Source organism: Solanum lycopersicum, chromosome 1, assembly GCF_036512215.1.
Source record: "Solanum lycopersicum chromosome 1, SLM_r2.1".
NCBI classification, from domain to species: domain Eukaryota; kingdom Viridiplantae; phylum Streptophyta; class Magnoliopsida; order Solanales; family Solanaceae; genus Solanum; species Solanum lycopersicum.
The window spans coordinates 63,944,108-64,016,196 of NC_090800.1; the positions used below are offsets into that span (position 1 = coordinate 63,944,108).

Sequence of the window (72,089 nt, forward strand, 5' to 3'; positions counted from 1 at the left end):
TTTTGACAGGAGAGCCATCTTATGATTTTCATGATACGTTTCTTAACTCCTTAAAATAATCTCACTAGAAACTTAACAAATTAATGGAGTTAATCTTGTCTCCAACCCAATGCTACTATCTAACCTCAAATTCAACCCAAACTTAATTACATAATCAATATAATCAAATTGGGACATAAATCAATAGCGAAATATATTTAACACTTAGAATATTACCTGGTTCCCTAGTTCTCTTAGACACCGCAGGAAGATTTGCTAGGTTTATTTTTCCCTATCCTTTGTTTTCCAGATTATATCTTTTCCAAAATTCTTATATAACCAATTATAATCATGGTAAAAGTGACCCATTACTAAATTTAATTTAGTTTCTTTAACGTCCAACTATATAAATTATTAAAACAATCCCACTAATTACATAATTATAATTACGAATAGTCCAAAACACCTCTTTAAATCTATCGGAAGGTATTTTCTGACATAAAAAAAATTCTAGTGCTAAAAACGATCAAAAATGATCTTTACAGACACTCCGTTCTTTCACAGCAATTTCAAAATTTAACTGGGATGGACATTCGTATATATATATATATATATATATATATATATATATATATGTTTAGTTCATACGACAGTCCATATAATTGATACAATTTTTTGCTAACATCAAAATTCTTTCTTAGTGAACTGATAAGCTTTGAGAATGAAAGCTGACACCAAGGATAATCTCGATATCTACCATCTGGAACCATTAGAAAATTCACAATACATATAATTGTATTATCAAGATAAGTCAAGACGAATGTATGAATAAAGAACAATATAGACATTTCGAGTGCATCCTGATCGTTCTCCCAGTTGCCCATCTTAAACTATTGGACTAGTTAATTCTTGGTAACACTATTCATTGCACTGGATAAAAACTTCTGGAATAGCATACAGGGAGTTGATTTTGGGTATTGGAAAATATTGGTATTGCTTTTGACTTTAACTGCAGTTATTATTGAAAATTCATCTATACCAAATTTCAGGATACACTTATTCGCATGTCTAATATGCAAAACATTAGAGTTTTCTTGTTCCAACTCTAACAACAGCAAGCACTTAGTGATTTGGCCTGAAAATTACATTTAGTATTATCTAAATAGGGTCCAAATATTATAGCCCTAAGCAGTTAGAATACTTCTCCCTTATAGTGTCTTGAAAATCCTTAAGAAAATTGTTGCTAAAATTGACAGCAAACCTTATTGGATCTGTTGGTATCTTTTTTTTATCTTGTACGTGAGTGCTGCAATTTTAAAAAAAAAATACAATTTTTAATGATATTGAATATACATACTAAATAAAAAAACAAGTCCCTTTATGATACATGATATTAGTTTTCAAAGATTCATGACACATAAAAAAACATCTGATACACATTTAATTCATTTATCATTGAATCGACCAAACACTATAACACATTATAAAAATATGTATCAAACGTATTATATTTTTCAAAACAATTTAAGGAAGAATAAAAAAGACATACCCTATGAAATGTGGGTCTGACAATAACAGTTGTTGATATTTTTCTCTTTTTTGGGGGGTATTTTTGCAACCTTTCATTTAGAAAATTGCGAAATATCTTTGTTTGGCTCCTTCCTCAAATTCAAAGGATCATGCGAAGAATTTTTTATATTTTCTTCCTGATCTTCATCATCAGAATCATATATCCATCGATTCGTAACATGATCCATATATATGAGAGAAGATAATGATGAACAAGAGTAAATATAAAATTAAAAAATTGACTTTAAGTTTGTATGGAGTAAGAAGAAAAATAAGAGTCAAAGAATAAACGAATGTATCATACGAATTTCAGAAAGTGCAATTTTCAAAATTTAGATTTATGTTGTTATGAAATGTGTTGGATTGAGAGAGTAATAATTTGAAATTCAAAATTGATATATTGAGTGTAGTTATGGATAAAAAGGATTCAGTTGATTGAGTGTATTTGTGGAGAAAAAATAGGCATGACATAGGGATGACACGTGTGTCTAATGAGAGAGAGTGTTATGTATGTACATTATTATGATTACATAATAAAAAAAGAATTTAAGTAATTTTTTTAAAAAGTAGAGAAAATTAGAGAATAATAAACTTATAGTTGTATATTTCAGTTATTTTTCCATTAATAAATGCACAATATGTCAGTACACATAAATGTTTTTTCATCCTATCATATCCCTTATTTAGAAAAGGGATTTGAGAGGACGAACAATGCAATTAAAAATTGTACCAACAACATTATAAGTTGTACTATAAACTTGGACGAGTTTGATTGTTCATTGAATATCATTTTATTTTCTGTGTGAAAGTAAGTCTACACGTGTATTGCACTTCTTTCTCATCAAACCACGTGTAAATTTTCACTTAATTTTATTTCCTTCATTTTCATATGACACTGTTTTCTTCAATTGATTTCCAATTTCACATAATTTCTCTCTCTAAAACTATACAAATTTTATTTTTCATGGTTCTCAAATTTCATCATGCTTCATTAATCCAAGTCTATTTGAGATGGCAGAAAGTCTCATGGGTCCATGGAAAGCTATTTTGAAAAGCATGGCACCAACAAAGGTGAAATGTTTTGCTTGGCTATTTAATTATGTTTTTTTAGGCTCAAAGCAATCTTTGTTTAGTTATCGCACTCTCATTATCTGTATATCGTCGTTTATTTGTTGGGTTGTTTCAATGAATTCGAATATTCATGTTTGAATTAAGTTATTCAGGTGCAATCTTATGAGACGTGTAGCAAACTTTGTGTTCTGCCGTTAAAATTTATATTTCATGGTTAACTTAAGTTAAGAATTGGTGCACCAAAGGTGTTTGATAGTATCTTCCAACCAAGTAAAAGTTTTTTTCATTTCATTTCCTTACAAATATAATTCTTCATTTATACATTTGATATTTACATGATTTTTATAGTGTAGGGTTATTATTATCGAAAATATCAAGCAAATCTGAGGGGATGTGTAGTGATGGATCATTGTAAAATGGAGCAAAACAAATGTGAGACTCAGTGCCTGTCTCTTCATCTTTGTGTGAGATACGGTATGCTCAACGTATAGTAAAAAATACTTTATTCTCAATGTTCCTGAACAATATGCACTTGATGATCACGCCTCAGTGAGCTTATCTTTTCTATATTTGTTCATATTTATTCTAGATTGTACATCACTTCATGTACTTAAATAATGGTTGCATTGGTATTAATCTACAAGGTTTAGTCATCTAGAAAGTGAGGAATAAATACCTATGGAGAACAACAAGTTCATTAGTTTTTTCGTTACATGCTTACAGATGGGGATTAAGATATAGAGGGTTGTTGTGATTAGTTAAATTTACTAAGCTCCACAAAATCAGTATCTTTTATGTTCATTATGGTCGTGTTGACCCATAATTAGACTTAATCTAGAGAGCTATTGCATATCATTAGAAAAGATTGAAAACTACATATAAGATGTAGGATCTCTTTATGGTGTGAAGTCTTACAAGAAAAAACATACAATTATGGCAGACAATATCACAATCATTTACAAGCTTTATGCAAATTTGAACTTTAGTACAATAGACTTTGCATTTGGAGTTCATAGTTGCCTCTTTGAATACGAAAAATTTTCTTTCCCTCTTAGGCTTCTTTTAACTTTAAATCAAATTTCATTCACTAACTTTTAAATTCTTGGAAAGTATTGTTTCAATATGTTGATAAAGTTCGTCAATCATGTTTATTTTCTATTTTCAACTTATTAAATATATATTGTGTCTTTCATTTTTACAACCATCGATTAGGACTATCACTTTTATATGGTATTTGCAATAGACTACTCCAATGCCTCTCACGTTACTTCTGGTCCTTGATGTTGGTATTGACACATAGATAATACACTCAACTCCATTTGCAGATAAAATTTTGAATCTAATATAGTACATTATCTAATACATTCAAAAATCATCACCATATCATTGGGTAATTCTATATTTTTAGCTTCTAATTTTCTTTTTTATTGTATCATTGTGTAACGAATAACTTTATTCTTTTTGGAAGGCACTCTTATGGTTTTATTTCCATGCCATTTTTTAGTTGTCCAAGTACTTCTAAATTAATTGCTCTTTTCTCTCCAATAATCTCTCTTTGTTACAAATTTCTCTTTGCGCACAAATGTATCTGTACCACAATAAACATCCTTTTTCCTAATGTTTCTTTTCACACTTATTAGACATAGTAACATTTTGTATAACAGAAATCCTTTCCAAAAGTGGTCTGTATTTTGTAGTCTTCAAGTGATTTACTGATACATTACATGCATACATTCTGATATTTTCATGGGTAGAAATCAGGGTGGTCATTCTTTTGTTTGATGAGCAACTATGATGCTATCAGTTTTATTTTGAAAGATCTCTAATATTTAACCTACTTCGTATTTAACTTCTTCATAAAAATATCAATTAAGATATACTATGATAGGTTCCTGATTTCATTTTGGGTGATGCTTATATGATGCTTGAAAATGTCAAGGCAACTAGATTAATATGGAGACAATTATTCTTTAGTATTTTTAAAAAAAAAGAGAGTATTATGTCTATTTTAAGGGTTATTGACCTGCATCTAAGAACCAAAGGAGGGCATTCCATTAGAAGAATCAATTTTTCATGGTTAATTTGATCATGGTGTTACTCTTTGTTCCTTTGTTTTGTTGAGGCCAGGTATATTGGTATATGATGGTTTGCTATTTGAATGACTCATCCAATCATATCTTTTTACGTTCGACTTCTATTATTTTCACTCTTAATACCCTCTCTCGTGTAAACAACGGAAAGAGGGAGCAGGGGTAGAACGATCAAGACAAATCGTTATAACTAGGCTTTACTCAAAGGGATAGGCAACTGACTATAGAAAATAGTTTTCTATGATATGATGTGTAATTATTATACAATGCAGTTTAAACTGTACAAGAAAATTGATATACCAATTTCTAGAGAAAAAAGTCTGAGCCGATTTGACTAAAATGCTTGACAAATTTAGAGAACATGTATAGTAAAATTTGAATACAAGCAAAGGAGAGACATTATTATAACTTGATTTGTACAATTTATGCATAGAATTTTTAAAGATATGTATTTGAATTTTCCTAAAGTTTTACATATATACTTTCTACTTGAATCAACATAACATCAAAACTAAAATTCTTAATTTCAAATACAAAGAAACAAAATAAATTTCATTAGTTATTTTAGTTTGTATATGTGAAAGTTGCAAATCTTCTTAGTGATGTTTCCTAGATATAATTTTGGTTATTTTCGTAATATTTCTCCTTGTATCTATCTCTTGTATGTTGCTTTATGTTATTCCTTTCAATTCAACTAATCTCCTCTTTTGATTTGTAATCTTTCTTTTCACTTGAAGAAATTTTGTCTGGAGAGTTTATGAGAGTCGTGCATTTTTTTTGTAAAGAGTTTCTTTGCTCTATGATTGAGCTTTCCTGATAACATTACTATTTATGAATAAAGATCTAATATTTATGTCCTGCGAGATTCATTTCCTTCTGTAATATGTAGGATTTTGGGATGACACGATATGTTTGTATCTTTTGTTATACTTTTCAGTTTTTTTAGAGGTTACTTAGCCTTACGTTGGTCTTTGCAAGTAAAGAAACATTATTTTTTGTGAATGCAGTTTATTTGTTTATTACTCTAAGATCACTATAAATGAATATTTGCTTAAACCTTTATATATGTACTTCCAAATATTAATAACGTTATGAAATTTCCTATCAATTTAGTATCATTAATTTTGAACATAGATGTAGGCTTGAATTATTGCAGAGATATGCATGAATGGAGTTTGTGAGGACAACAAATGAAAAGGAAGTGAAATTGTTAGATGTGAGATGTATGTGGTATGTATTTCTACATTCAACTTCTGCACTGTATGTTTAAAATATTTTATTTCATAATGACGTGTGACTTTGTAAGTGGTAGTAAACAATAATTTTGCCAGTTCTTGTAAACTTGATGTGTCCTCATCAAAAGGAGAAACTTATGGTATTTCTATGCAAGAAGAAACTCATTTAGATCACGTGTTGTCTTATTTTTCATTGCTTAGGAGAACGTGTACCATTCTTATAATTGTATTTTTAGTAAATCGTAAGTAATTGATTGTGACCTTTTAGTCCTTGTTCTTGATGATTTTTACAAGACATAATTTAAAGAAAAGATGAATGTGCTTGGTGAAATTCAAGAAAGACAATGATTGATTTATTGGAGGAGTGACCCAATGATGATATTCTGCTTCAATTGAATAAATCTCTTCTCAATTTATATGATTGACGATTTAAATATATTTTATTATTATTTTACATATTTTCCCCATATATGTTCAGATAAATAGTTTTGGATAAATAAAGTGACTTCAATAAGTGTTGGTAATAAATAGTTGCACTGCAAAGGACTCACCTACTTGAAGAAAACACTTTTTTACATATACATTTTTGTTTATTACATTGATGGTTCTTCATTAGCATTTTCTTTTCTTTGCAGACATTTCTTACACTAATTATAATTGATTTTTTTAACAACCAACATTGGCAGAGGATATGATTTAAGTGGAATTTTCAATTCTATAGAATGCATGTAAAAATTTATCAATGAGAAGTTACGTGATAGAGCGAAACCCAATCCCAAATATAGCGCATTGTCCTTGGACGATCAACACCCAAGGAGTGTTGGGCCCATTAGAAAGACCGCCTAGTGTCCAAAGAGCCCACGAGTCAATAGGACTATCATATTTGTGTGATAAATCTCAAGGAAGTATTGCGTGTTTAAATGTTTGTTCTGTCATGGGGAATGACAATTAACTGGCTGTATGTTTTGTAGATGTCGAATAAATTCCTCCATTTCAACATGGTCACCAAGACACCCGATATTCTTTGTGTATGGTAGGATAACCTCAAAGATTGTCGAAAGAAAGAAATCTCGATTCACTTGGGTCACTTACCTTCGATAGTGGACTTAAAGGTTTGGACCACGTTTATTGAGGTTATCACTCGATTCGGGGACGATAAGATAATGTTTTTTTGATTTGGAGATGTCAAAATAACACCCACGCTAGAGGAAATTAAGGATTGTCTGGACTCTATCGGGACATGTGGCAAAAGGAAAATATGTCCAAATCATCACATACTTCTTCTAGATAGGCAAACAAGAAAAGAATTGAAGAATATATTTTTACTAGTAAATGCGAACTAGTTAGAAGCCCACGATATACCCCTAATGAAATTTTTCAAGAGATGGGGGCATGACAGTTATTTCAGACTATTTCCGAATGAATTCCGCGATCACAGCACCTGGAGGCGAACTCAGACTATCACTTTCTCTACGTGCCTTTAAGGAACTATGGTGTTCCCTAAAGATGAAGGAAAGGAAATCGACACCCGGGTCGTGATGGTAGTTGACGCCATTTTTAGAGGAATTGGTAGAAAACAAGAACAAAAAAAGTACTGTAGCTTGTCCTCGATCATTTTAGCCGACATATATCAATCTTTAAGTTTGTGTAAAAATGGGTTCCCATTTTTCAAAGGTTGCAACATTCTACTTCAACTGTGGTTGATTGAGCATCTTTGTAAGAGGGATGGCGCCCGGCAACAGTAGTTGGCCAAACCGAGCCAGACGAGTCCTTTCGATACTTATGAATTCTTTATGATATGAAAGAAGGAGATATGCAATGGATATTACCGAACATCAAGTCTTGGAGGATAGCGGCATATGAGGCAAAGCTTCTATTTTTAGTCCTTCCTGGCATTAGAGGATTGCGTCCCTACAACCCGACAAGAGTGATGCGACAATATTGTAGAACACAAGTCATACCCATCCAAGGGGATGCTAGCTCTTTTGTTGTCGATTACGACAAGAACGACAAAATACCTTTAGCTAAGATCATCCTCTAGGAATGGGTCGGATGTGTCAACATGAAGTAGGATATGGCCAAGAATATATATGAAGTTGGGTATGTCGACGAATACAAGACATGGTTGCAGACTGATCTGCATGGTGTAGTGAATCAGATACCATGCACAGTTCAAGAAATTAAAGACGTACAGACAAGGCTTCAGATCCATGCGTACCACTTTCAGCAGGAAAGGGACCGAAGGGAGCAAGAATTTCAGACGAGAGCAAGAATTTCAACAAAAGGAGAGAGAGTACCAATTTTGGGAGTTAGAAAGAGAGAGGGTTTTAGCTGTGACGTCACAAGAGCTAGCAAACACAAGGGCTTGTCAGATACGTATGGACACGACCCTAGACAATCAGATGAACAATTTACGAACCGTGCCAACATCTTCCAAAGCTATGTTCGCTAAGCCGTAAATGTTCACCAGCAAGGGCATCATCCGTGAAGAAGTAGAGAAGGCCATAAGAGGAGCCGAGCCATCAAACTTTTAACTCCCCTGCGTGGGATTGTTTCTATCTGTATGTTGCATCACATCCCCCTCTCCTTATATGTACCCCGTTTGATTTAAAATGCTATGATATTTAGTGAAGCTTATTTTGGGGATACAACTATTTGTTTAAATGACGCAATACATCCTTCAGATCGCTAGACCTACCCTTGTCTTAAAAGGGTCACATGTATGATTAGGACACGATATATGTGTGTTTAATTGCTTATGTGTAATGTTGCTATAAATGAGGATATCATAAACTAACTCCTACCTAGAAATTTCCACAGAATATATAGAAGCCACTATTACAAAATGTTCGACCAAAGTTTTCAAGTCTTAAGTTTCTCACTCAAAGGACCTCCTCCTATAACACAAATCCTACAACACTGTTCTACCGTCTCAGGAAAGGCAAATTATTGCTATGGACAAGGGCATGAACGTCCAGATGGAACTCACTGAAGAAGAACTACGGAGTATGAAAGGAGGCTTGTAACCTCTTAGCCATGAATGTGGTGCGCTCATATACATAGGTAAGAACTTACACAGACATAATTTCAAAACTCTTGGTGCATTGTCACTCAGATTGGAAATTTGCCTCCGGCAAATACTAAAATTTAGGATGCAAGATCGAAACTGACATAGGCCACCTACGTATCTCATTCTCGAGAATTCAGGTCAGACACAGTTCATTACAGGAGGGATAAGAATTTATGGAAAACGACTACAAGAAAACATAATGATTACAATTAAATAACAGAAATACAAATCGTAGATTCACACGTAGTATCTCTTGACGACATCTGAGTTGATCGGTATCGGCCTTACAGTTCCATCCATCTCTGACATGACCACAGCAACTCTAGATAATAATTTACGAACCATGTAAGGACCTTGCCAGTTTGGTGCGAATTTTCGTGTGTACTCGTCTTGATGAGGAAAATGCACTTAATGACCAATTGACAAACTTCATAAACTATGGCTCTTACTCTCTTGTGAAAGACACAAACCCTTCTCTGCCAATACAACTGACCATGACAGACGGCAACCATTCTCTTCTCATCAATCAAAATTAATTGATCAATCCGCTTGCTCATCCATTCAGCATTACTCAACTCATCTTCCTAGATGATTCTCAATGACGGTATCGGAACTTCAGCAGGTATGACTGCCTTTGTTCCATATACTAGTAAGTAAGGCGTAGTACCTATCGATGTTCTGACAGTCATGCGGTATCCCAATAAAGCTATGGTAATATCTCTTGCCAACCTCGATACTTGTCAATCATTTTCCTCAAAATCCTTTTGATATTCTTATTGGCAGCCTCTACAGCTCCATTCATTTGGGGACGATAAGCAGTTGAATTTTGATGAGTAATCTGAAATTGCTCACGTATCTCTCTCATCAAGTCACTGTTGATATTTGAACCATTATTAGTAATGATAGATTCTGGAACCCTAAATCTACATATCAGATTGTTGCAAACAAAATCAGCCACCACTTTCTTGGTTACTGACTTGTAAGAAGATGCTTCCACCCACTTAGTGAAATAATCAATGGCGGCCAAAATGAATTTGTGTCCATTAGATACGGCTGGCTCTATCGAACTTATGACATCCATTCCCCAAGCTATGAATGGCCAAGGTGAACACATAGAATAAGTTTGTGAGGTGGCACTCTGATCAAATCACCGTGCACTTTACATTTTTGGCACTTTTGGACAAATTTGCAACAATCATTCTCCATAGTCATCCTGAAATGCCCGGCACGTAGGATCTTTCTTGCCAAAGTGAACCCGTTCATATGCGTACCACAAACTCCAGCATATATTTGTTCAATAAGCTTCACAGCTTCAATAACATCAATTCCTCTTAGAAGACCCAAATCTGGAGTCCTTCTATAAAATACTTCTCCACTTAGAAAGAAATTGAGAGCCACACGGTGTATTGACTTCTTTTGGTTGGCCGTAGTATCTTCAGGATAAGTTCCAGATTCCTAAGACTTTTTTTATATCAAAATACCAAGGCAAACCGTCTGGTTCTGTTGATGTCCTTTCAACTCTGTATCCCGAGGAACAATATAATCAGTGTATGGATTTTTAATCATCGAAGAGATGGTGGCAAGAGCATCGGCCAATTCATTCTGTATTCTAGGAGTATGTCTGAACTCGATCTTACGAAATCTTTTGCTCAACTCTTGCACATATTGTACGTAAGGTATAATCTTTGGGTTCTTCACAGCCATTCTCCTTGGACTTTATGAATCAAAAGATTTACGTCTCAAATAACTAATAACTCATAGGAATTCATGTCGATGGCAATTTTCAAACTAAAAACAAAAGCTTCGTATTCAGCCATGTTGTTCGTTCAATTAAATCGAAGCTTAGCCGCCATGGGATAGTGATGAACGGATTCTGACACTAAGACTGCTCCAATACCTTTACCTTGATGATTCATCGCTCCATCAAAGAATAATCTCCAACCTGGATACTCTTCAGAAATATCCTCACCCATAAATGACACTTCTTCATCCTGAAAATAAGTCTTAAGCGGTTCATACTCTTCATCAACAAGATTTTCTGCAAGATGATCAGCCAAATCCTGTGCCTTTATCACGTTCTAAGTCACATACGCAATGTAAAACTCACTCAACAACATTTTCCACTTAGATAACAATGTAAAACTCACTCAACAACATTTGCCACTCACTCAACTTCTGGGCAAGCTACGTCAAAGCACAACACGTTCTCTCCAACAAAGTGTAACGATACTCGTATGGAGTAAACGTCTCGCTTATATAATAGATAGCCTTTTTCTTCTTTCCTGTCTCATTGTGTTGACCAAGTACGCATCCGAATGTGCTATCTGAGACAGACAAGTACGGCAACAAAGGACTCCCTTCTCGCGGAGGAACCAATACCGGTGGGTTTGACAAATAGTTCTTGATAGAGTCAAAAGCAGTCTAACACTCTTTTGGTCCACTTTGTCGGGGCGTTTTTCTTCAGCTGCGTGAAAATAGGCTCACACACCACGGTTGATTGAGCTATAAATCGATTGATGTAGTTTAACCTTTCGAAGAAACTCAACACCTCTTTTATCGTCTTTGGATGTAGCTCTTGAATTGCTTTAATCTTAGAATGGTCGAGCTCAATACCCCTCCTGCTGACTATAAATCCCAACAACTTCCCGGATGGAACTCCAAAAGAGCATTTGGCGGGATTCAACTTCATGTTGTATCGACGCAGAAGATAAAGAATTTCTTTAGATGTGTCAAATGGTCCGAACTTTCGCGGGACTTGATTATGACATCATCCATGTACACTTCAATCTTCTTATGGATCATGTCGTGAAAAATTATCGTCATATCTTTCATGTAGGTGGCACCCACATTCTTGAGGCCAAAAGACATAACCCTGTAATTATATACACCCCACGGTGTAATGAAAATCGTCTTTTCTGCGTCTTCCTCATCCTTCAGAATTTGGTGATAGCCTGTGTAACAGTCTCAAACAGGTGTATCTCATGCCTACCATAGTTGTCAATCAAAATATGAATATTCGACAATGGCAAATTATCCTTCGGGCTAGCTTTGTTGAGATATCTATAGTTAACAAAAATCCTGATTTTCCTGTCTTTCTTGGCAACCGGAACAACATTGGCCAGCCAAGTTGGATATTCTGTCACTTCCACCAATCGGGACTCTATTTTCTTGGTAATGTCTTCCTTAATCTTCAAACTCAGTTCCGTCTTGAATTTTTGAGCTTTTTGCTTCACCGGATTGAACCCCGGTTAATCGGCAGCGTATGAGATACGACGTCGGTACTCAACCCTTGCATGTCACCGACTTCCCAAATGAACGCATACGTATATTCATCAATCAAATGAATTAGGCCTTATTTCTGAGCTTTATTTAGGTGGATACTGATCTTAACCTCTTTAACACATTCTGAATCTCCCAAATTCACCGTTTCCGTTTCCTCTAGATTTGGTTTTTGCTGATTCTCCAACTGCCGAAATTCCTCGGCAACATAATTTGGTTCCTCACTTTCTTCGTCATAATCGTCAACCTTGTCATCACCTGCCTCATTTTGTTCATTTAGCTCGTGACATGAGATGACATTGGCAGGTCTGTAACTTATGTTACTGTAATCATAAACAGACACAATTAGGAAAGTAAGTATAACCAACAACTAAATAAATAAAGTTAAAACAAAGAGGCTTTAATATAAAAACAATACAAACTTTGGCCATGGCATGGTCCATATTGCCTTTTTTGAACATCATAATGAAAATTCAAAAATTTGAGCAGTTAAGAAAATGTAAAAATGGTGGGTCTCGGGCCTCTTCGGACTACCATCAATTTTAATGTGCATGAAATGACGCCTTTCTACCGAAGAGTTTGGGGTATCAGGATCGGCGTGGAGGTCCAGTTCCGCAGCACCTCCCTGGTTCAGCATCGCGAATACAAGCTAGCTCAACCTCCTCCTCAACAACTATATCGATTTCCTCGAAGAGGTCACATATTCCCTCCCTAAGGTCTTCATGTTCGGCACACACCCGGATTTGAAAGGAATTATACAGATGTGGGATCGGTATAGCCAATATTGATCATTTTTATTCTTCATCTTCATGTCATCATCTGTGGGGATCATCTTGTACACGCAGGCATAGGGTCTCTAATGCCAAGTCTTCGCCGGTGGCATTTACCAGCTTCATCGTGTAAAAGTCTATACCTCGAGATATCTCATCAATGATCGACCCAAGCCATATGGATGAATGGACTTTCTAGGAGCAGGTTGTAAGTGGTATCAATATCCAATACTTGAAATTGCATGCCGAATTCTTCGGGGGCCATTTGAATGGTCAAATTCACTAAAGCCAACGTGTCTCTCAAAACCCCATCAAAGGCTCTCACGTTGACCTGGTTTTGCTCTAGTTTTCCAAGGTCAAACTTTATCTGCCTCAACGTCGACAATGGGAAGATATTCAGACCAGATCCATCATCTACTAAGACGTGGTTGACAACTTTTTCTAGGCATATCACAGTGATGTACATTGCCTTGTTATGTGACCTCCCTTCAATAGGCATCTCATCGTACAAAAGCTGATTCGGTGCACTCGAATAACTTGATGAATCATGGTGGCCACATTATCACTGCTTGTATCTGTGGGTACGTACGTGTCATCGAGACCTTTCACTAAGGCCTTACTGTGGAAATGAGAACTCATCAGCAGGGCCCATACTGAGATTTGAGCCGGGGTCTTTTCCAAATGCTTAACTATGGAGTAATCTTTTGGTTGCATTCTCCTTCAGAATTCGTCCGCTTCTCCTACGCTTATTGGCCTCTTAGCCTAATCCTTCTTCTATCCTCAGAGAGCAAGATCGTTAGGAGTGTAACACCTTCCAGACCTCATCATTCCTGGAGCAGCAACAGTTTCAATAACAACCTTAGGCTTGACGAGAGTTTCTGATGCCACCAAGGCAACAACCTTTGAAGGTTTCAAAATAACAAACTCTCTCTTCTCTTTGATGCTTAAAGAAGAGACAACCCTTTCCAAATCATCGTGAATGATGGGAGAAATCATCTTCGTTCCACACCAATCTTCATCTGTCTCGATCATACCGACATTGTTGCCTCCATGATTCGGCAACAGGTTTAAGTTGACATTTGGTGGTTGGAGAGAGACTATCTCCTGATCAATCAGATCCTGAATTTTGTGCTTGAGGTTATTACAATTTTAAGTATCATTACCGACGCTGTTGGAATGATAAGCACATCTCTGATCAGGTTTGTAGAACTTTAATTGATATCCACAGATTTGGGCCCCACAGGGTGGATGTATCCAGTCACATCCAGTCTCTCATAAAGTTTGGTACGTCTTTCAGCGAGTGCAGTAAAGTTCCTTGAAGACCTCTTCTCACATCTGGGTCGGGGAGGGTCATAATTTCCTTTTCGGTTGATAGTTTCTTGTATTTGGACAGGGAGCTTGGTTTATGAGATATGGATTTGCTTGGTAATTTGGCGATGGATCTTGGTATTCAGAGGAGTATTTTTGTACAGTGGAGCTTGGTCTTGATGAACAGGAGGGGGTACTCGAAAGCTCGACTGTATGTTAGTGCCGTTAGGAGCATTACCCTGGCAAGGGGATGGAATTGGATAGGGTGGAGGATGATTTGGGTAAATGGGAGATGGACTTTGGTAATTGAGGGGCGGACTTTGGTATGCAGGACCTTGGACGTTTGGATAAATGGAGGTAGAATTCTCAGTATTGGGATGACTAGATTGTGTGTAACAAGATTGGTAGGGTTTTGGGGAAGGCCGGGAATGACCTTGGGAATATGATGAGCTTCTGGGGGGTTTCCTTCACCCATATGAAATTTCAGCAACTTCTTCTCTTTTCTTTCTCAATAACCCTCAAGATCCAGGTGGTGCGGCTACATAGGCTATCTTCCCTGATTTTAAACCAACTTCGATAGTCTCACTAATCATGACTATCTTGGCAAACTTTGCTCCAACGAGCAATATGATTCTGTTATAATATTCTTGCTCTTGCACACGCACGAACACTTCAAAAATTGGTTTTTCGATCATGGGTGTCCTTACCCCTGCCTCTTATTTTCTCCACCTATAGGCGAACTCCCTATAACTTTCGGTTACATTTTGCTTCATCTTCTCTAAAGAGTATCGATCGGGAATAATTTCTACGTTGTAACAAAATCAATCGATACAATCTTTGGCCAATGCATTCCAGATGGGCCATTGTTTGGTTTCATACGAGGTAAACCATTCTAGAGCTTCTCCACACAGGCTTCGGCTGAAAAGCCGCAACAACAAAGCTTCGTCTCTCCAAACTCCCACGAGCTGGTAACAGTAGGATCTAAAATGAGCCATATGGTTGCCCACTCCTCCGAAGGTGTCAAACTTCAAAATTTTGAACCCATCTAGAAGGTCCAAATTTTGATGGATACACAATTCCTCGTAACTAAGTCCGGCAACGTCAAGGATGCATTGTATCTCCTTCATGGGTTTCTTGATATCCTCTTTTATATCGACCCTTACATTTTCATTTTCCCTCAATTATTTTTCTTGTTCCTCGTAATAGTACAACTCAGAACCGTGCACATCGTTCTCGGCAGGGATGGGAACTTTGAAAGTGGATCTCTTTGGCAAAGGTGGAGCTACAGAGGGACTTTGAGCATTCTGGGCGGTTTGGTAATTTTGTGGGTAGGACTGAGGATTGGTGTTTTGATTTAAATGGTGATGAGGTGTTTGGGGATTGAAAGCATTTTGGTTTTGGTTTTGGTTTTAATTTTGAATTTGTGGCTGTGGAGTGGTTTGATGGTGAGTATTTTGAGGATGGGGTGGCATTTGAGGATTGTTGCTTTGAAGAGGATATGGTGTTTGGTAGGATGCAGAAGCATATTGCGGATTTTGGGTAGTCAGATCTATGACCGATGGATTTTGAATAGTTGTAGATGGCTGTATTTGAGTTAGATCCATATTTGAGGAAGTGAAGTAGATTGGAGGCTTCCAATCGGCGGCGTTAGTAGCAAATCCTGGTGGAAGGAGATCCTGTCTCCGTTGCATTTCTACCCTCATCTCTGCAATGTAGTGCATCAGCTGCATAATCAATTCATTCTGTTCTACTACGGTGGGTTGAGCCACCACAACATCAGTATGACTCATTTTTTCATTATTATCCCCCATAACTGCCTTTCCTCTGTCTGAGCTTTGTTTAGGAAAGGAATATGCAGGACCTTTTGATCTGGTGAAATAAGGATGATCTACTAGCTTTTTATCGACACAGATCAGTTTCAAAGTACCTGAGAAGGAAAACAACTCAAAGGCGGATTTGCCAGTGCATATTCAACCAAATGCATGATATCACATAGAGAGAAAATAAGCACACAACAGTTGCTTTGTTTGAGAATATCTTTAACCCACAAATGAGGACGGAAACACTTTTTTTAACAAACAGGAATTTGTTTGTTTTAGTTTTGACGCTTGTCACAGGAAGGATAAATCATTTTGAGCTACGATCTTCTTGCAGCTGCTCTATGACATTTGTTGATCCGGTCTTCGTATCTTCTAGTAACATGGAGGGGAAATGAAAATTTTATAAGATAGGGGTCGGGTCTAGGAAGGTTGCCTACGTATCTCACAATTTGAATTGAGGCCCAACGTAATTCTAGTACAAGATAAAACATTTTCATTCATTCGTTCATTACAATAACAAGGAAATTGAAAGGCAACATCAGAGCTTTTATAAGATGAAATGCTATGACCCGTTAGTCATTTCTCGTCTTGTTGCAGCATTATTTTCTTCCTTTCAAACGACCTAGGAATGAAGGCTTCTAGACGATTTACTCGCCGTCATCCTCCTTAGTAACTTTAGGGTGAGCATTATCGGGACCACTATTGGCTGCTCCTTGCTCATATGCGGGGTATTTTCCATACATCAGGTTGCTATGGACTGTTAGTTCCTTGTCAAGTAACACACTTTTAGTTATCAGAGCGGCGGTCTCCGAATCTATCCTCGCCTCTCTCGCTTCTATTTCTTGCACTTTAAACCAAAGCGTGTCTAACTTCTTTCTCAAGCCCTCAATCTCCATGTAAACATCTTTCTTTCTTTTCATCTGTGATGTCAGATCCTTATCCAACGTCACAGCTGCAACTTTATAAATTGCGGTGACCATATCTACTCTGATCCCTTCTTCCTTGGCTTCTCAAATTTCCCGAGTGATCCATTCGATCTTTCTCCATAGTTCTTTTATAGAGAGTTCCATCTGGACGTTCTTGCCCTTGTCCATAGCAATAATTTGCCTTTCCTGAGATGGTAGAACATTGTTTTAGGATTTGTGTTATAGGAGGAGGTCTTTTCAGTGAGAAACTTAAGACTTGAAAACTTTGGTCGGACATTTTGTAATAGTGGCTTCTATATATTCTTTTGACATTTCTGGGTAGGAGTGAGTTTACGACATCCTCACAACATTAGACGTAAGCAGTTAAACACACATATATCGTGTCCTAATCATGCATGCGACCCTTTTAAAACAAGGGTACGCCTATCGATATGGAGGATGTATTGCGTCATTTAAACAAATAGTTGTATCCCCAAAATAAACTTCACTAAATATCATAGCATTCATTACATAATTTTAAATCAAACGGGGTACATTTAAGGAGGGGGATGTGATGCAAAATACAAATAGAAACAATTTCACACAGGGGAGTTAAAAGGTTGATGGCTCGGCTCCTCTTCTGGCCTTCTCTACTTCTTCGTGGATGATGCACTTGTTGGTGAACACGTACGGGTCAGCGAACACAGATTTGGAAGATGTTGGCACGACTCGTAAATTGTTCATTTGATCGTCCAGGTTTGTGTACAAATGCATCAGACAAGCTCTGGTGTCGTCTAGCTCTTGTGACATCACAACTAAAACCCTCTCTCTTTCTAACTCTCGAAATTTGTCATCTCGCTCCTTTTGTTGAAATTCTTGCTCTCTTCTGAAATTCTTGCTCCCTTCAGTCCTATTCCTGCTGAATGTGTTATGCATGGATCTGAAGCCTTGTCTGTGCGTCTTCAATTTCTCGACCTGTGCTTGGTATCGGATTCACTACACCATGCAGATCATTCTACAACCATGTCTTGTATTCGTCGACATACCAAACTTTATATTTATTCTTGGCCATATCACACTTCATGTTGACACGTCTTGACCATTCCTGGAGGATGATCTTAGCGAAAGGTATTTTGCCGTTCTTGTCGTAATCGAGAACAAACGAGCTAGCATCCCCTTTGACGGGTATGACTTGTGTTCTACAATATTGTCGCATCACTCTTGTCGGGTTGTAGGGCTGCAATCCTCTAATGCCATGAAGGACTAAAAATGGAAGCTTGGACACTTGTGCCGCTATCCTCCAGGACTTGAAGTTCGGTAACATCCATTGTATATCTCCTTCTTTCAAATCATAAAATACCCTCTCCCACGCATCCCTAGTTGTATGAATTTGAAATCTGTGGACACTTAAATAGAATTCAAAATTATCAAGAGGACTCATCTGGCTCGGTTTGGCCAACTCCTGTGGTCGGGCTTCATCCTTCTTACAGAGATGTATAATCAACCACCATTGAAGTAGAATATTGAAACCATTGAAAAACGGGAACTCATTTTTACACAGACTTAAAGATCGATAAATGTCGGCCAAAATAATTAGGGCGAAGCTACAGTACTTCTTTTGTTTTTGTTTTCTACCAATTCCTCTAAACATGTTGTCCACTACCATCACGACCCGGGTGTCAATTTCCTATCCTTCATACTTAGGGAACATCATAGTTCCTTACGGGCACACAGAGAAAGCGATAGTCTGAGTTTGCCTCCACATGCTGTGATCGTAGAATTCATTCGAAAACAGTATGAACTAGTTATCATGCCGTCATCTCTCCAAAAATCTCATTAGGGATATATCGTGGGCATCCAAAAAGTTCGCGTTTACCAGTAACAATATATTATTCAATTCTTTTCTAGTTGGCCTGTGTTGAAGAAGTATGTGATGATTTGGAAATTTTTTCCTTTTGCCACATGTCACGATAGAGTCTAGCCAATCCTATATTTCCTCTAGCGTGGCCATTATTTTGATATCTCCAAATTAAAAAACCATTTTCTTATTGTCCCTGAATCAAGTGATAACTTTGATAAACGTGGTCCAAACCTTAAAGTCTATTATCGAAGGTAAGTGACCCAAGTGAATCGAGATTTCTCTCTTTTGACAATCTTTGAGGTGATCCCACCTTACGCAAAGAATGTCGGGTGTCTTGGTGACCATGTTGAAATGGAGGAATTGACTCGACATCTACAAAACATACAACAAGTTAATTGTCATTACCCACGACACAACAAACATTTAAACACACAATACATCCTTCTGATTTATCACACAAATATGATCGTCCTATCGAGTCGTGGGCTCTTTGGACTCTAGGCAGTCTTTCTAATGGGCCCAACACTCCTTGGGTGTTGGGTCGTCTTAGGACAATGCGCTATGTTTGGGATTGAGTTTCGCTCTATCTTAGTTTAACTAAGAGTGGGTTGTATTTAATGTGGAAAGGTAACCCAAACGGACTAGTTGGGATGAGACAGTTAACAATCGTTGACTATCAAGTAACCAACTACACTCGTCAGGGTGCCCCGAGAAAACTTTTGGTTGATGAAGGACTGCGAACCCTCATAATCGTCCGTTAGTGGGAATAAAAATAATTCTCGTTTGACGGAAGATGTCATGCCATGAATGAAACTCTTTAATAAAGTAATAAACAGATAAACAAACATACACATATCCAGATAATCTTAGGTTTAAGGTTAGAATCCTCTCCAAATTCCCCAGAAGAATTCGCCATTTCTGTTTTATCGAAAAGAAGAAACACATTTATTTTTGAGGGTTTTTTCGACTTTTAGAGTAGCCACTTAATTTTTGAGGAAAATTAAGAAAACTTAATTTTTCAAAAGATTAAACAGAGAGAACTCGATTGAAAACCTTTTAGGGAGTTCGGGGATTCATATTAATGTCTTAAGAAGGTTTTAAAGCACCTAAGACATTCCGTTAACGTACAATTTTCCAGCAACTAACGTAGTTGGCAAAAAAATTATATTTGGCTTGAAAAATATTTGGAATAGTAAAGAGTTAAATTACTAACTTAATATCTAAGTGAATTATTTGCAAAATTTATTGGATTAAGCCGATAAAGCATTTAAGGCGTCTGAAGGGAATTTGGAGTTTTCGATACATAAAGTAATGATGAATAAAATAGATAAGTATAAAAGCACCTAAACGGATAGAGAGGGAAAGTGATTTGGATCCAAATTTTGATTCTGTCTACCTTCACCGAAATGTAGACCCACCTGTTTTGGGGTTTTAACCCGTTTGACTTTCTTTCGTACCTATCCTACACTAATAAAATATTAAATAAATACAGAAAAATGAAAAAAAAAATGCAAAGGGCTTATGCCCAAATACAACGCGATAAGGAAAAGAAATTAAATAAATTAGGCCTCTTTTTGCCAAACTTCTTTAAATCTCCCGACTTCTTGACATGCTTTGGATTCTTCAACTCTGGAAATCTGTTCATCGGTTTTTATAAGTTGAATCGATGTAGGAATTAGAGCCTTTATGGATCTCCGAGATGCGAAGGGAAGGTTAGAGTTCATAGTGAACTCGGATAAATTTCACATGCAAAAAATAAAATAAAAATTATAAGAACCTAGTTAAGTCGCTGAAAATACTATATTTGATGATGAAACAAACTCGTATCTTCACACAAAAATTTAGCAAACTCAAATGGCAATAAACTACGAGGAGACAACAATAAGAAAAATCTATTATTCCGCCCGAGGGAAAATAACAAAAATACATTGACAAATAAGCGATTATTTATAGTTCCCATCGTCATACAGTGATCACTTATCCCTAATTGAGATAGGCATTGATTGAATTTAAGATAGACAGGGAGGAATAAATTAATATCGGACCAAAACCTAAACTCATATAACAAGCTACCAGACTATTATGTTTAACCTTACAATCGAAACAAGATATATGATAAAAAAAATTATGTACATTATGTTTAATGTCAGTATGCTCATACTCCAGACAATCTTAATGATGAAATTTTAAATTAGTATGACTAAGACACGAGGCAAAAAAAATTCTAAACAACTTTTAACATACAATTCTAGAAACCTTTGAGAATTGGAAGGTAAAACATGGAAATAGTCATGTTTATATTTAATCCATAGGCCAATTTAATCAGCATTTTCGACTAATAATCAAATGATATAAAGTCCCAACTCGATCCAAACGAGTTAACAAGCATTAAGATAATCGAAACGCTCATGAAATAGGCAAAATATATCGACTAGAATAAAACACGACTACGTCGGCATGAAGAGCTAAGAAAACAGAGTATGGCTTAGAGTAACTCATTGTATTGAAAGAAAAATCATGTTACTGACGACCAATAATATATCTCACGTACTACTCCTTCATAATAAATATCACAATCCGACACTAACGAATTTAGTACTTACAGAGCATTTAAACGAGGACGATTTAAGAACAAACCCATACTTAGGTCAAAATCACCCCCATATGAGCAACACTATAGACACATCGAGGAGCAGACAGGAATTAAATTTATTAGGGAATTAAACTTTATACTAGAAAGTGAATACTGTATTATCAAGAAGGTCCAATTCTTTGTCATTCTTGAGAAATCGACCTACGAGTCCAACTTAACAAAGAAGCTAAGCACTTAATAATTTAGAAAAAAAAAACTATTTCAGTGAACAACAAGACCTGAGATTTGATGCCTTGCATAAACGATCTAGAACTTGTAACTCTAAGAAAGACAAAACGGTTCGCGACTCATGCATTTTAGAATCAAATAAATATATATATTGGTAAGAAATATTGATAAATAGTGATCCAAATTGGAGCAAAAAAGACTCGCTACATTGCTAGACTTGAATGATTCATTTATTTTTATTATTTTTTCCCTTTTTATTTTCAAAAAAAGAATCACTCAACTTTTATTCACTTCCATTTGTGAGAATTTTTAAATGCGGAGGTTTGCAATGGAAAAACTACGATAATAGTAGCGGTAAAAAACAGGAATACTAACAGGAAATACGGCAAAACCATAGACAAAATCTCCATAGAATATTGAAAGCATAAATAAATTCAAATGAGACCAAATGAACAAGATGGAAAAATCATTCGTGTCACACGATAGTCACAATAATGCTGAACTGAACCAATTAGGGGCAGAGTTAGTGATGTAAAACCAAATCTAAACTCAAGAATGATGGGATAAATCTTTTCAAACCTGTCCAACTGATAAAAGAAGCACTAAAATCATTTTTGACACAAAGGAGAAGATAACATCATGTCAATATAGTCAAGTAAACAGCAAAGAAGAAACGCCACGAACTGAAAATTAAAATAAAAGAGGGATCGAACTGAGTCATCGAACTATCCTGAAAGAGAACCGCGTGTTTCTCATTCCATAGAAACAAAATAAAGGTAATAATTTAGATGGAACACACTCAGGCAAATTTATTAGGTAATCACAAGGAAATACATGGTCAACCGACAAAAATAAACTCAAAATTAATAGAAGGTTACCTCTAGAGGGGCAGCGAAACAAAAATGACGAGCTAGAACAGACTTCCACACAAGAAACTGAACACGAGTGAAATAATGGAAGTCTGGATAGCAATTTGTTTTTTCTTGTTATGTAAAGAACAACTAAAGATCAAAACAACTTTCTTCCTGTATTTTCATCACTTCTTCTCTAAGTTCTAGACTAGAATAAAAGTCTTTCCTAATTTCCAACTAAAACAAAACCAAGACCCTCTAAAAAGTTTCTCAGGCTTCTCCCAAAAAAAATCTCTTGCTTGAAAGAAAAAGAGACTATATAAAGGCCAAGAATTAGGGTTTTTTCCCAATGGGAGGGAAAGACGAGGAAATTCCAAAACTTTCGCCCATTTGGAATTCAAATTCCAAACCTTATAAAAAAACATTGAATATTCCCTCGATTCTAGGCGATTCAAACGGATTTGAGGGGAGGAAGAGGGTCGAGATCGACTTTTCATCCTGGGCAAGCGACGTGGCTTGATCGTACAACACCAAGAACGATTCCGCGTGTATTGTGTGCTGCAGAGGTCGTATGGATAGAGCAAAATTGCAGGTATCCGTTGCTGCCTTCTTTCCACACGCGATTTGGAAGAGGGAAAAGGTCAAACGCGTTAAATTGGACTTCATACTTATTGAAGTTGCAGAAACTCCTGGGTTTCAATTTGCTAGGGAAGAAGAACTTGGGCGGTGGGGTCGGTCGGGAGAAAAGGGCTGATTTGGGGTTTTTTGTATTGGGCTGGGAACAGGTAAAAGAAGGGTCAGATATAAAATAAAAAGGGGCTGGGCTGACTAGAAATAACTTAAAGTTGGGCTGGGAATGTTAAGGTTTGCACGGGCTGACGGAAAATGGAGGAAATTTTAGGCTGGAATTATTGGGCTCGAAAGGTGGGAAAAAGAAATTGAGAGGAGTGGGCTGCTGATAATAGAAGAAAAATCACAAATTTGGTTGGTCTAAACAAACATGAAAGATAAAAAAAATCACTATGAATTTATCGCATAAGCCTCTTAACTTCGACGAGACAAAATAATTGACGTAATTAAAAGAATTAGTTCCAAAATTGAGAATGAACTATTGCATAACTAGTTAGTAAAACATTCAAACAAAAAATAAAATTTTTAAGACGATTTTCACACATTCCTAAAAATATGCTTACATATGTATGTTTTGAAAGGTATATTTGAATTTAACAAAATATCTATTATTTTAAATCGCTTGGAATCTTAAGAAGCTCGTGATTTAATTTATCATAGAGAGCCAAAATTGGTTGTTAACAACTATCCCTCATTTTTCTAGAAGTGGTGTCAGCAATTCGAGGAATATGAAATTGACCAATCCAATTTTGACCGACCAAAAATTCATTTTTTCAAAAAGATTTGATATGTATTTTAGAAATTATGGTCGAACCATAGATACGGGTTTCCTACATATCTCAAACTACACAAGAACTCATGTCACTTGTAGTTCGATATGCTTGATTAAATTCACAATTTTGAAAAAAAATCATAAGTCATCCTAATACCGAATTATGAAGGCACCAAAATGCTTGAGAATAAGATTTAAGAGCGAATGTTGTAATACAGCCGAGTTCTAATATTGAACCCGCCTACATATCCTTAAACTTCAATATGAAAAGAGGCTTGTAACCTCTTAGCCATGAATGTGGTGCGCTCACATACATAGGTAAGAACATACACAGACATAATTTGAAAACTCTTGGTGCATTGTTACTCAGATTGTAAATTTTCCTCCGGCAAATACTAAAATTTAAGGATGCAAGATCGAAACTGACATAGGCCGCCTACGTATCTCATTCTCGAGAATTCAGGTCAAACGCAGTTCATTACAGTAGGGATAAGAATTTATGCAAAACGAATACAAGAAAACATAATGATTACAAGTAAATAACAGAAATACAAACCGCAGCTTCACACGTAGTATCTCTTGACGACATTTGAGTTAATCGGTTTAGGCCTTACAGTTCCATCCATCTCCGACATGACCACAACAACTCTAGATAATAATTTACGAACCATGTAAGGACCTTGCCAGTTTGGTGCGAATTTTCCTTTGTACTCGTCTTGATGAGGAAAATGCACTTAATGACCAATTGACAAACTTCATAAACTATGGCTCTTAATCTCTATGTGATATCATGCATTTGGTACTCTGAATATGTACGGACAAATACGCTTTTGAGTGATTTTCCTTCTCAGGTACTTTGAAACTGATCTGTGTCGATCAAAAGCTGGCAGATCATCCTTATTTCACCAGATCAAAAGGTCCCGCATATTCTTTTCCTAGACAAAGCTCAGACAGAGGAAAGACAGTTATGGGGGATAATAATGAGGAAGTGAGTCTTACTATTGTTGTGGTGGCTCAACCTACCATAGAAGAACTGAATGAGTTGATTATGCAGCTGATGCAGTAGATTGCAGAGATGAGGGTGGAAATGCAACGGAGATAGGATCTGCCTGCACCAGGATTTGCTACTAACGCCGCCGATGGGAAGCCTCCAATCTACTTCCCTTCCTCAAATATGGATCCAACTCAGAACCAGCCATCTACACCTATTCAGAATCCATCGGTTATAGATCTAACTAACAAAAATCCCCAATATTCTTCTACATCCTACAAAACTCCATATCCTCTTCAAAGAAACAATCCTCAAATGCCACCCCATACTCAAAATACTCACCATCAAACCGCTCCACTGCCACAAAATCATAATCAAAACCAAAATCAAAACAAAAATGCTTTCAATCCCCAAAAACCTAATCACCATTTAAATCAAAACACCAATCCTAAGGCCTACCCACAGAATTACCAAACTGCCCAGAACGCTCAAAGTCCCTATGTAGGTCCACCCTGACAAAGAGAGCCACTTTCCAAGTTCCCTTCCCTGCCGAGCACGATGTGCACAGTTTAGAGTTGGACCATTACGAGGAACAAGAAAAAGAATGGAGGTCAAAAGAAGATGTAAGGGTCGATACTAAAGAGGAGATCAAGAAGGCCATGAAGATGATACAATGCATCCCCGACGTCGCCGGACCTAGTTACGAGGAATTGTGTATCCACCCAATTTTGGACCTTCAAGAAGGGTTTTAGATTCCAAAGTTTGACACCTTCGGAGGATTGGGCAACCGTATGGCTCGTTTGAGAGCATCCTATGACCAGCTCGTGGGAGTTGGAAGAGACAAAGCTTTGTTGATGCGGCTTTTCAGCCAAAGCCTGTGAGCAGAAGCTCTCTAATGGTTTACCTTGCATGAAAACAGACAATGACCCAACTGGAATGCATTGGCCAAAGATTTTATCGATCAATTTGCTTAAAACGTAGAAATTGTTCTCGATCGATCCTCTTTGGAGAAGATGAAGAAAAATTCAACCGAAAGCTATAAGGAGTTCTCCTATAGGTGGAGAAAAGAAGCGGCACGGGTAAGGTCATTCATGAGCGAGAAACAAATCGTTGAAGTGTTCGTGTGTGTGCAAGAGCCAGAATATTATGATAGAATCATATTGCTCATTGGAGCAAAGTTTTGCGAGATACTCAAGATTGGTGAGACTATCGAACACGGTTTAAAATCAAGAAAGATAGCCCGTGTAGCCGCACCACCTAGATCTTCAGGGTTATTGAGAAAGAAAAGAGAAGAAGTTGTTGGTATTTCATATGGGGAAGGAAAAACCCCAGAACCTCATAATATTCCCAAGGTCGTTCCCGGCCTTCCCCAAAATCCTACCAATCTTGTTACATGCAATATAGTCATCCGAATAATCAGAATGCTACCTCCATTTATCCAAACGTCCAAGCTCCCGTATACCATAGTCTGCCCCTCAATTACCAAAGTCCATCTCCCATTTACGAAAATCATCCTCCACCCTATCCAATTCCATCTCCCTACCAGGGTGTTGCTCCCAACTGCGCTAACATACAGTTGAGCTACCGAGTACCCCCTCCTATTTAACAAGTCCAAGATCCACTGTACCAAAATCCTCCGTTGAATTACCAAGATCCATCGCCAAATTACCTAACAAATCCATATCCCAGAAGCGAAGCTCCCCGTCCAAATACCACCAATTATCAACCGGTGCCACCTCCTCAACAAGTAAATTATGACCCTCCCCGACCTAGACGTGAGAGAGCTCTTCATGAAACTTTACTGCAGTCACTAAAAGCCGTATCAAACTATATGATAGACTGGCTGCGGCTGGATACATCCACCTTGTGGGGTCCAAACCCGTGGATGTTAATTCAAAGTTTTACAAAGCCGATAAGAGATGTGCTTATCATTCAACCAACATCGGGAACAATACTGAAGATTGTATCAACCTCAAGAACAAAATTCAGGATCTGATTGATCAAGAGATAGTCTCTCTCCAACCGGCGGTACCAAATTTTAACACAAACCCGTTGCCGAATAATGGAGGCAGTAATGTCAATATGATCGAGATAGATGAAGACTGGTGCGGAACAAAGATGATTACTCTCGTCAAGCCTAAGTTTGTTATTGAAACTGCTGCTGCTCAAGGCATGACGAGGTCTTGAAGGTGTTACAGTCCTGACGAGCTTTCTCTCTGACGATAGAAGAAGGATCATGCTAAGAGGCCAATAAGTGAAGGAGAAGCGGAGGAATTCTGGCGGAGAACGCAACCAAAAGATTACTCCATAATTAAGCATTTGGAAAAAAACCCGGCTCAGATCTTCGTATGGTCCCTGCTGATGAGCTCTCAATTCCACAGGCAGGCCTTAATGAAAGCTCTCGATGACACGTACGTACCCGTAGGTACAAGCAGTGATAACGTGGCCACCATGATTCATCAGGTTATTTGAGGGCACCAATTCAGCTTTTGTGACGATGAGTTGCCTGTTGAAGGGAGGTCACATAGCAAGGTGCTGCACATCACTGTGATATGACGAGAAAAAGTTGTCAACCACGTCTTAGTAGATGATGGATCTGGTCTAAATATATAACCGTTTTCGACGTTAAGGCAGCTAAAGTTTAACCTTGGGAAATTGGAGCAAAACCAGGTCAACATGAGAGCCTTTTAATTGTGTTTAGAGAGACACGTTGGGAGAAGTGGATTCGACCAATCAAATGGGCCCCGGAGAATTCGGCGCACAATTTCAAGTATTGGATATCGATACCACGTACAACCTGCTTCGAGGAAGGATGTTCATCCATATGGCTGGGGTCGTCCCCTTTACTCTCTATCAGATGATGAAGCTCGTGTGGGAGAATGAAGAGTTGGTTATTCATGGCAAGGGGAGACACCTTGGCAGGAAGGTGCTGATCATTGATGAGATATCTCGATGTATAGACTTTTACACGTTGAAGCTTGTAAATGCCACCGGCGAAGACTTGGCCCCACAAACCCCTATGCCTGTATGTACAAGATGATAGCCACTGTGATGCTACAAAATGGTTTTGAGCCAGCTTTGGATTGGAAACAGATTCCCAAGAAATTATTGAGCCTATTTTGGTCCTCGTTAAAGGATCCAGATATGGTTTGGGGTACATCCTCACAGATGATGACATGAAGATGAAGAAGAAAAATGATCAAGCATTGGCTAAGCCGATCCGACATCTGTATCAATCCTTTCAAATCCGGGAGTGTGCCGAACATGAAGACCTTAGGGAAGGAATCTGTGGCTTCTTCGAGGAAATCGATGTTGTTGTTGAACAGGAGGTCGAGCTAGCTGGTATTTGCGATGCTAAACCAGGGGAGGTGCTGCGGAGCTGGACCTCCACGCCGATCCTGATACCTCAAATTCTTCGGTAGAAAGTCGTCATTTCATGCACATTAAAATCGATGGTATTCAGGAGAGGCCCGAGACCCACCATTTTTGCATTTTCTTAACTGTTCAAATTTTCATTATGATGTTAAAAAAAGGCAACATAGCCCATGCCATGGCCAAAGTTTGCATTGTTTTTAAATTAAAGACTCTTTGTTTAAACTTTATTTATTTAGTTGTTTGTTATACCTTACTTTCCTAATTTTGTCTGTTTATGATTACAGTAACATAATTTACAGACCGGCAAATGTCATGTCATGTCACGAGCTAAATGAACAAAATGAGGCAGGTGACAACAAGGTTGACGATTTTGACTAAGAAAGTGAGGAACCAAATTAGCATAAACCAAATTTAGAGGAAATGGAAACTGTCAATTTGGGAGATTCAGAATGTGTTAAAGAGATTAAGATCAGTATCAACCTAAATCAAGCTCATAAAGAAGGCATAATTCATTTGCTTGCTGAATATACGGATGAGTTCATTTGGGAAGTTGGTGACATGAAAGGGTTGAGTACCGACGTCGTATCTCATAAGCTGCCGATGAACCCAAGGTTCGATCCGGTGAAGCAAAAAACTCAAAAAATTCAAGCCTGAAAGACGGGAAAAACAGAATTTGTGTTAACTATATATATCTCAACAAAGCTAGCCCGAAGGATAATTTTCAGTTGCCGAATATTCAAATTGTGATTGATAACTATGCTAGGCATGAGATGCATTCGTTTGTGGAATGTAATGCCAACTATTACAAAATTCTTATGGATGAGGAAGACGCAGAAAAGACAACTTTCATTACACCGTGGGATGTATATCACTACAGGGTGATGTCGTTAGGCCTCAAGAATGTGTGCCACCTACATGAGAACTATGACGACCATTTTTCACGACATGATCCATAAGGAGATTGAAGTGTGCATGGATGATGACATAATCAAGTCCCGCGAGAGTTCAGACCACTTGACACATCTAAAGAAATTCATTTATCGTCTGCATCGTTACAACTTGAAGTTGAATCCCGTCAAATGCACTTTTGGAGTTCCAGCCAAGAATTTTTTGGGATTTATAGTCAATAGGAGGGGTATTGAGCTCGACCATTCTAAGATTAAAGCAATTCAAGAGATACCGCCAAAGATGAGAAAAGAGGTAATGAGTTTCTTCGGAAGGTTAAACTACATCAGTCGATGTATAGCTTAATCAACCATGGTCTGTGAGCCTATTTTAAAGATGCTGAAGAAAAACGCCCGACAAAGTGGACTAAAGAGTGTCAGATTTCTTTTGATGCTATCAAGAACTATTTTTCAAATCCACCGGTATTGGTTCCTCCGCGAGAAGGGAGTCCTTTGTTACTGTACTGTCTGTCTCAGATAGCTCATTCGGATGCGTACTTGGTCAACACGATGAGGCAAGAAGAAGGAAAGGGCTATCTATTATATAAGCAAGAAGTTTACTTCATACGAGTCTCGTTACACTTTCTTGGAGAGAACGTGTTGTGTTTTGACATGTCTTTCCCAGAAGTTGGGAAATTATTTGCCTTCTTATACTACAAACCTCATTTCCATAATAAATCTACTTAATTATATCTTCTAGAAAGCAATGCCGACTGAAAAGTTAGTTAAGTGGCAAATGTTGTTGAGTGAGTTTGACATTGTGTATGTGATTCGGAAAGCGATGAAGGCACATACTTTGGCTGATAATCTTGCAGAAAATCATGTTGATGAAGAAGTGTCATTTGTGGGTGAGGATATTTCTGAAGAGTATCAAGGTTGGAGATTATTCTTTGATGGATAAGCGAATCATCAAGGTAAAGGTATTACAGCAATCTTAGGGTCAGAATCCGGTGATCACTATCACATGGCGGCTAAGCTTCAATTTAATTGCACGAACAACGTGGCCGAATACGAAGCTTGTGTTCTTGGATTGAAAATGGCCATTGACATGAATGTCTACGAGTTATCAGTTATTAGAGACTCATATCTTTTGATTCATCAAGTCCAAGGAGAATGAACTGTAGCAAAAGATTTCGTAACATCGAGTTCAGACATACTCCTAGAAAACAGAATGAATTGGCTGATGTTCTTGCCACCATCGCTTCGATGATTTAACATCAAGACATAGATTATATTTATCCTCTTGATATAGAATTGAAAGGACATCCAATCCATTATTTCCATGTTTATAGAGAACCAGACGGTTTGCCTTGGTATTTTAATATAAAGAAGTATTTGGAATCTTGAACTTATCCTGATGACGCTACGGCCAACCAAAAGAAGTCGATACGCCGTGTGGCTCTCAATTTCTTTTTAAGTGGAGAATTACTTTATAGGAGGACTCCAAATTTGAGTCTTCTAAGATGTATTGATGCAATTGAAGCTATGAAGCTTATTGAATAGATACATGCTGGAGTTTGTGGTACGCATATGAACGGGCTTACTTTGGCAAGAAAGATCCTACAAGCCGGGTATTTATGGATGACTATGGAGAATAATTGTTGCAAATTTGTGCAAAGTTGCCACAAATGTCAAGTGCACGGTGATTTGATTAGAGTGCCACCTCATGAACTTAATATTATGAGTTTACCTTGGCCATTCGTATCTTCGGGAATGGATGTCATCGGCCCGATAGAGTCAACCGCTTCTAATGGACACAGATTCATTTTGGTCGCCATTTATTATTTCACTAAGTGGGTGGAAGCAGCTTCTTACAAGTCGGTAACCAAGAAAGTGGTGGCTGATTTTGTTCGCAACAATCTGATATGTAGATTTTGGGTGACAGAATCCATCATTATTGATAATGGTGCAAATCTCAACAGTCACTTGATGAGAAAGATATGTGAGCAATTTAAGATTACTCATCAAAATTTAACTACTTATCCTCCCCAAATGATCGGAGCTGTAGGGGCCGCCAATAAAAATATCAAAAGGATTTTGAGGAAAATGATTGACAACCATTGAGGTTGGCATGAGATGTTACCATATGCTTTATTGGGATACCGCACGACTGTCAGAATATTGACTAGTGCTACGCCTTATTTACTAGTATATGGAAGAGAGGAAAAGATACCTGCTGAAGTTGAGATACTGTCATTGAGAATCATCACGGAAGCTGAGTTGAGTAATGTTGACTGTTTGAGCAATGGGATTGATCAATTATCTTTGATTGATGAGAAAAGAATAGTTGCCTTCTGTCATAGTTTGTTTTATAGGCAGAGAATGATTCGTGCCTTTCACAAGAGAGTAAGAGCCATAGTTTTTGAAGTTGGTCAATTGGTCCTTAAGCGCATTTTCCCTCATCAAGACGAATACAAAGGAAAATTCGCACCAAACTGGCAAGGTCCTTACATAGTTTGTAAAGTATTATCTAGAGGTGTTTTGGTCCTGTCGGTGATGGATTGAAATGTATGGCCAAAACCGATCAACTCAGATGCCTTCAAGATATACTACGTGTGAAGCTACGGTTTATATTTCTGTTATTTACTTGTAATCATTATGTTTTATTGTATTTATTTTGCTTAAATGCTTATCCCTCCTGTAATGAACTACGTCTGACCTGAATTCTCGAGAATGAGATATGTAGGCGGCATATGTCGGCTTTAGTCACCCATTTAACCCTTTTAATATTTTCTTGTATTTGAACTACGTTCGAACTAAATTCTCAAGAATGAAATACATAGCCAGCCTATGTCGGCCTCGGTCGGTTTCTCTCTAGTTTTTCTTAATTTTTCAACCTTTGAGGAGTGGGAACTATGTTTGACCTGATTCTTGACTCACGGGATACGTAGGCGCCACAAGGGTTCAGTCATATCTCCCGGTAAGATTTCTATTCCTCTTTAGAATAGAAACTGAGATAGAATTTTTGAGAGGGACTTAAAAATTCTCAGAAACAAAAAGATTCTTCCTCATCAAGTCAAGACGGAAGATATTTTGAGATTTGAAAATGTTACAAGATTTTGAAAAGATCTCAAAATTCCGCGATCTGCTCAGTTAAAGTGGAAACATAAGCAAGACAGTTAACTAGGACAGAAATTTTTAGGATGGCCTCAAAATTTAAGCATGGATTTATCTACGAGTCTAGAGTGACTCTGAAACTCCCCAGCGAATAATTGGATAGACCTCAAAGCATCAGACTCAAAGAAGTTTGTTAAGTCTAATATGACACGACTTGGCAGTGACCTTTTTAAGATACTATCTCTCAAAAATTTACTTGTCTTAAATTACCTTTTATGTTTCATTTGTTTTGGCATAAAATAATCTGTCTTATCTATTAAGAGTCGGGAGATGAGAAAATCAACCGAAGATAGCAGGACTAGGAGCAGACAACTGAAAAAATCGACACAAATGAGTTCGCTTTTACAACTAACAAATTTTCTATGCACGCAGGTTTATAGCTTTGCTTTGAAATCGGCAAATTCTTTCGATGAATGAATACAGAGAAGTAAGAGGAGGAGAAAACCGTCACAGAATCATCTTATGTCACTTATGTCGAAGACTTGGGAATATGAATTGTTTATTTCAATCAATTTCCAACAACATGAAACTTGTAAAGAACATCTAGCTAGATTCAAAGGTGAATCAAGCGAAAATCTTAAGGGAGAGTTTACGGCTTTTTTAAAGGAAGCTATTTTCATAACATTACCAAACAAGATAGTGTAGTTACCCGGAGGGGGTCATTTATTTTATTATCGATCAAGACGGTGCATTACCCAGAGGAAACAATTATTTTATTGTCGAACAAGGCAATGTATTATATGGAGGTCATTTTACCGTTATCATCATTGGAGATGATATGAAAATCATGCATCGCGAGTCAATGTTCATGCATCGAAGAAAATCATGCATCGCTAGTAAATATTTATGCATCCTGGAAATTCATGCATAATGAGTCAATATCCATACATCAAGGAAGATCATGCATTGCGAGTTAATATTCAAGCCCCGCGGGAAGATATTCATACCCCGCAAGAAATTATGCATCACGAGAAAACTTCATGCCTCGTCGAAACTTATGCATCGCGAGAAGATTTCATACCTCGCAAAAATTTATGTGTCACGTGAAGATTCCATGCCTCGTCAAAATTTATACATCACGAGAAGATTTCATGCCTCATTGAAATTTATGTATCGCGAGAGAATTTCATGCCTCGGGGAGAGTTATGCATCGCGGGAAGATTCATACCTTGCAGAAATTTGCGTATCGCTGGAAGATATTCATGCCCGCAAGAAGGCATGCACGGCTAAAAAAGGAAATCATGCATCCCAAGAGAAATATTTATTCATCGGCATCAACTACATTCTTTTATTTTGATAAAAGTAAACATCAAGAAGAGCATCGAAGACGATGTTAAGAGAAATACTATTACATGGCATCAACTTTCCTTTATGTTGACATCAAATGAAGAATACATTGAAGATTATATTGCAAACACAAGACATAAGATTTATTTGCTTTACGTCAAACCAATCGAGTTAACGACAAATGAGAAGGATAACAACTCAGTGTCGACATAGTGCGGACGACATCAAAAGGGATGCAGCACAACGTGGAACTTTTCTTGGCAGCGAACTGGGATATAGTCCAAAGAGGATTGTCAAACTCTTAGGACGCGAGCATAGGAGCGACTTCCAGCACATTCAAACCACACCCCTATTAAAAGGCATGTGGTTTTTTTTGGTTTTTGTCAGTTTCGGTCTCGCATTCTGAAATTTTGGCATTTGCCAGAGGAAAATTTCCAATCTGAGTGACAATGCACCAAGAGTTTGGAAATTATGTCCGTGTAAGTTTGTACCTATGGATGTGAGCGCAGCACATTCATTGTTAAGAGGTTAAAAGCCTCCTTTTAATACTCGTCTAATTTGTCCCTTATTCAAAACCAGAGGTTATCTAGCATAATAGATTTCTTTTTTCAACCGATCGATTTGAACTATAAACAATCTGATTCCTGAAGTTTAAGGATATGTAGGCGGGTTAAATGTTAAAACTCGGCTATATTCCAACATTCGCTATTACTAATTCTCAAGCATTATGGTGCCTTCATAATTCGGTATTAGGATGGCTGCATTAAATCAAGCATATAGAACTACAAGTGGCCTGAGTTCTCGTATAGTCTGAGATATGTAGGGAACCCGTATCTAGGGTTCGGCCTTAATTTCCGAACCAAATCAAATCTTGTTGAAAAGATGAATTTGTGGTCGGTAAAAATAGGATTGGTCAATTTCATTTTCCTCCAATTGCTGGCACCAATCCTAGGAAAATGAGGGACAATTATTAACAACCAATTTTGGCTCTCTACGATAAATTAATTTACGAGCTTCTTAAGATTCAAAGCTATTTAAAATAATAGATATTTTTTGAAATTCAAATATACCTTTCAAAACATATATATGTAAGCATTTTTTTTAAGAATGTGTGAAAATCGTCTTAAACGATTAATATTTTTTTGAATGTTTTACTAACTAGTTATGCAATAATTTATTCTCTATTTTGGAACTAATTCTTTTAATTACGTCGATTCTTTTGTCTTGTCGAAGTTAAGAGGCTTATGCGATTAATTCATAGTGATTTTTTTTATCTTTCAACTTTGTTTGGACCAACCAAATTTGGGCCTTTTCTTTTATTATCAGCAGCCCACTCCTCCCAATTTCTTTTTCCCACCTTCCTAGCCCAATAATTCCATCCTAAATTTCCTCAATTTTTTGTCAGCCCGTGCAAACCTTAACATTCCCAGCCCAACTTTAAGTTATATCTAGTCAGCCCAACCCCTTTTTATTTTATATCTGACCCTTCTTTTACCACTTCCCAGCCTAACGCAAAAAACCCCAAATTAGCCCTCTTCTCCCGACCGACCCCACCGCCCAAGTTCTTCTTCCCTAGAAAATTAAAACCAGGAGTTTCTGCACCTTCAACAAGTATGAAATCCAATTTCACGCGTTCTTCCTTTTCCCTCTTTCAAATTGCGCGTGGAAAGAAGGCACCAACGGATACCTGCAATTTTGCTCTATCCGTACGACCTCTGCAGCACACAAGACACGCGAAATCGTCCTTGATCTTGTAGGATCAAGTTACGTCGCTTGCCCAGTACGAAGAGTGGATCTCGACCCTCCACCTTCCCTCAAATCCGATTGAATCGCCTAGAATCAAGGGAATATTTGGGGTTTTTTTTTGGATAAGATTTGGAATTTGAATTCCAAATGGGCTGAAAAGTTTTGGAATTTCCTCGTCTTTCCCTCCCTTTGGCAAAAAACCCTAATTCTTGGCGTTTATATAGTCTCATGTTGAAGTCTATTCTAGGTCGTCATTTCTGTTTCGCTGCCCCTCAAGAGGTAACCTTCTATTAATTTTGATTTTGTTTATGTCTGTTGAACATGTATTTCCTTGAGATTACCTGATAAATTTGCCTGAGTGTGATCCGTCTAAATTATTTCCTTCATCTTACTTCTATAAAATGAGTAACGCGTGCTTCACATTCAGGGTAGTTCGATGATTCAGTATGGTCCATCTTTTAATTTAATTTTTAGTCCGTGGTGTTTCTTATTAGTTGTTTACTCGACTATATTGACATGATGGTATCTTCTCCTTTGTGTCAAAAATGATTTTAGTGCTTCTTTTATCAGTTGGATATGTTTGAAAAGATTTATCTCATCATCCTTGAGTTTAGATTTGGTTTTAGATCACTAACTCTGCCCCTAATTGGTTCAGTTCAGCATTTTTGTGACTATCGTGTAACGCGAATGATTTTGTCATCTTGTTCATTTGGTCTCATTTGAATTTATTTATTCTTTCAATGTTCGATGGAGATTTTGTTTAGGTTATGCCACATTTGCTGTTAGCATTCCTGTTTTTGACCGCTACTGTTACCGTAGTTTTTCTGTTGCAAATCTCCGCATTTAAAAATTCTCACAAATGGAAGAAAATAAAAGTTGACTGATTCTTTTTTGGAAAATAAAAAGAAAAAAAATAAAAATAAATGAATTATTGAAGTATAGCAATGCAGTGAGTCTTTTTTGATCCAATTTGGATCACTCTTTATCAAGATTTCTTACCAATATATATCTATATTTGATTCTAAAATGCATGAGTCGCGAACCATTTTGTATTTCTTAGAGTGTAAAGTTCTAACTCATTTATGCAAGGCGTCAGATCTCAAGTCTTATTCTTCAGTTAAAAAGTTTTTTTTTCTTCAAAATTGTTAAGTGCTTAGCTTCTTTGTTAAGTTGGACTTGTAGGCCGATTTCTCAAGAATGACAAAGAATTGGACCTTCTTGATAATACAGTATTCACTTTCTAGTATAAAGTTTAATTCCTTTATAAATTTAGTGCCTATCTTCTCCTCGATGTGCCTATAGTGTTGCTTATGTGGGGGTGATTTTGACCTAAGCATGGGTTTGTTCTTTAATCGTCCTCGTGTAAATGCTTTGTTTGTACTAAATTCGTTAGCGTTAGATTGTGATATTTATTATGAAGGAGTAGTAAATGACATATATCACTGGTCAGTCAGTAACATGATTTTTCTTTCAGTACTATGAGTTACTCTAAGCCATACTCTATTTGCTTTGCTCTTCACGCAGACGTAGTCGTGTTTTATTCTAGTCTATTTAATTTTGCCTATTTCATGATCGTTTCAATTATCTTAATGCTTGTTAACTCGTTGGGATCAAGTTGGGCCTTTATATCTTTTGATGATTAGTCGAAAAATGGTGATTATATTTGCCTATGGATTCAATATAAACATGAGTATTTCCTTGTTTTACCTTCCAATTCTCAAAGCTTTATAGAATTGTATGTTAAAAGTTGTTTGGAATTTTTTTTTCTTCTGCCTCGTGTCTTAGTCATACTAATTTAACATTTCATCATTAAGGTTGTCTAGAGTATGAGCATACTGACATTAAGCATAATTTACATAATATTGTTTTACGATATATCTTGTTTAGATTGTAAGGTTAAACATAATAGTTTGGTAGCTTGTTATATGAGTTTAGGTTTTGCTCCGATATTACTTTCTCTCCCTGTCTATCTCAAATACAATCAATGCAAATCTCAATTAGGAATAAGTGATAAGCCGTATGACGATGGGAACTATAAATAATCGCTTATTTGTCGATGTATTTTTGTTATTTTTCAAGCCTAATTTATTTTTTTAGCCAACTACATTAGTTGCTGGAAAACCGTAGGTTAACGGAATGTCTTAGGTTCTTTCAAACCTTCCTAAGACATTAATATGAATCCCTGAACCCCCTAAAAGGTTTTCAATTGATTTTTCTCTATTTAATCTTTTGAAAAATCAAGTTTTCTTAATTTTCCTAGAAAATTAAGTGACGACTCTAAAAAGTCGAAAACCCCCTAGAAATAAATGTTTTTCTTCTTTTTGATAAAACAATATGTAGATATTTATAAATACATATATGAATATATACACACACATATATATATATATGTATGTATGTATATATATATATATATATATATATATATATATATATATATATATAAGTATACATATATGAATACACACACACACACACACACACACACACATATATATATATATGTATACATATATGAATATATATACACACACACACACACACAAACACACACACACACACACACACATACATATATATATACATATATATACATATATATATATATTAATATACATATATATATATATAATATATATATATATATGTGTGTATATATTCATATATGTATACATATATATATATATATATATATATGATAGGAAGAAACAATGAATAACTATTCATTCGATGAAAACTCCTAAAACACCCACAATTAGCACAACCAGTTTCTTCTTTAGTTCCATCATCACCCTTCATCACAAATTCACGACATCCATCAACTGAATAGTCACCAAACTTAGTATCATGATTTTTAGGCATATACCATATTTTATCATCATATCACCATTTGGATTATAACTTGGGTTGCTTGTCATTTGCTTTTTATATTTTTTTGCCTAAAGCATTAAGGGTGAAGTTTTAGTTTTTGCCTTTTGGTTTGATTTTAAACGGTCTTTAATAGTGTGAATAATTGTTTAATTTTAAAAACACAATTAATTTTCTATTGACATAATTTATGATGAGATTATCTGTAATAAAGTAAATTTACATAAGTGATGCTACATTAAAACATTGTGTAAATGGTGAGTTTAATGTAACATCGCTTATGTAAATTTACATTATTACAGATAATCTCATCACGAATTATGTCAATAGAAAATTAATTGTGTGTTGAAAATTAAACAATTACTCACACTATGAAAAACCTTTTGAACTCAAACCAAAAGGCAAAAACTAAAACTTCACCCTTAAAGCGTTAGCCGAAAAAAAAAGCAAATGACAAGCAACACAAGCTAAATTCAAATGGTGATATGAAGATAAAATATGGTATATGCGTAAGATCATACTTCTATGTTTGGTGACTATTCGGTTGATAGCTGTCGTGAATTTATGAAGAAAGGTGATGATGGAACTAAAAAAGAAACTGTTTGTGCTAATTGTGGGTGTTTTAGGAGTTTTCATCGACTGAATAGTTAGTCATTGTTTTTTCCTATCATATATATATATATGTGTGTGTGTGTGTGTGTGTGTGTTGAATGAGATATAAGATTAAATTAAGTTAAAATAATCAACTTAACTTTACGTACATGCTACATAATAGTGACTATATGTGCATGATACATAACAGTGAGTAGATGTGCATAAAACATAACAATAACTTAATGACAAAATATATACAATATATCAGAAACATACCTTTGGAGTAACATTGACTTGTTGTTCACCCTCGTTAGCAAAAACACCAACACCATCCTCAGCTACATCCCCTGCATCATTAGTGACTTGATGTTCACCCTCGTTACCAGAAACACCAACACCATCCTCAGCTACATCCCCCACATCTTTAGTGAGTTGATGTTCACCCTCGTTACCAGAAATATCAACATCATCCTCAGCTACACCACCCATATTAATAAGATCAATCTGTATTTGTGGAGATGTTTTTTTCTCAAAATGAAATGTGCTTGAATTAGTCTCAACATTTATGTTTTCCTTGCGTAGAGATTGCATCAACTGGGAGTGATTTTCTATTATCAATATAACCAGTTCTTTAAATTTCTTGTCAACCGTGAATTGTAAATACATTTAGGATAAATATAAATTACATTTTGGTAAATATATCAAAATAATAAACATACGTAATTTTCAATAATCGTTCAACCCTTCAATATTTGGAGTTACATAGTGGACTTTTTGAGAATATGTAGAGCAATGTCCATCAGTAGCCGGGGTCGGAGGCACGTCTTGAATAGAAACATGTACATCAGCAGTCGGGGTCGGAGACACAATTGATTGATCATGCTGACTATCTTCTGAAACCTTTGCTTTATGTTTAATCTCTTTTTTTCTTCATTTAAGGGGTGGTGGAGGAGATGTATCAGACACTCTCGAAGATCTACTCAATAACTGTTCGGGTGTTTTGGTGGAGAAATCATCAAAATCATCTTTGTCATTTGGTTGTACTAAGGCTGGTAAAGAGAGAGGAGCATGTTCAACATCAACTATGTCAAAAGCTTCACGTTCCTCCGTTGTTGGGACAATGTTTGAACATGCATTTTGAATGTATCACAACACAGAAAATAATTTAAATGTTAAGACAAGACATAATGTATCACAACACAGAAAATAATTAAGACACAACACAATGTATCACAACACATAAAATAATGATATTAAAAAGACAAACTTGAAATATTTAATTTTCACAGTAAAAAACTATTTAATTTTACCTCTTGGAAAATGCTAGACATAAGCATTTCAAACTTTGCCTTACGCACCTCTCCAATTACACATTCTTGGGATGACATTCCATTCTTTCATTAGCAATTTCAAATTTTAACTGGGATGCACATTCGTATATCCATATTTTTAGTGCATACGGCAGTCCATATAAATGATAAAAAAATTTTGCTAACATCAAAATCCTATCTAAGTGAACTGATGAGATTTGAGAATGAAAGTTGACCCCAAGGATAATCTCGATATCTACCATCTTGAAACATTAGAAAATTCACAATAGATATAATTGTATTATCAAGATTAGTCAAGACGAATGTATGAATAAAGAACAATATAGACATTTGGAGTGCATCCTAATCGTTCTCCCAGTTGCCCATCTTAAACTGTTGGACTAGTTTATTCTTGGTAACACTATTCAATGCACTGGAAAATACTTCTGGAATAGCATACAGGGAGTTTATTCTGGGTATTGAAAATCATTGGTAGTGCCTTTGACTTTAACTCCAGTTATTATTAAAAATTCATATATACCAAATTTTAGGATACACTTATTCGCATGTATAATATGCAACACATTATAGTTGCCTTGTTCCAACTCTAACAACAACAAGCACTTAGTGATTTGTCCTGAAAATTACATTTAGTAGTATCTAAAAAGGGTCCAAATATTGTAGCCCTAAACAGTTAGAATACATCTCCCTTATAGAGTCTTGAAAATCCTTCTGAAAATTGTTGCTAAAATTGACAACAAACCTTATGGGATCTGTTGGTATCTTTTTTTATCTTGTACTTGAGTGGCTGCAATTTGAATAAAATACAATTTTTAATGATATTGAATATACATACTAAATAAAACAACAAATCCCTTTGTGATACATGATACCAGTTTTCAAAGATTCAAGATACATAAAAAAATATCTGATACACATTTTTAATTCATTCTTCATTGAATTGACTAAACACTATAACACATTATAACGATATGTATCAAATGTACTATATCTTTCAAAACAATTTAAGGAAGAATAAAAATGACATACCATAAGAAATGTGGGTATGACAATACTAGTTGTTGATATTTTTCTCTTTTTTTTTGGGGGGGGGGTATTTTTGCAACCTTTCATTTAGAAAATTACTAAATATCTTTGTTTGGCTCTTTCCTCAAATTCAAAGGATCATGCGAAGAATTTTTTCTATTTTCTTCCTAATCTTCATCATTAGAATCATATATCCTTCGATTCGTAACATGATCCATATATATGAGAGAAGATAACGTTGAACAAGAGTAAATATAAATTAAAAATTGACTTTATGTTCGGGTGGAGTAAGAAGAAAAAGAAGAATCAAAGAAATAACGGATGTATCATACAGATTTCATAAAGTTGAATTTTTAAAATTCAGATTTATGTTGTTAAGAAATGTGCTTGATTGAGAGAGTAATAATTTGAAATACAAAATTGATATTGAGTGTAGTTATGGATAAAAAGGATTCAGTTAATTGAGTGTATTTGTGGAGAAACAATAGGCATGACATATGGATGAAACATGTGTGAGATGAGAGAGAGTGTTATGTGACAATATTATGATTACAAAGTAAAAAAGGAATTTACGTATTTTTTTAAAAAGTAGGAAAAATTAGAGAATAATAAACTTATAGTTGTATATTTATGTTACTTTTTCTCATCCTATCATATCCCTTATTTAGAAATGGGAGTTAACGAGGACTAACAATGCAATTATAAATTGTACCAGCAACATTATAAGTTGTACTATAAACTTCGACGAGTTTGATTTGTCATTGAATATCATTTTATTTTCAATGTGAAAGTAAGTCTACACGTGTATTGCACTTCTTTCTCATCAAACCACGTGTAAACTTTCACTTGATTTTATTTCCTTCATTTGCATATGACACTGTTTTCTTTAATTGATTTCCAATTTCACATAATTTCTCTCTCTAAAACTATACAAATTTTCTTTTTAATGGTTCTCAAATTTCATCATGCTTCATTAATCCAAGTCTATTTGAGATGGAAGAAAATCTCAAAGGTAGATGGAAAGCTATTGGAAAAGCATGACACCAACAAAGGTGAAATGTTTTGCTTGGGTATTTAATTATGTTTTTATTAGGTTTTAAAGCAATCTGTGTTTATTTATCGCACTCTCATTATCTGTATATCATCGTTTATTTTTTGGGTTGTTTTAATGAATTTGAATATTTATGTTTGAATTGAGTTATTCAGGTGTAATCTTATGAGACGTGTAGCAGATTTTGTGTTCTTCCGTTAAAATTTATATTTCATGATTAACTTAATTTAAGATTTTGTGCAACAAAGGTGTTTAATAGTATCTTCGAACCAAGCAAAAGACTTCTTCATTTATTTTCCCTACAAATATCATTCTTCATTTATACATTTGATACTTACATGATTTTTATAGTGTAGGGTTATTATAATCGAAAATATCAAGCAAATCTGAGGGGATGTGTAGTGATGGATCATTGTAAAATGGAGCAAAACAAAGCAATGTGAGACTTAGAGCATGTGTCTTCATCTTTGTGTGAGATATGATATGTTTAAGTTATAGTGAAATACTTTATTCTAAATGTTCCAAAACGATATGAACTTGATGATCACGCCTCAGTGAGCTTCTCTTTTCTATATTTTTTTATATTTATTCTAGATTGTACATCACTTCATGTACTTAAATAATGATTGCATTGATATTAATCTACAAGGTTTTGTCATCTAGAAAGTGAGTACTAAATACCTATGGAGAACAAAAAGTTCATTCGCTTTTTCATTACATGCTTACAGATGGGGATTAAGATATAGAGGGTTTTTTTGATTAGTTAAATCTACTAACAGCCACAAAATCAGTATCTTTTATGTTCATTATGGTTGTGTTGACACATTATTGGACATAATCTAGAGAGGTAATGCATCTCTTTAGAAAACATGGAAAACTATATATAAGATGTAGAATCGCTTTATGGTGTGAAGCCTTTTGAGAAAAAACATACAATCATGGCAGACAATATCACAATTATGGCATACAGTATCACAATCATTTACAAGCTTTATGCAAATTTGAACTTTAGTACAATAGACTTTGCATTTGGAGTTCGTAGTGCCTCTGTGAATATGAAAAATGTTCGTTCCCTCTTAGGCTTCTTTTAACTTTAAATCAAAGTTCATTCACTGACTTTTGAATTCTTGGGAAGTATTGTTTCAATATGTTCATAAAGTTCATCAATCATGTTGATTTTCTATTTTCAACTTATTCAATATATATTGTGTCCTTCATTTTTACAACCATCGATTAGGACTATCTTTTTTATATGGTATTTTCACTTGACTACGCCAATGCCTCTCACGTTACTTCTGGTCCTTGATGTTGGTATTGACACATAGATAATATGCTCAACTCCATTTGTAGATAAAATTTTTAATCTAATATAGTAAATTATTTATACATTCAAAAATCATCACCATATTGTTGGATAACTCTATATTTTTAGCTGCTAATTTTCTTTTTTATTGTATCATTGTGTAAAGAATAACTTTATTCTTTTTGGAAGGCACTCTTATGGTTTTATATCCATGCCCTTTTTTAGTTGTCCAAGTACTTCTAAATTAATTGCTCTTTTCTCTCCAATATTCTCTCTTTGTTACTAATTTCTCTATGCGCACAGATGTATCTGTACCACAATATACATCCTTTTCCCGAATGTTTCTTTTCATAGTTATTAGACATAGCAGCATTTTGTATCACAGAAATCCTTTCAAAAAGTGGTCTGTATTTTGTAATCTTTAAGTGATTAACTAATACATTACATGCATACATTCTGATATTTTCTTGGAAGAAATCAGGGTGGTCGTTCTTTTGTTTGATTAGCAACTATGATGCTATCAGTTTTATTCTAAGAGATCTCTAATATTTAAACTATTTCGTATTTAACTTCTTGATAAAATATCGATTAAGATACACTATTATAGGTTCCTGATTTCATTTTGGGATATGTTTATATGATGCTTGAAAATGCCAAGCCATCTAGATTAATATGGATACAATTATTCTTTAGTATTTTTTTTAAAAAGAGAGTCTTATGTCTATTTAAAGGGCTATTGACCCGCATCTAAAAACCAAAGGAGGGCATTCCATTAGAAGAATCGATTTTTAATGCTTAATTTGATCATGGTGTTACTCTTTGTTCCTTTGTTTTGTTGAGGCAAGGCATATTGGTATATGATGGTTTGCTATTTGAATGACTCATCCAATCATATATTTTTACGTTCGACTTCTATTATCTTCACTTCTAATACCCTCTCTCGAGTAAACAATGGAAAGAGGGAGCAGGGGTAGAAGGATCAAGACAAATAGTTATAACTAGGCTTGACTCAAAGGGATAAGTAACTGACTATAAAAAATAGTTTTCTATGATATGATGTGTAATTATAATACAATGCAGTTTAATCTGTACAAGAAAATTGATATACCAATTTTCTAGAGAAAGAAGTCTCAGCCGATTTGACTAAGCTGCTTGACAAATTTAGAGAACATGTACAGTAAAATTTGAATACAAGCAGAGGAGAGACATTATTATAACTTGATTTGTACCATTTATGCATAGAATTTTTAAAGATATGTATTTGAACTTTCCTAAAGTTTTACATATATACTTTCTACTCGAATCAACAAAACATCAAAACTAAAATTCTTAATTTAAAATACAATGAAACAAAATGAATTTCATTAGTTATTATAGTTTGTATATGTGAAAGTTGAAAATCTTCTTAGTGATGTTTCCTAGATATAATTTATGTTGTTTTCGTAACATTTCTCCTTGTGTCTGTCTCTTGTAAGTTTCTTTATGTTATTCCTTTCAATTCAACTAATCTCCTCTTTTGATTTTGTAATCTTTCTTTTCACTTGAAGAAATTTTGTCTGGAGAGTTTATGAGAGTTGTGTATTTTTTTTGTAAAGAGTTTCTTTGCTCTACGATTGAGCTTGCCTGATAACATTACTATTTATGAATAAAGAAGCTAATATTTATGTCCTTCGAGATTCATTTCCTTCTGTAATATGTAGGATTTTGGGATGACACGATATGTTTTTATCTTTTGTTATACTTTTTAGATTTTTTAGAGGTTACTTAGCCTTACGTTGGTCTTTGCAAGTAAAGAAACATTATTTTTTGTGAATACAGTCTTTTTGTTTATTACTCTAACATCACTATAAATGAATATTTGCTTAAACCTTTATATATGCACTTCCAAATATTAATAACGTTATGAAATTTCCTATCAATTTAGTATAACTAATTTTGAACATAGTTGTAGGCTTGAATTATTGGAGAGATATGCATGAATGGATTTTGTGAGGGCAACAAATGAAAGGGAAGTGAAATTGTTAGTTGTGAGATGTATGTGATATGTATTTCTACATTCAACTTCTGTACTATATGTCTGAAATATTTGATTTCATAATGACTTGTGACTTTGTAAATGGTAGTAAACAATAATTTTGTCAGTTCTTGTAAACTTGATGTGTCCTCATCAAAAGGAGAAACTTATGGTATTTTTAGGCAAGAAGTAACTCATTCAGATCATGTGTTGTCTTATTTTTCATTGCTTAGGAGAACGTGTAACATTCTTATAATTGTATTTTTAGTAAATCGTAGCTAATTTATTGTGACCTTTTAGTCCTTGTTGTTGATTATTTTGACAAGACATAATTTAAAGAAAAGATGAATGTGCTTGGTGAAATTCAAGAAGGACTATGCTTGATGTATGGAGGAGTGACCCAATAATGATCTTCTGCTTCAATTGAATAAATCTCTTCTCAGTTTATATGATTGACGATTTAAATATATTTTATTATTATTTTACGTATTTTCCCTATATATGTTCAGACAAACAGTTTTGGATAAGTAAGGTGACTTCAGAAAGTGTTGGTAATAAATAGTTACACTGCAAAGGACTAACCTACTTGAAGAAAACACTTTTATACATATACATTTTTTATTATTACATTGATGGTTCTTCATTAGCATTTTCTTTTCTTTGAAGACATTTCTTACACTAATTATAATTGATTTTTTTAACAACCAACATTTGCAGAGGATATGATTTAAGTGGAATTTTCAATTCTATAGAATGCATGTAAAAATTTATCGATGAGAAGTTACGTGATAGAGGGAAACCCAATCCCAAAAATAGCGCATTGGCCTTAGACGATCAACACCCAACGAGTGTTGGTCCCATTAGAAAGGCCGCCTAGAGTCCAAAGAGCCCATGAGTCAATAGGACGATCATATTTGTGTGAAAAATCTGAAGGATGTATTGCGTGTTTAAATGTTTGTTGTGTCATGGGGAATGACAATTAACTTGTTGTATGTTTTGTAGATGTCGAATCAATTCCTCCATTTCAACATGGTCACCAAGACACCTGACATTCTTTGCGTATGGTAGGATAACCTCAAAGATTGTCAAAAGAGAGAAATCTCGATTCACTTGGGTCACTTACCTTCGATAGTGGACTTCAAGGTTTGGACCACATTTATCGAGTTTATCACTCGATTCAGGGATGATAAGATAATGGTTTTTCAATTTGGAGATGTCAAAATAACGCCCACGCTAGAGGAAATTAAGGATTGTCTAGACTCTATCGGGACATGTGGCAAAAGGAAAAAAATGTCCAAATCATCACATACTTCTTCTAGATAGGCCAACAAGAAAATAATTGAAGAATATATTGTTACTAGTAAACGCGAACTGGTTGGAAGCCCACGATATACCCCTAATTAGATTTTTCGAGAGATGGGGGCATGATAGTTTTTTAAGACTGTTTCCGAATGAATTTCATGATAAAAGCACCTGGAGGAAAACTCAGACTATCGCTTTCTCTACGTGCCTTTAAGGAACTATGGTGTTCCCTAGAGATGAAGGAAAGGAAATCGACACCCGAGTCGTGATAGTAGTGGACGCCATTTTAAGAGGAATTGGTAGAAAACAAGAACAAAAGAAGTACTGTAGCTTGGCCTCGATCATTTTGGCCGACATTTATCGATCTTTAAGTCTGTGTAAAAATGGGTCCCCATTTTTCAAAGGTTGCAACATTCTACTTCAATTGTGGTTGATTCAGCATCTCTGTAAGAGGGATGGCGCCTGGCCACAGGAGTTGGACAAACCGAGCAAGATGAGTCCTCTTGATAATTATGAATTCTATCTTAGTGTCCGCAGATTTCAAAGCACCAGGGATGTGTGGGCGACGGTATTTTATGATATTAAAGAAGGAGATATACAGTGGATGTTACCAAACTTCAAGTCTTGGAGGATAGCGGCATAAGGGGCCAAGCTTCCATTTTTTAGTCCTTCCTGGCATTAGAGAATTGCGGCCCTACAACCCGGCAAGAGTGATGCGACAATATTGTAGAACACAAGTCATACCCGTCCAAGGGGATGCTAGCTCCTTTGTTGTCCATTACCACAAGAACGGCAAAATACCTTTCACTAAGATCATCCTCCAGGAATGCGCCGGACGTTTCAACATGAAGTGGGATATGGCCAAGAATAGATATGAAGTTGGGCATGTCAACAAATATAAGACATGGTTGCGGAATGATCTTCATAGTGTAGTGAATCCGATACCACGCACACGTCGAGAAATTCAAGACGTACATATAAGGATTCAGATGTATGCATACCACTTTCAGCAGGAATGGGACCGAAGGGAGCAAGAATTTCAGAAGAGAGCAAGAATTTCAACAAAAGGAGCGAGAATACCAATTTCGAGAGTTAGAAAGAGAGAGGGTTTTAGCTGTGATGGCACAAGAGCTAGCCAACATAATGTCTTGTCTGATGCGTTTGGACACGACCCTGGATGATCAGATGAACAATTTACGAGCCGTGCCAACATCATCCAAAGTTGTCTTCGCTGAGCCGTATGTGTTCACCAGCAAGTACATCATCCGCGAAGAAGTAGAGAAGGCCAAAAGAGGAGTCGAGCCATCAAACTTTTAACTCCCCTGCGTGGGATTGTTTCTATCTGTATTTTGCATCACATCCCCCTCCTTAAATGTACCCTGTTTGATTTAAAATTATGTAATGAATGCTATGATATTTAGTGAAGTTTATTTTGGGGATACAACTATTTGTTTAAATGACGCAAAACATCCTTCAGATCGCTAGGCCTACCCTTGGCTTAAAAGGGTCACATGCATGATTAGGACACGATATATGTGTGTTTAACTGCGTATGTGTAATGTTGCTATAAATGAGGATATCGTAAACTAACTCCTACCCAGAAATTTCGAAAGAATATTTAGAAGCCACTATTACAAAATGTCCGACCAAAGTTTTCAAGTCTTAAGTTTCTCACTCAAAAGACCTCCTCCTATAACACAAATCCTAAAACATTGTTCTACCGTTTCATGAAAGGCAAATCATTGCTAAGGACAAGGGCAAGAACGTCCATATGGAACGCACTAAAGAAGAACTATGGAGAAAGATCGAATGGATCACTCGGGAAATTGGAGAAGCCAATGAATAAGAGATCAGAGTCGATATGGTAACTGCAATTTATAAACCTGTAGTTGTTACGTTGGATGAGGATCTAACATCATATATGAAAAGAAAGAAAGATGTTGACGTGGAGACAGAGGGCTCGAGAGAGAAGTAGACACGCTTTGGTTGAAAGTGAAAGAAATAGAAGCGAGGGAGGCGAGAATAGATTTAGAGACCGCCTCTCTATTAACTAAAAGTGTGTTACTTGACAAGGAACTGACAGTCCATAGCAACCTGATGTGCGGAAAATACCCCGCCTATGAGCAAGGAGCAGCCAATAGTGGTCCTGACAAAGCTCACCCTAAATCTACTCAGGAGGAGGATGGCGAGGAAATCGTCTATAAGCCTCCATTCCTAGGTCTTTTTAAAGGAAGAAAATAATGCTGCAAAAAGAAGAGAAATGACTAACGGGTCATATCATTTCATCTTGTAAAAGCTCTAATGTTGCCTTTCAATTTCCTTGTAATCGTAATCAACGAATGAATGAAAATGTTTTATCTTGTACTAGAACTACATTGGAACTGAATTCTACTTTTGAGATACGTAGGCAGCCTTCCTAGACCCGGCCCCTATCTTAAAAATTTTTAATTTCCCCTCCATGTTACTAGAGGATACGAAGACCGGATCAACAAACGGCAAAGAGCAGTTGCAAGAAGATCGTAACTCAAAATGATTTATCCTTCCTGTGACAAGCGTCAAAATTAAAACAAACAAATACCTGTTTGTTAAAAAATGTGTTTCCGTCCTCATTTTTTGGGTTAAAGATATCCTCAAACAAAGCAACTGGTGTGTTTATTTTCTCTCTATGTGATATCATGCATATGGTACTCTGAATATGCACTAACAAATCCGCCTTTGAGTTGTTTTCCTTCTCAGGTACTTTGAAACTGATCTGTGTCGATCAAAAGCTGGCAGATCATCCTTATTTCACCAGATCAAAAGGTCCCGCATATTCTTTTCCTAAACAAAGCTCAGACGGAGGAAAGGCAGTTATGGGGGATAATAATGAAGAAGTGAGTCTTACTGATGTTGTGGTGGCTCAACCCACCGTAGCAGAACAGAATGAGTTGATAATGCAGTAGATTGCAGAGATGGGGGTAGAAATGCAACGGAGACAGGATCTGCTTCCACAAGGATTTGCTACTAACGCCGCCGATGGGAAGCCTCTAATATACTTTGCATCCTCAAATATGGATCCAACTCAGAACCAGCCATCTACACCTATTAAGAATCCATCGGTTATAGATCTGACTACCCAAAATCCCCAATATGCTTCTGCATCCTACCAAACTCCATATCCTCTTCAAAGCAACAATCCTCAAATGCCACCCCATCCTCAAAATACTCACTGTCAAAATGCTCCACCGCCACAAAATAAAAATCAAAACCAAAATGATTTCAATCCCCAAACACTTCATCACCATTTAAATCAAAACACCAAGCCTACCCACAAAATTACCAAACCGCCCAGAACGCTCGAAGTCCCTCTGTAGCTCCACCCCTGCCAAAGAGAGCCACTTTCCAAGTTCCCATCCCTGCCGAGCACGATGTGCACGTTTCTGTGTTGGACTATTATGAGTAACAAGAAAAAAGAATAGAGGGCAAAGGAAGATATAAGGGTCGATATAAAAGAGGATATCAAGAAACCCATGAAGGAGATACAATGCATCCTCGACGTCGCTGGACTTAGTTACAAGGAACTGTGTACCCATCCAAATTTGGACCTTCCAAAAGGGTTCAAGATTCCGAAGTTTGACACCTTTGGAGGAGCGGGCAACCCTATGGATCATTTTAGAGCCTACTGTGACTAGCTCGTGGGAGTTGGAAGAGACGAAGCTTTGTTAATGCGGCTTTTCATCCGAAGCCTGTGTGGAGAAGCTCTCGAATTGTTTACCTGGCATGAAACCATACAATGGCCCAGCTGGAATGCATTGGCTAAAGATTTTATCGATTGATTTTCTTACAACGTAGAAATTATTCCTGATCTATGCTCTTTGGAGAAGATGAAGCAAAAGTTAACCAAAAGTTGTAGGGAGTTCGCCTATAGGTGGAGAAAATAAGAGGCAAGGGTAAGCACACCCATGATCGAGAAACAAATTGTTGAAGTGTTCGTGCGTGTGCAAGAGCTAGAATATTATAACAGAATCATATTGCTCGTTGGAGAAAAGTTTGCCAAGATAGTCAAGATTGGTGAGACTATCGAAGACGGTTTAAAATCAGGAATGATAGCCTATGTAGCCGCACCACCTGGATCTTCAAGGTTATTGAGAAAGAGAAGAGAAGAAGTTGCTGAAATTTCATATGGGGGAAGGAAAACCCCCATAAGCTCATCATATTCCCAAGGTCGTTCCTGGCCTTCCCTAAAACCCTACCAATCTTGTTACACGAAATCTAGTCATCCTAATAATGAGAATGCTACCTCCATTTATCCAAACGTTCAAACTCCCGTATACCAAAGTCCGCCCCTCAAATTACCAAAGTCCATCTCCCATTTACCCAATTCGTCCTCCACCCTATCAAATTCCATCTCCCTACCAGGTTGTTGCTCCTAAATGCCCTATCATACAGTCGAGCTACCGAGTACCCCCTCCTGTTTATCAACACCAAGCTCCATTGTACCAAAATACTATTCTAAATTACCAAGCTCCATCGCCACATTACCAAACAAATCCATATCCCTGAAGCCAAGATCCCAGTCCAAATGCAAGAAATTATCAACCGACAAGGAAATTATGACCCTTCCCGACCCAGATGTGAGAATAGGTCTTCAAGGAACTTTACTTCACTCGCTGAAAGCCGTACCAAACTGTATGAGAGACTGGATGCGTCTGGATACATCCACCCTGTTGGGCCCAAACCCGTAGATGTCAATTCAAAGTTCTACAAACTGATCAGAGATGTGCTTATTATTCCAAAAGCGTCGGGAACGATACTTAAGATATTAATAACCTCAAGCACAAAATTCAGGATCTAATTGATCAGAAGATAGTCTCTATCCAACCGGTGGCACCAAATGTCAACTCAAACCCGTTGCCAAATCATGGAGGCAACAATGTCAATATGATCGAGATAGATTAAAATTGGTAGGGAACGAAGATGATTACTCCCATCGTTCACGATGATTTGGAAAGGGTTGTCGCTTCTTTAAGCGTTAAAAAGAAGAGAGAGTTTGTTATTTTGACACCTTCAAAGGTTGTTGCCTTGGTGCCATCAGAAACTCTCGTCAAACCTAAGTTTGTTATTGAAACTGCTGTTGCTCAAGGCATGACAAGGTCTGGAAGATGTTACACTCCTGACGATCTTACTCTCTGGGGACAGAAGAAGGATCAGGCTAAGAGGCCAATAAGAAGGAGAAGCGTAGGAATTCTTGAGGAGAATGCAACCAAAAGATTACTCCATAGTTAAGCATTTGGAAAAGACCCCGGCTCAGATATTAGTATGGGCCTTGCTGATGAGCTCTCAATTCCACAGGCAGGCCTTAATGAAATCTCTCGATGACACGTACGTACCCACAGATACAAGCAGTGATTACGTGTCCACCATGATTCATCAAGTTATTTGAGGGCACCGAATCAACTTTTGTGACAATGAGATGCGTGTTGAAGGGAGGTCACATAACAAGGCGATGCACATCACTGTGATATGCCGAGAAAAAGTTGTCAACCACGTCTTAGTAGATGATGGATCTTGTCTGAATATTTTCCCGTTTTTTACGTTGAGGCAGATAAAGTTTGACCTTGGGAAACTGGAGCAAAACCAGGTCAACGTGAGAGACTTTGATGGGGTTCAGAGAGACACGTTGGCTTCAGTGAATTTGACCATTCAAATAGGCCCCGTAGAATTCGGCATGCAATTTCAAGTATTGGATATCGATACCACTTACAACCTGCTTCTGGGAGGTCCATTCATCCATATGGCTGGGGCTGATCATTGATACGATATCTCGAGATATAGACTTTTACACGGTGGAGCTGGTAAATGCCACGGGCGAAGAACTGGCCCTACAGAACCCTTTCCCTGCGTGCACAAGATGATAGCCACTGTGATGCTACAGAATGGTTTTGAGGCAGGTTTGGATTGGGAAGAGATTCACAAGGAATTATTGAGCCTATTTCAATCCTCGTTAAGGGATCCATATATTGTTAGGGGTACATCCCTACATATAATGACGTGAAGATGAAGAAGAAAAACTATCAACATTTGCTAAACCGATACCACATTTATATAATTCCATTCAAATCCTGGAGTGTGCCGAACATGAAGAACTTAAGGAAGGAATATATGACATCTTTGAGGAAATCGATGTAGTTGTTGAGGAGGATGTTGAGCTAGCTGGTATTCGCGATGCTTAACCAGAGAGGTGCTGCGGAACTGGACCTCCACGCCGATCCTAATACCCCAAACTCTTTGGTATAAAGGCGTCATTTCATGCATATTAAAATCGATCGTAGTCCGGAGAGGCTCGAGACCCACCATTTTAACATTTTCTTAACTATTCAAATTTTCAAATTTTCATTATGATGTTCAAAAAAGGCAACATGGACCATGCCATGGCCAAAGTTTGCATTGTTTTTATCTTCAAGCCTCTTTGTTTTAACTTTATTTATTTAGTTGTTGGTTATACCTTGCTTTTCTAATTTTGTCTATTTATGATTACAGTAACATAAGTTACAGACCTGCCAATGTCATGTCATGTCAAGAGCTAAATGAACAAAATGAGGCAGGTGACGACAAGGTCGACGATTATGACGAAGAAAGTGAGGAACCAGATTATGTTGCCGAGGAATTTCGGCAGTTGGAGAATCAGCATAAACCAAATCTAGATGAAACGAAAATGGTGAATTTGGGAGATTAAGAATGTGTTAAAGAGGTTAAGATCAGTATCCACCTAAATGAAGCTCAGAAAGAAGGCCTAATTCATTTGCTTGCTGAATATACTAATTTGTTTGTCTGGGAAGTCGGTGACATGAAAGGGTTGAGTACCGACGTCGTATCTCATAAGCTGCTGATTAACCCGGGGTTCAATCCGGTGAAGCAAAAAGCTCAAAAAATCAAGCCTGAACTGAGTTTGAAGATTAAGAAAGACATTACCAAGCAAATAGAGTCCCGATTGGTGGAAGTGACATAATATCCAACTTGGCTGGATAATGTTGTTCCGGTCGCCAAGAAAGACAGGAAAATCAGGATTTGTGTTGACTATAGAGATCTCAACAAAGCTAGCCCGAAGGATAATTCGACATTGTCGAATATTCATATTATGATTGACAACTATGCTAGGCATGAGATGCACTCATTTGTGACTGTTACGCAAGCTATGACAAAATTCTTATGGATAAAGAAGACGCAGAAAAGATGACTTTCATTACATCATCGGGTGTATATCACTACAGGGTGATGTCGTTTGGCCTCAAGAATGCGGGTGCCACCTACATGAGAGCTATGACGACCATTTTTCACAAAATGATCCATAAGGAGATTGAAATGTACGTGGATGATGTCATAATCAAATCCCGCGAGAGTTCGGACCATTTGACACATCTAAAGAAATTCTTTGATCGTCTGCGTCGTTACAACTTGAAGTTGAATCCCGCCAAATGCACTCTTGAAGTTCCAGCCGGGAAGTTGTTGGGATTTATAGTCAGCAGGAAGGGTATTGAGCTCGACCGTTCTAAGATTAAAGCAATTCAATAGCTACCACAAAAGATGAGAAAAGAGGTGATGAGTTTCTTCGGAAGGTTAAACTACATCAGTTGATTTATAGATCAATCAAAGTGGTGTGTGATCCTATTTTTGCGCTGCTGAAGAAAAACACCCCGACAAAGTGGACTAAAGAGTGTCAGACTGCTTTTGACGCTATCAAGAACTATTTGCAAATCCACCGGTATTGATTCCTCCGTGAGAAGGGAGTCCTTTGTTGCTATACTTGTCTGTCTCAAATAGCGCATTCGGATGCGTACTTGGAAAACAGAATGAGACAGGAAAGAAGAAAAGGGCTATCTATTATATAAGCAAAACGTTAACTCCATACGAGTATCGTTACACTTTCTTGGAGAGAATGTGTTGTGCTTTCACGTGGCTTGCCCTGAAGTTGAGTGAGTGGCAAATGTTGTTGAGTGAGTTTTACATTTTTGGCTAAGTGGCAAATGTTGTTGAGTGAGTTTTACATTGTGTATGTGACTCAGAAAGCGATAAAGGCACAGGCTTTGGCTGATCATCTTGCAGAAAATCTTGTTGATGAAGAGTATGAACCGCTTAAGACTTATTTTCATGATGAAGAAGTGTCATTTGTGGGTGAGGATATTTCTGAAGAGTATCCATGTTTGAGATTATTCTTTGATGGAGCGACGAATCATCAAGGTAATGGTATTGGAGCAGTCTTAGTGTCACAATCAGGTCATCACTATCCCATGGAGGCGAAGCTTCGATTTAATTGAACGAACAACATAGCTAAATACGAAGCTTGTGTTATTGTTTTTAAAATGGCCATCGACATGAATGTATATGAGCTATTAGTTATTAGACACTTAGATCTTTTGATTCATCAAGTCCAAGGAGAATGGGCTGTGAAGAACCCAAAGATTATACCTTACGTACAGTATGTGCAGAAATTGTGCAAATGATTTTGTAAGATCGAGTAATGACATACTCCTAGAATACAGAATGAATTTGCCGATGCTCTTGCCACCATCTCTTCGATGATTAAGTATCCGGACACAGATTATAATGATCCTCTGGATACAGAGTTGAATGGACATCCAGTCTATTGTTCCCATATTGAAATAGAACTTGACGGTTTGCCTTGGTATTTTGATATAAAGAAGTATTTGGAATCTGGAACTTATCCTGAAGATGCTACGGACAACCAAAAGAAGTCGTTACGCCGTGTGGCTCTCAATTTATTTCTAAGTGGATACGTATTTTATAGGAGGACTCTAGATTTCGTTCTTCTAAAATGTATTGATGTTCTTGAAGCTGTGAAGCTTATTGAACAGATACATGCTGGAGTTTGTGGTACGCATATGAATGAGTTCACTTTGGCAAGAAAGATCCTAAGAGCAGGGTATTTCTGGATGACTATGGAGAATGATTGTTACACATTTGTGCAAAAGTTCCAAAAATATCAAGTGCACGGTTATTTGATCAGAGTGCCACTTCACAAACTTAATTCTATGTGTTCACCTTGGCCATTCGTTGCTTTGGGAATGGATGTCATCGGTCCGATACGGCCAGCCGCTTCTAATGGACACAGATTCATTTTGGTCGCCATTGATTATTTCACTAAGTGGGTGGAAGCGGCTTCTTACAAGTTGGTAACCAAGAAAGTGGTGGCTGATTTTGTTCGCAACAATCTGATATGTAGATTTCGGGTGCCAGAATCCATCATTACTGATAATGGTGCAAATATCAACAGTCACTTGATGAGAGAGATATGTGAGCAATTTAAGATAACTCATCAAAATTCAACTACTTATCGTTCCCAAATGAACGGAGCTGCAGAGGCCGCCAATAAGAATATCAAAATGATTTTGAGGAAAATGATTGACAACCATAGAGGTTGGCATGAAATGTTACCATATGCTTTATTGGGATTTCTCATAACTGTCAGAACATCGACTGGTTCTTCGCGTTACTTACTAGTTTATGGAACTGAGGCAGTCATACCTGCTGAAGTTCTGATACCGTCATTGAGAATCATCCAGGAAGATGAGTTGAGTAATGCTGAATGGGTGAGCAAGCGGATTGATCAATTAACTTTGATTGATGATAAGAGAATGGTTGTCATCTGTCATGGTCAGTTGTATAGGCAGAGAATGGTTCGTGCCTTTCACAAGAGAGTAACAGCCATAGTTTTTGAAGTTGGTCAATTGGCCCTTAAGTGCATTTTTCCTCATCAAGACGAATAAAAAGGAAAATTCGGACAAAAATGGCAAGGTCCTTACATAGTTCATAAAATATTATCTAGAGGTGCTTTGGTCATGTCATAGGTGGATGGAACTGTATGGACGAAACCGATCAACTCAGATGTTGTCAAGAGATATTACGTGTGAAGCTGCGGTTTGTATTTCTGTTATTTACTTGTAATCATTATGTTTTCTTGTATTCGTTTTGCAAAACTTCTTATCCCTCCTTTAATGAAATGCATCTAACCTGAATTATCGCGAATGAGATACGTATGCGGCCTATGTCAGTTTCGATCTCGCATCCTGAAATTTTAGTATTTGCCGGAAGCAAATTTCAAATCTGAGTGACAATGCACCAAGAGTTTGGAAATTATGAGTGTGTAAGTTCTAACCTATGGATGTGAGCGCACCACATTCATGGCTAAGAGGTTACAAGCCTCCTTTGCATACTCAATTAATTTGTCACTTATCCAAAACCAAAGGTTATCTTGCATAATAGATTTGTTTTTTAACCGATCGATTTGAACTATAGATAGTCTGATTCCTGAAATTTAAAGATATGTAGGCGGGTTCAATGTTTAAACTGGGTTGTATTCCAACATTCACTCTTAAATCTTATTGTCAAGCATTTTGGCGCCTTCATAATTTTGTATTAGGATGACTTTTGAATTTTTTCAAAATTGTGCATTAAATCAAGCATATCGATCTACAAGTGGCCTGAGTTCTCGTATAGTCTGAGATATGCAGGAAACTCGTATCTAGGGTTCGTCCATAATTTCCAAAATCCATATCAAATCTTGTTGAAAAAATGAATTTGTGGTCGGTCAAAATTGGATTGGTCAATTTCATATTCCTCGAATTGCTGGCAGCAATTCTAGAAAAATGAAGGACAGTTGTTAACAACCAATTTTGGCTCTCTATGATAAATTAATTCACGAGCTTCTTAAGATTCCAAGCGATTTAAAATAATAGATATTTTGTGAAATTCAAATATACCTTTCAAAACATATATACATAAGCATATTTTTAAGAACGTGTGAAAATCGTCTTAAAAATTTTATTTTTTGTTTCAATGTTTTACTAACTAGTTATGCAATAGTTTATTCTCTATTTTGGAACTAATTCTTTTAATTACGTCAATTGTTTTGTCTCGTCGAAGTTAAGAGGATTATGCAATAAATTCATAGTGATTTTTTTTATATTTCAAGTTTGTTTGGACCAACCAAATTTGGGATTTTTCTTCTATTATCAGCAGCCCACTCCTCCCAATTTTTTTTCCCACCTTCCCAGCCCAATAATTCCAGCCTAAAATTTCCGCCATTATCCGTCAACCCATGCAAACCTTAACATTCCCAGCCCAACTTTAAGTTATTTCTAGTCAGCCTAACCCCTTTTTTATTTATATTTGACCCTTCTTTTACCTCTTCCCAGCCCAATGCAAAAACCCCCAAATCAGACCTTTTCCCGACTGACCCCACCGCCCAAGTTCTTCTTCCGTAGCAAATTGAAACCCAGAAGTTTCTGCAGCTTCAACAAGTATGAAATCCAATTTCACACGTTCGACCTTTTTCCTCTTCCAAATCGCGCGTGGAAAGAAGGCAGCAATGGATACCTGCAATTTTTCTCTATCCATACGACCTCTGCAGCACACAAGACACGCAGAATCGTCGTTGGTGTTGTAGGATCGAGCCACGTCACTTGCCCAGGATGAAGGGTCGATATCGACCCTCCACCTCACCTCAAATCTGTTCGAATAGCCTAGAATCGAGGGAATATTTAGAGTTTTTTATAAGGTTTGGAATTTGAATTCCAAATGGGCTGAAAAGTTTTGGAATTTTCTCGTCTTTCCCTCTCTTTGGCAAAAAACCCTAATTCTTGGCCTTTAAATAGTCTCTTTTTCTTTCAAGCAAGGGATTTTTTTAGGGAGAAGCCTGAGAAATTTTTGAGAGGGTCTTGGTTTTTTTTTAGTTGGAAAATTAGGAAATATTTTTATTCTAGTCGAGAATTTAGAGAAGAAGTGATGAAAATACATGAAGAAAATTGTTTTGATCTTTAGCCGTTCTTTACATAACAAGAAAAAACAAATTGCTATCCCGACTTCCATTCTTTCGCTCGTGTTCAGTTTCTCGTGTTGAAGTCTGTTCTAGCTCGTCCTTTCCATTTTGCTTCCCCTCAAGAGGTAACCTTCTACTAATTTTGAGTTTGTTTATGTCGGTTGAACATGTATTTCCTTGCGATTACCTGATAAATTTGCCTGAGTGTGTTCCGTCTAAATTATTACCTTCATTTTATTTCTATGAAATGAGTAACAGGCGGTTCACTTTTAGGGTAGTTCGATTACTCAATTCGATCCGTCTTTTATTTTAATTTTTAGTTCGTGGCGTTTCTTCTTTGCTGTTTACTTGACTATATTGACATGATGGTATCTTCTCCTTTGGGTCAAAAATGATTTTAGTGCTTCTTTTATCAGTTGAACAGGCTTGAAAAGATTTATCCCATAATCCTTGAGTTTAGATTTGGTTTTAGATCACTAACTCTGCCCCTAATTGGTTAAGTTCAGCATTATTGTGACTATCGTGTGACGCGAATGATTTTTCCATCTTGTTCATTTTGTCTCATTTGAATTTATTTATGCTTTCAATTTTCGATGGGGATTTTGCCTATGGTTTTGCCGCATTTGCTGTTAGCATTCCTGTTTTTGACCGCTACTATTAACGTAGTTTTTCCGTTGCAAATCTCCGCTTTTAAAAATTCTCACAAATGGAAGTGAATAAAAGTTGACTCATTCTTTTTTGAAAAATAAAAAGGAAAAAAATAATAAAAATAAATGAATCATTGAAGTCTAGCAATGCAGTGAGTCTTTTTGATCCAATTTGGATCACTGTTTATCAAGATTTCTAACCAATATATATCTTTATTTGATTCTAAAATGCATGAGCCGCGAACCGTTGTCTCTCTTAGAGTTACAAGTTCTAGATCGTTTTTGCAAGGCGTCAGATCTCAAGTCTTGTTGTTCATTGAAAAAGTTTTTTGTTTCTAAATTATTAAGTGCTTAGCTTCTTTGTTAAGTTGGACTCGTAGGTCGGTTTCTCAAGAATGAGAAATAATTGGACCTTCAAGATAATACAGTATTCACTTTCTAGTATAAAGTTTAATTCACTAATAAATTTAGTGTCTGTCTGCTCCTCCATGTGTCTATAGTGTTGCTCATATGAGGGTGATTTTGACTTAAGTATGGGTTTGTTCTTAAATCGTCCTCGTTTAAATGCTCTGTATGTACTAAATTCGTTAGCAACGAATTGTGATATTTATTATGAAGGAGTAGTACGTGAGATATATCATTGGTCGGTCATTAACATGATTTTTCTTTCAATACTATGAGTTACACTAAACCGTACTCTGTTTGCTTAGCTCTTCATGCCGACGTAGTCATGTTCTATTCTAGTTTATATAATTTTGCCTATTTCATGAGCGTTTCGATCATCTTAATGCTTGTTAACTCGTTTAGATCAAGTTGTGCCCTTATATCATTTGATTATTAGTCGAAAATGGTGATTAAATTGGCCTATGGATTAAATATAAACATGACTATTTCCTTGTTTTACCTGCAAATTCTCAAACCTATCTAGAATTGTATGTTAAAAGTTTTTTAGAATTTTTTTTCTTTTGTCTTGTGTCTTAGTCATACTAATTTAAAATTTCATCATTAAGATTGTCTGGAGTATGAGCATACTGAAATTAAGCATAATGTACAGAATTTTTTTTATCATATATCTTGTTTTGATTGTAAGGTTAAACATAATACTCCGGTAGATTGTTATATGAGTTTAGGTTTTGGTCCGATATTAATTTATTCCTCACTGTCTATCTTAAATTCAATCAATGCCAATCTCAATTAGGGATAAGTGATCAGTTGTATGACGATGGGAACTGTAAATAATCGCTTATTTGTCGATGTATTTTGGTTATTTTCCCTCGGGTGGAATAGTAGATTTTTCTTATTGTTGTCTCCTCGTAGTTTACTGCCATTTGAGTTTGATAAATTTTTGTGTGAAGATACGAATTAGTTTCGTCATCAATATAGTATTTTCAGCGACTCAACTAGGGTCTTTTAATTTTTTTATTTTTATTTTTTGCATATGAAATTTATCCGAGTTCACTATGAACTCTTACCTTCCCTTCACATCTCGGAGATCCATATAGGCTCTAATTCCTACATCGATTCAACTTATAAAAACCGGTTAACAGATTTCCAGAGTTGAAGAATCCAAAGCATGTCAAGAAGTCGGGAGATTTGAAGAATTTGGACAAAAAGAGGCCTAATTTAATTAATTTCTTTTCCTTATCGCGTTGTATTTGGGCATAAGCCCTTGGTGTTGGTTTTTTTTTCATTTTTCTCTATTTATTTAACATTTTCTTAGTCTAGGAAAGGTACGAAAGAAAGTCAAACGGGTTAAAAACCCAAAACAGGTGGGTCCACATTCCGGTGAAGGCAGACAGAACCCAAATTTGGATCCAAATCTCTTTCCCTCTCAATCCCTTTATGTGCTTTTATACTTATCTGTTTTATTCATCATTAGTTTAAGGATCGAAAAATCCAAATTCCCTTCAGACGCCTTAAATACTTTATCGGCTTAATCCAATAAATTTTGCAAATAATTCACTTAGATAATAAGTTAGTAATTTAACTCTTTACTATTCCAAATATTTTTCAAGCCAAATTTAATTTTTTGGCCAACTACGTTAGTTGCTGGAAAGCCGTAGGTTAACGTAATGGCATAGGTGCTTTCAAACCTTCCTAAGACATTAATATGAATCCCCGAACCCCCTAAAAGGTTTTCAATCGATTTTTCTCTATATAATCTTTTGAAAAATCAAGTTTTCTTAATTCTGCTCAAAAATTAAGTAGCGACTCTAAAAGTCGAAAAAACCCTCGAAAATAAATATGTTTCCTCTCTTCGATAAAACAGAATTGGGGACTTCTTCTAGGGAATTTGGAGAGGATTCTAACCTTAAAACTAACATTATTTTTCTATGTGTATGTTTGTTTATCTGTTTATTGCTTTATTAAACAGTTTCATTCATGGCATGACATCTTCCGTCAAACGACAATTATTTTCTTTCCCACTAAAGGACGATTATGCGGGTTCACAGTCGTTCATTAACCAAAAGATTTCTCGGGGCACCCTGACAAGTGTAGTTGGTTACTTGATAGTCAAAGATCGTTAACTGTCTCAGCCCAAGTAGTTCGTTTGGGTTACCCTTTCAACTTTAAATACAACCCACTCTTAGTCAAACTAAGATAGAGTGAAACCCAATCCCAAAAATAGCGCATTGGCCTAAGACGACCCAACACCTAAGGAGTGTTGGGAACATTAGAAAGACTGCCTAGATTCCAAAGAGCCCACGACTCGATAGGACGATCATATTTGTGTGATAAATCTGAATGATGTATTGTGTGTTTAAATGTTTGTTTTGTCGTGGGGAATGACCATTAACTTGTTGTATGTTTTGTAGATGTCGAATCAATTCCTTCATTTCAACATGGTCACCAAGACACCCGACATTCTTTGCTTAAGGTGGGATAACCTCAAAGATTGTCAAAAGAGTGAAATCTTGATTCACTTGGGTCACTTACCTTTGATAATAGACTTCAAGGTTTGGACCACGTTAATCGAGGTTATCACTCGATTCTGGGACGATAAGAAAATGGTTTTTTGATTTGAAGATGTCAAAATAATGGCCACACTAGAGGAAATATAGGATTGTCTAAAGTCTATCGAGACATGTGGCAAAAGGAAAAAATGTCCAAATCATCACATACTTTTTTCAGACAGGACAACCAGAAAAGAATTGAATAATATATTGTTACTAGTAAACGCGAACTGGTTGGAAGCCCACGATATACCCCTAATGAGATTTTTCGAGAGATGGGGGCATGACAACAATTTCAGACTGTTTCTACATGAATTCCATGATCACAGCACGTGGAGGCAAACTCAGACTATCGCTTTCTATGCTTGCCTATAAGGAACTATGGTGTTCCCTAAAGATGAAGGATAGGAAATTGACACCCGGGTCGTGATGGTAGTGGACGCCACGTTTAGAGGAATTGGTAGAAAAGAAGAACAAAATAAGTATTGTAACTTGGCACCGATAATTTTGGCCGAAATTTATTGATCTTTAAGTCTGTGTAAAAATGGGTTCCCGTTTTTCAGAGGTTTCAACATTCTACTTCAATGGTGGTTGATTCAGCATCTCTGTAAGAAGGATGGTGCCCGACCATAGGAGTTGGCCAAACCGAGCCAGACGAGTCCTCTTGATAATTATGAATTCTATCTAAGTGTTCGCAGATTTCCAATTCATATAACCAGGGATGCGTAGGCGAGGGTATTTTATGAATTGAAAGAAGGAGATATACAGTGGATGTTACCGAACTTCAAGTCTTAGAGGATAGCGACACAAGGGGCCAAGCTTCCATTTTTAGTCCTTCCTGGCATTAGAGGATTGCGGCCCTACAACCCGACAAGAGTGATGCGACAATATTTAGAACACAAGTCATACCCGTCCAAGGGGATGCTAGCTCTTTTGTTGTCGATTACAACAAGAATGACAAAATACCTTTCGCTAAGATTATCCTCCAGGAATGGGCCAGAAGTGTGAACAAGAAGTGTGATATGGCCAAGAATAGATATGAAGTTTGGTATGTCGATGAATACAAGACATGGTTGCAGAATGATCTGCATGGTGTAGTGAATCTGATACCACGCACAGGTCGAGAAATTGAAAACGTAGAGAAAATGCTTCAGATCCATGCATACCACTTTCAGCAGGTTTGGAACCGAAGGGAGCAAGAATTTCATAAGAGAGCAAGAATTTCAATAAAAGGAGCGAGATTACCAATTTCGAGAGTTAGAAAGAGAGAGGGTTTTAGCTTTGATGTCACAAGAGCTAGCCGACACAAGGGCTTGTCTGATGCGTTTGGACACGACCCTGGACGATCAGATGAACAATTTACGAGTCATGCCAACATCTTCCAAAGTTCTGTTCGCTGAGCCGTACGTGTTAACAAGCAATTGCATCATCCGCGAAGAAGTAGAGAAGGCCAAGAGAGGAGCCGAACCATCAATCTTTTAACTCCCCTGCGTGGGATTGTTTCTATCTGTATTTTGCATCACATCCCCCTCCTTAAATGTACCCCGTTTGATTTAAAATTATGTAATGAATGCTATGATATTTAGTGAAGTTTATTTTGGGGAGACAACTGTTTGTTTAAATGACGCAATACATCCTTCATATCGCTAGGCCTACCCTTGGCTTAAAAAGGTGACATGCATGATTAGGACACAATATATGTGTGTTTAACTGCTTATGAGTAATGTTGTGAAGATATAGTAAACTCACTCCTACCCAGAAATTTCCAAAGAATATATAGAAGCCACTATTACAAAAGTTCTGACCAAAGTTTTCAAGTCTTAAGTTTCTCATTCAAAAGACCTCCTCCTATAGGAAAGCCAAATTATTGCTAAGGACAAGGGCAAGAACGTCCAGATCGAATTCACCGAAGAAGAACTATGGAGAAAGATCGAAAGGATCACTCGGGAAATTTGAGAAGCCAAGGAAGAAGGGATCATAGTCGATATGGTCACCGCAATTTATAAAGCTGCAGTTGTGACGTTAGATAAGGATCTAACATCACAGATGAAAAGAAAGAAAGATGTTTACATGGAGACAGAGGGCTTGAGAGAGAAGTTAGACACGCTTTGGTTGAAAGTGCAAGAAATAGAAGCGAGAGAAATGAGGATAGACTCAGAGACCACCACTCTGTTAACTAAAAGTGTGTTACTTGACAAGGAGCTGACAGTCCATAGCAACCTGATGTGCGGGAAATACCCCGCCTATGAGCAAGGAGCAGCCAATAGTGGTCCCGACAAATATCACCCTAAAGTTACTCAGGAGGATGACGGCGAGGAAATGTTCTACAAGCCTCCATTCCTAGGTCACCTGAAAGGAAGAAAATAATGCTGCAATAAGAAGAGAAATGACTAATGTGTCATATCATTTCATCTTATAAAAGCTCTGATGTGGCCTTTCAATTTCATTGTTATCGTAATGATTGAATGAATTAAAATGTTTTATCTTGTACTAGAACTATGTTGGGCCTGAATTTTCCTTGTGAGATATGTAGGCATCCTTCCTAGGCCCGACCCCTATCTTAAAATTTTTCATTTCCCCTCCATGTTAGTAGAAGATACGAAGACTGGATTAACAAACGTCAAAGATCAGCTGCAAGAAGACCCTAGCTCAACATGATTTATCCTTCGTGTGACATGCAACAAAACTAAAACAAAAAAAATCCTGTTTGTTAAAAAATGTGTTTCCATCCTCATTCGAGGGTTAAAGATATACTCAAACAAAGCAACTAGTGTGCTTATTTTTTCTCTATGTGATATCATGCATTTGGTACTCTGAATATGCACTGACAAATCCACCATTGAGCTATTTTCCTTCTTAGGTACTTTGAAACTGATCTATGTCGATCAAAAGCCAGCAGATCATCCTTATTTCACCAGATCAAAAGGTCCCGCATATTCCTTTCCTAGACAAAGCTCAGACATAGGAAAGGCAGTTATGGGGGATAATAATGAAGAAGTGACTCTTACTGATGTTGTGGTGGCTCAACCCACCGTAGAAGAACAACATGATTTGATTATGCAGCTGATGCAGTAGATTGTAGAGATGAGGGTGGAAATGCAATGGAGACAGGATCTGCCTCCACCAGGATTTGCTACTAACGCCGCCGATGGGAAGCCTCCAATCTACTTCCCTTCCTCAAATATGGATCCAACTCAGAACCTGCCATGTACACCTATTCAGAGTCCATCGGTTATAGATCTAACTACCCAAAACCCCAATATGCTTCTATATCCTACAAAACTCCATATCCTCTTCAAAGCAACAATCCTCAAATGCCACCCCATCATCAAAATACTCACTATCAAACCGCTCCACCGCCACAAAATCAAAATGAAAACAAAAATGCTTTCAATCCCCAAACACCTCATAACCATTTAAATCAAAACACCAATCCTCAGGCCTACCGACAGAATTACAAAACCGCCCAGAACGCTCAAAGTCCCTCTGTAGCTCCACCTCTGACAAAAAGAGCCACTTTCCAAGTTCCAGTCCTTGCCGAGCATGATGTGCACGGTTCTGAGTTGGACCATTACGAGGAACAAGAAAAAGAATGGAGGTCAAAGGAAGATGTAAGGGTCGATATTAAAGAGGAGATCAAGAAGACCATGAAGATGATACAATGCATCCCCGATGTCGCCGGACTTAGTTACGAGAAATTGTGTATCCACCCAAATTTGGACCTTCAAGAAGGGTTCAAGATTCCAAAGTTTGACACCTTCGTAGGAGTGGGCAACCCTATGGCTCATTTGAGAGCCTACTGTGACCAGCTCGTGGGATTTGGAAGAGACAAAGCTTTGTTGATGCGGCTTTTCAGCCGAAGCCTCTGTGAAGAAGCTCTCTAATAGTTTACCTCGCATAAAGCTAGACAATGGCCCAGCTGGAATGCATTGGCCAAAGATTTTATCGATCGATTTGCTTACAACGTAGAAATTGTTCCCGATCGATCCTCTTTGGAGAAGATGAAGCAAAAGTCAACCGAAATCTATGAGGAGTTCGCCTATAGGTGGAGAAAAGAAATGGCAAGGGTAAGGCCATCCATGACCGAGAAAGAAATCGTTGAAGTGTTCGTGCGTGTGCAAGAGCTGGAATATTATGAAAGAATCATATTGCTCATCTGAGCAAAGTTTGCCGAGATAGTCAAGATTGGTGAGACTATCGAAGACGGTTTAAAATCAGGAAAGATAGCCCGTGTAGCCGCACCACCTGGATCTTCAGGGTTATTGAGAAAGAAAAGAGAAGAAGTTGCTGCTATTTCATATGGGGAAGGAAAAACCCCATAAGCTCATAATATTCCCAAGGTCGTTCCCGGCCTTCCCCAAAATCCTACCAATCTTGTTACACACATTCTAGTAATATTAATAATCAGAGTGCTACTTCCATTTATCCAAACGTCCAAGCTCCCGTATACCCAAGTCCGCCCCTCAATTACCAAAGTCCATCTCCCATTTACTAAAATCATCCTCCACCCTATTCAATTCAATCTCCCTACCAGGGTGTTGCTCCCAACTGCGCTAACATACAGTCGAGCTACCGAGTACCCCGTCCTGTTTATCAAGTCCAAGCTCCACTATACCAAAATCCTCCTCCGAATTACCAAGCTCCATCGACAAATTACCAAACAAATCCATATTCCAAGAGACAAGCTCCTCTTCCAAATACCACAAATTATCAACCGGTGCCTCCTCCTCAACAAGGAAATTATGACCCTCCCTGACCCATATGTGAGAGAGGTATTCAAGGAATTTTAGTGCACTCACTGAAAGTCGTACCAAATTGTATGAGAGACTGGCTGCGGCAGGATACATCCACCCTGTGGGGCCCAAACCCGTGGATGTCAATTAAAAGTTCTACAAAGCTGATCAAAGATGTGCTTATAATTTCAACAGCGTCGGGAACAATACTAAAGATTGTATCAACCTCAAGAACAAAATTCAGGATTTGATTGATCAAGAGATAGTCTCTCTACAACCGGCGGTACCAAATTTAAACACAAACCCATTGCCGAATCATGGTGGCAGTAATATCAATATGACCGAGACATATGAAGAATGGTGCGGAACAAAGATGATTACTCCCATCGTTCACGATAAATTGGAAAGGGTTGTGGCTGCTTTAAGCGTCAAAGAGAAGGGAGAGTTTGTTATTTTGAAACCTTCAAAGGATGTTGCCTTGGTGCCATCAGAAACTTTCGTCAAGCCTAAGTTTGTTATTGAAACTGTTGCTGCTCAAGGCATGATAAGGTATGGAAGGTGACACTCCTGACGAGCTTTCTCTCTGAGGACAGAAGAAGGATCAGGCTAAGAGGCCAATAAGTGAAGGAGAAGCGGAGGAATTCTGGAGGAGAATGCAACCAAAAGATTACTCCATAGTTATGAATTTTGAAAAGACCCCGGCTCAGATTCCGTATGGTCCCTGCTGATGAGCTCTCAATTCCACAGGCAGGCCTTAATGAAAGCTCTCTATGACACGTACGTACTCGCAGGTACAAGCAGTGATAACGTGGCCGCCATGATTCATTAGGTTATTCGAGGGCACCTAATAAGCTTTTGTGACGATGAGTTGCCTATTGAAGGGAGGTCACATAGAAAAGCGCTACACATCACTGTGATATGCCGAGAAAAAGTTATGAACCACGTCATAGTAGATGATGGATCTGGTCTGAATATCTGCCCGTTGTCGATGTTAAGGAATCTAAAGTTTGACCTTGGGAAATTGGAGCAAAACAAGGTCAACATGACAGCCTTTGATGGTGTTCAGAGAGACACGTTGGGAGTAGTGAATTTGACCATTCCAATGGGCCCTGCAGAATTCGGCGCGCATTTTCAAGTATTGGATATCGATACCACATACAACCTGCTTCTGGGAAGGCCGCTCATCCAAATGGTTGGGGCCGTCCCCTCTACTCTCCATCAGATGATGAAGCTCGTGTGGAAGAATGAAGAGTTGGTTATTTATGGAGAGGGGAGACACCTTGGCAGGAAGGTGCCGATCATTGATGAGATATCTCGAGGTACAGAGTTTTACACGGTGGAGCTGGTAAATTCCACTGTCGAAGAATTGGCCCCACAGACCCCTATGCATGTGTGTATAAGATGATAGCCACTGTGATGCTACAGAATGGTTTTGAGTCAGGTTTGGAATGGAAACAGATTCCCAAGGAATTATTGAGCCTTTTTCGGTCCTCGTTAAGGGATCCAGATATGGTCTGGGGTACATCCCCACAGATAATGATGTGAAGATATGAAGAAAAACTATCAACATTTGCTAAACCGATTCCACATCTGTATAATTCCTTTCAAATCCGGGAGTGTGCCGAACATGAAGACCTTAGGGAAGGAATATGTGACATCTTCGAGGAAATCGATGTAGTTGTTGAGGAGGATGTTGAGCTAGCTGGTATTCGCGATGCTGAACCAGAGAGGTGCTGCGGAGCTGGACCTCTACGCCGATCCTGATACCCCAAATTCTTCGGTAGAAAAGTGTCATTTCATGCACATTAAAATTGATGGTAGTCCGGAGAGGCCCGAGACCCACCATTATTGCATTTTCTTAACTGTTCAAATTTTCATTATGATGTCCGAAAAAGTCAACGTGGCCCATGCCATGGCCAAAGTTTGCATTGTTTTTAAATTAAAGCCTCTTTGTTCTAACTTTATTTATTTAGTTTTTTGTTATTCCTTACTTTCCTAATTTTGTCTGTTTATGATTACAGTAACATAAGTTAGAGACCTGCCAATGTCATGTCATGTCACGAGCTAAATGAACAAAACGAGGCAGGTGACAACAAGGTTGATGATTATGAAGAAGAAAGTGAGGAACCAGATTATGTTGCCGTGGAATTTTGGCAGTTGGAGAATCAGCATAAACCAAATCTAGAGGAAATGGAAACGATGAATTTGGGAGATTCAAGATGTGTTAAAGAGGTTAAGAAAAGTATCCACCTAAATGAAGCTCAGAAAGAAGTCCTAATTCATTTGCTTGCTGAATATACTGATGTGTTTGTTTGGGAAGTCGGTGACATGCAAGGGTTGAGTACCGACGTCGTATCTCATAAGCTGCCGATTAACCCGGGGTTCGATCCGGTAAAGCAAAAAACTCAAAAAAGTCAAGTCTGAACTGAGTTTGAAAATTAAGGAAGAGATTACCAAGAAAATAGAGTCCCGATTGGTGGAAGTGACACAATATCCAACGCGGCTGGCCAATGTTGTTACGGTCGCCAAGAAAGATGAGAAAAACAGGATTTGTGTTAACTATAGAGATCTCAACAATGCTATCCCGAAGGATAATTTTCCGTTTCCGAATATTCATATTTTGATTGATAACTATGCTAGGCATGAGATGCATTCGTTTGTGGAATGTTACGCCGTCTGTCACCAAATTCTTATAGATGAGGAAGACGCAGAAAAGACGGCTTTCATTACACCGTGGGGTGTCTATCACTACAGGGTGATGTCGTTTGGCCTCAAGAATACGGGTGACACCTACATGAGAGTTATGACGACAATTTTTCATGACATGATCCATAAGGAGATTGAAGTGTGCGTGGATGATGTCATAATCAAGTCCCTCGAGAGTTCATACCACTTGACACATCTAAAGAAATTCTTTGATCGTCTTCGTCATTACAACTTGAAGTTGAATCCCGCCAAATGCGCTTTTGGAGTTCCACCAGGAAGTTGTTGGGATTTATAGTCAGCAGGAGGGGTATTGACCTCGACCGTTCTAAGATTAAAGCAATTCAAGAGATACCGCCATAGACGAGAAAAGAGGTGAGGAGTTTCTTCGGAAGGTTAAACTACATATGTCGATTTATAGCTCAATCAAGCATGGTGTGAAAGCCTATTTTCAAGATTTTGAAGAAATACACCCCGACTAAGTGGACTAAACAGTGTCAAATTGCTTTTGACGCTATCAAGAACTATTTGTCAAATCCACCGGTATTGGTTCCTCCGCGAGAAGGGAGTGCTTTATTCCTGTACTTGTCTATCTCAGATAGCGCATTCGGATGTGTACTTGGTCAACACGATGAGGTAGGAAAGAAGGAAAAGGCTATCTATTATATAAGCAAAAGTTTATTTCATACGAGTCTCGTTACACTTTGTTGGAGAGAACGTGTTGTGCTTTGACGTGTCTTTCCCAGAAGTTGAGACATTATTTGCCTTCTTATACTACATACCTCATATCCAGAAAAAATCCATTGAAGTATATTTTCCAGATTGCAATGACGACCAAAAAGTTAGATAAGGGGAAAATGTTGTTGAGTGAGTTTGACATTGTGTGTGTGACTCGGAAAGCGATAAAGGCACAGGCTTTGGCTGATCATCTTGCAGAAAATCATGTTGATGAAGAGTATGAACCGCTTAAGACTTATTTTCATGATGAAGAAGTGTCATTTGTGGGTGAGGATATTTCAGAAGAGTATCCAGGTTGGAGATTATTCTTTGATGGAGCGGAGAATCATCAAGGTAAAGGTATTGGAGTAGTCTTAGGATCAGAATCCGGTGATCACTATCCCATGGCGGCTTAGCTTCGATTTAATTGCACGAACAACATGGCCGAATATGAAGCTTGTGTTCTTGGTTTAAAAATGTTTATTAGAGACTCAGATCTTTTTATTAATCAAGTCCAAGTAGAATGGGTTGTGAAGAACTCAAAGATTATACCTTACGTACAGTACGTGAAGAAGTTGTGCAAAAGATTTCGTAACATCGAGTTCAGACATACTCCTAGAATACAGAATGAATTGGCTGATGTTCTTGCCACCATCGCTTCAATGATTAAACATCCGGACGTAGACTATATTTATCCTCTGGATATAAAGTTGAAAGTACATCCAATCCATTGTTTCCATGCTGAAACAGAACCAGACGGTTTGCCTTGGAATTTTTATATAAAGACGTATTTGGAATCTAGAACTTATCCTGAAGATGCTACGGCCAACCAAAAGAAGTGGATACGCCGTGTGTCTCTCAATTTCTTTTTAAGTGGAGAAGTACTTTACAGGAGCACTCCAAATTTGGGTCTTCTAATATGTATTGATGCTTTTGAAGCTGTGAAGCTTATTGAACAGATACATGCTGGAGTTTGTGGTACGCATATGAACGGGCTTACTTTGGCAAGAAAGATCCTACAAACCGGGTGTTTATGGATGACTATGGAGAATGATTGTTGCAAATTTGTGCAAAAGTGCCATAAATGTCAAGTGCACAGTGATTTGATCAGAGTGCCACCTCACGAACTTAATTCTGTGAGTTCACCTTGGCCATTCGTAGCTTGGGGAATGGATGTCATCGGTTTGATAGAGTCAGCCGCTTCTAATGGACACAGATTCATTTTGGTCGCCATTGATTATTTCACTAAGTGGGTGGAAGCAGCTTCTTACAAGTCGGTAACCAAGAAAGTGGTGGATGATTTTGTTCGCAACAATTTGATATATAGATTTCGGGTGCCAGAATCCATCATTACTGATAATGGTGCAAATCTCAACAGTCACTTGATGAGAAAGATATGTGAGCAATTTAAGATTACTCATCAAAATTCAACTACTTATCGTCCCCAAATTTAACGGAGCTGTAGAGGCCGACAATAAGAATATCAAAAGGATTTTGAGGAAAATTATTGACAAGCATCGAGGTTGGCATGAGATGTTAC

General features: G+C 37.1%; 3 protein-coding genes and 1 long non-coding RNA gene across 4 annotated transcripts; 3 read left to right on the forward strand and 1 right to left on the reverse strand.

The window, feature by feature from the left end:
* Nucleotides 1-11,947: 11,947 nt before the first annotated feature.
* Nucleotides 11,948-13,562, reverse strand: LOC138344464 (uncharacterized). Its single transcript, XM_069294714.1, has 3 exons — nucleotides 13,296-13,562; nucleotides 12,406-12,663; nucleotides 11,948-12,241 (listed from the first exon to the last, which is right to left on the reverse strand). Exons 1-3 carry the CDS (start codon nucleotides 13,560-13,562, stop codon nucleotides 11,948-11,950), a joined length of 819 nt encoding a protein of 272 aa, XP_069150815.1.
* A 17,492-nt stretch (nucleotides 13,563-31,054) lies between these two features.
* On the forward strand, nucleotides 31,055-31,846 carry LOC138344480 (uncharacterized). Its single transcript, XM_069294715.1, has 2 exons — nucleotides 31,055-31,283; nucleotides 31,491-31,846. The coding sequence occupies exons 1-2, from the start codon at nucleotides 31,055-31,057 to the stop codon at nucleotides 31,844-31,846; spliced, it is 585 nt and encodes a 194-aa protein (XP_069150816.1).
* A 10,376-nt stretch (nucleotides 31,847-42,222) lies between these two features.
* On the forward strand, nucleotides 42,223-43,019 carry LOC109119899 (uncharacterized). Its single transcript, XR_002027478.3, has 2 exons — nucleotides 42,223-42,362; nucleotides 42,718-43,019. It is a non-coding gene; the product is annotated as an uncharacterized lncRNA (long non-coding RNA).
* Nucleotides 43,020-52,432: 9,413 nt separating this feature from the next.
* On the forward strand, nucleotides 52,433-52,774 carry LOC138344496 (uncharacterized). The gene has a single exon (XM_069294716.1). It carries the CDS (start codon nucleotides 52,433-52,435, stop codon nucleotides 52,772-52,774), a length of 342 nt encoding a protein of 113 aa, XP_069150817.1.
* The last annotated feature ends 19,315 nt before the right edge of the window (nucleotides 52,775-72,089 follow it).

Bases quoted from the DNA above. Each gene is read 5' to 3' on its own strand.
- LOC138344464 (XM_069294714.1), bottom strand. From the start codon at position 13,562: ATGCCTATTGAAGGGAGGTCACATAACAAGGCAATGTACATCACTGTG. The intron at 12,664-13,295 runs GTATTGGATATT...TTATTTATTTAG, and splicing joins AATTCGGCATGCAATTTCAA to TTGTTGGTTATACTTACTTT. The intron at 12,242-12,405 runs GTTAAGATCAGT...AATCCGGTGAAG, and splicing joins ATTCAGAATGTGTTAAAGAG to CAAAAAGCTCAAAAATTCAA.
- LOC138344480 (XM_069294715.1), top strand. From the start codon at position 31,055: ATGGATGTCATCGGCCCGATAGAGTCAACCGCTTCTAATGGACACAGA. The intron at 31,284-31,490 runs GTGAGCAATTTA...CTTATTTACTAG, and splicing joins TCACTTGATGAGAAAGATAT to TATATGGAAGAGAGGAAAAG.
- LOC138344496 (XM_069294716.1), top strand. From the start codon at position 52,433: ATGCGTGTTGAAGGGAGGTCACATAACAAGGCGATGCACATCACTGTG.